At 32.0% G+C, this 72,089-nt stretch overlaps 1 protein-coding gene across 1 annotated transcript; it reads left to right on the top strand.

Annotated features, from left to right (window-relative positions):
- The first annotated feature begins 32,963 nt into the window (after window positions 1-32,963).
- On the top strand, window positions 32,964-33,734 carry LOC124934840. Its single transcript, XM_047475339.1, has 3 exons — window positions 32,964-33,219; window positions 33,403-33,497; window positions 33,555-33,734. The coding sequence occupies exons 1-3, from the start codon at window positions 32,964-32,966 to the stop codon at window positions 33,732-33,734; spliced, it is 531 nt and encodes a 176-aa protein (XP_047331295.1).
- Window positions 33,735-72,089: the final 38,355 nt, after the last annotated feature.

Here is a 72,089-nt window from a genome sequence, read left to right as displayed (position 1 = left end):
TCAAATCCAATTATAGTTATTTTCAAACGGGCTCAATCAAAATTGTTTTTTGAAAAAACAAATATAAAAATAAGGGGAGTTTGAATGTTAGTTACTATTTGGTTTAACAGAGATAAGTTATATTTAGTTATTAGTTTATACTAATAATTTTTATTTTTTTATAATTACAGATTTAATATTTTTAGTTTCAAATAAGACTTTATAAAGTTTATTTTCTTTCTTTAAGTTGTAATATTAGTTCAAGGACTTATTTATAATTTTTATCACATGAGGATCCGATATGTCCAATTCTCAAATTAATGATGTAACTAAGACATTGAGTTTTCATCAATCAATATACACAATTATTTTTCATCTTTCTCTCTTGGATTCTTGTTTGATTTCTTGATTAAAGTTAAACATGGTATCAGAGCAGGAGGCGATTCTACACCCTCAAGAACCTTCAGGAAGTGATGATCCATTTGATTTCGACAACGACGATCTTCTTGATGAGCTAGTGTGTTCTATGAACCCTAATTTCAAAGCTCATCAAGAACGTACAATTGATCTGGTTCAAGTTCCATTTCAAGTTCCTGTTCAAGTTTTTCCACCAATGGCACCATTGAAGCGAGATTGCACAGATCCTCTTTATGTTCATCCTGACGACATTTTATGAGCAATATTGACTCACACAGTTCTGAGCCGTCAGAACTACTTTAAATGGTCTACCAGCATGCAATTGGCACTTACTACGAAAATGAAGATGTGTTATATTGATGGATCATTCATAGTTCCGACTGCACCTCTAGATGCTATTCGCTAGAAAATGATTGATGCAATGGTCTGATCATGGATAATGAACACAATCGATAAAAAGAAGAGAATTTACTTTCAGAGCACAACTACCTCTTTAGAGCTATTGAATGAAGTGAAAGCGAAATATGAAGATAACAATGGTCCAACCTTGTATCGAGTTAAAAAGGATATATGTGTTAGATAAAGGGACATTTATATATTTAAATTGATATATATGGTCATTGATTATAATAAGTCAATATTATGTGATTTAAGGATGTCTGGGATTTGACTTAAGGACGTTATTGTTATGAATGTTAAAATGAGGGGCAAAATTAGAAATTAGCGTAATGAGGGTAATGAGGCAGTTATGACGGTTATGTTCCCCAAAAGGCAGAAGAAATTATAAAAGGGAGGTTGATTGATAAAAAATAAGAATGAACTTATTTTTATCACACGCTCTCTCTCTCTGAATCCCCATCAGAGAAATAAGACTAAAAGATTTATGTCATTTTGAAAGACTATCTCATCTAATTATGTCTAAGGACTTTTGTCTTTCATATCTCAGGAACAAAAATGAAGATATAGGTATTATAGTTTATGATTTAAGTTTATTATGGATTATTTTAATTAATTCCAACAATTGGTATCATAGCCCAACTTGTTCTTGAATTAGAAAGACTTATTTTTATACATGAATTTAGGGAGACTTGTTCATGAATTTAGGGGAAAATAAATCATGTTTCATAATTTTGGAAGTTTGTTATATAGAGAAACCCAAATTGGTAAACCCTAAATTGAAAAACGTAAGTTAAAATGTATAATGAATATTTTTTTAGAAAATAATATTATTTCAATTCTTATTTTAAGGAAATAATTTTATTTCATTATCTTTTATTAAAATAAAATTCGGTAAAATATTTTATTTTTGGGAAAATAATATTATTATTGAGGATCATCAGGAAATAATATTATATAATTATTTTATTGGAAAATAAATTTTTTTATTTAAGGATTTTTTAAGAAATAATATTATTTAATTATTTTATAAGAAAATAAAATTTTAAGAAAAATAAAATTTTAATTTTATTTTAACACAGTTAAGTTTATAAGTAATATTATTATTTATTTACTTAAATTAATATAAGAAAGAGTCGAACACTTTTAATTTTATTTAAGTTTTAATCTTATGAAATAATTCAGCAGATTGTTTTTTATTTAAATTAAATAAGTTAAGTTATGACATCACCAAAGTAACCTTTCTAATTTAGTTTGTTTAAGTTCGAATTTTGAATGTTTGTAATTGTGAATTTTAATGTGACTAAATAATCGGCTCAAAGGAAAGTTACTAGTTGACCGAAGTTCACAATTACATGTGATAATAAGCACGTAACAATTATAACGATTTTTACATGAGAATATCAAATCATTCCAAAGAAAAGTTTGTTATTTGTCATTCATTATTATTAGTGTTTGATTATTGCAACAAAATATCACTAGCAGTTAAATTTCATTGTCTAAAGACTTGAATTTAATGGTGCACTAGATATTTTGGATGGGATTTGCTGATTATTTTAAATTTGATTGAAAATTAAAGAATTGAGCATGTTAGTTATAGTTTAAATTATGTTTTCAGCTAATGTTACAAATATTAATGCCAACTTAAGTTCAGTCTCAGTCCTTAATGGCTCTAACTTTAAGAATTGGAAGGAGAACATTCAGATAGTTGTCGGTTGCATGGACATGGACCTTGCGATACGGACAGAGTAACTCACTACTCCTACGGTTATTAGCTCTCCTGAAGAGAAGGCTAAATTTGAGAAATGGGAACGCTCTAATCGCATGAGTCTTATGATCATAAAGCATGCAATTCTAGAGGTGTTCAGGGGTGCTGTGTCTGAAGACACCACCAATGTTATAGATTACTTGTAGAAATTGAAAAGCGCTTTGTTAAAAGCGATAAGGCTGAAACAAGCACTATTCTTAAGAGCTTGATTTCAATGAAGTATAAGGGCAATGGTAATATAAGGGAGTACATTATAGAGATGTCTAATCTTGCATAAACTTAAGGCACTAAAGCTTAATTTGCATGAGGATTTACTTGTGCATCTCATTCTGATTTCTCTTCTAGTTCAATTCAACCACTTTAAGGTCAGTTTTAACTGTCAGAAAGAAACGTGGAACTTGAATGAACAAATTTCTCATTGTGTTCAAGAGGAAGAGAGATTAAAGCAAGAAAGGACAGAATGTTCCCATCTGGAAAACACCTCTAGGGATAAGGGCAAGAAAAGGAAGAATGTTGATGCTGCTCAGGTTCCAAATGCAAAGAAAAAGGTTAACAATGATTGTTTCTTTTGCAATAAGGTTGGACATCTAAAGAAGGATTGTACTAAATATCGTGCATGGAGGGAAAAGAAAGGTACATTTCTTAATCTGGTTTGTTCTGAAATTAATTTAGCATCAGTACCTGGAAATACATGGTGGTACCTGGAAATACTTGGTGGTTAGACTCCGGTGCTACTACTAACATCAGTATTTCAATACAGGGTTGCCTGAGTTACCGAAAGCCAAATGATGTTGAAAGATATATCTTTGTGGGCGATGGATAATCGGTAGAAGTTGAAGCAATTGGACACTTTAGATTGTTGCTTAGTTCTGGTTTCTATTTGGACTTAAATGATACTTTTATTGTACCTTCGTTGAAACAAAATTTGGTTTCTATTCTTTATTTGGACAAACATGGTTATTCTAGTTTGTTTAGAAATGGTCAATTTAAGTTATCTATTGGTACTTCGGATGTTGGAACCGGTTCATTAATGCATTTTGACAATCTTTATTTACTTGATACAGTTGCTTTATATAATGAAACCCTGAATGTGGAATCAAAAGGTACTAAACAAAAGCTAAATAATAATAATTTGGGTACATTATGGCACAAACGCTTAGGTCACATCTCTAGAAATAGAGTTGAACGTCTTGTGTCAGATGAGATTCTAAACTCCATTGATTTCATGGACTTTAATGTCTGTATTGAATGTATTAAAGGAAAACAAACCAAAGATAGAAAATTGAATGCATATAGAGCTACAAAAATACTTGAGTTGATACATACGGATGTTTGTGGGCCGTTTCCGACTCCGTCTTGGAATGATTAGCGATATTTCGTATCATTCATAGACGATTTCTCTAGATATGTATACATTTTTTCTTATTCAAGAAAATGCTCAAACATTGGATGTGTTCAAGTAATTTAAGATTGAAGTTGAAAATCAACTCAACATAAAGATAAAAAAAGAAGTTAAATCCGATCGTGGTGGTGAATACTACGGTCAGTATGACGATTCAGGTAAACAACGTCCAGGGCCTTTCACTAAATACCTAGAGGAGTGTGGTATCGTTCTCATTACACCATGCCAGGCTCTCTAAGCATAAATGGTGTAGCAGAAAGACGAAACCGTACTTTACAGGATATGGTGAGGAGTATGGTTAGCCATTCATCCTTACCAAAGTCACTCTGGGGTGAAGCACTAAAGACTGCAACATACATTTTGAATAGAGTGCCAAGAAAAGTAATGACTAAAACTCCTTATGAGCTTTGGTTAGGGCGAAAACCCAGTCTAAAACATTTTCATGTTTGGGGATGTCCAGTAGAGGCAAAGCCTTATAATCCTCATATAGATAAATTGGACCCCAAAACAGTTAGTAGTTACTTTATTGGCTATTCTGAACGATCAAGGGACTATAAATTTTATGATCCCAACTTAAAGTCAATTTTCGAGACAGGAACAACTATACTCTTTGAGGATGTTGAGTTTGGGGTGAAGAATCAAATAAATGATTTTTTTCTTTGAGGAAGAGTCAACTTCTAATTTGGTTAACAAGGAGTTGACTCCTATTCCATTTGTATGGACAATGATCAAGATTCTCATCTGATCATTGATAATATTGGAATAATTCCAGAAAATCAAGACGATGTTGATCTCCCAGAGGTACAAACTCAACAACTTTAAGAAGAAAGTATTATTAAGGAACAAGTGTCATTACGTCGATCCACAATAGTAAGGAGAAGTACTATGTCAAATGAATATGTATTTCTTCAAGAACATGAGGATAATCTTGGCATTATGGAAGATGATCCAATAAACTTTCATCAAGCCATAAATAGTTCTAATTCAGCAAAGTGGATTTATGCAATGAATGAAGAGTATAAATCTATGCAAGATAATAAAGTTTGGGAACTTGTCCCGTTATTAGAAGGGGTGATGCCTGTTGGTTGTAAATGTATTTTTAAAACCAAACGGGATTCTAAAGGTAATGTGGAAAAGTATAAAGCACGTCTTGTGGCTAAAGGTTTTATTCAAAAAATACGGGATTGATTATAAAGAGACTTTTTCTCCGATTTCAACTAAAGACTCTTTTAGAACAATCATGGCACTCGTTGCACATTTTGATATGGAACTACATCAGATGGATGTAAAGACAATATTTCTCATTGGAGAAATTAATGAAACAATTTATATGGTGCAACCAGAAAACATTGTGTTTAGAGATTCAAGGAATATGCTTTGCAAATTAAAGAAATCTATCCATGGGTTCAAACAAGCGTCTCGTCAGTGGTACCATAAATTTCATGAGGTAATTCTCTCCTTTGGTTTTAGAGGGAATTTAATTGATGATTGTGTGTATCACAAATTCAGTGGGAGTAAACATATATATCTAATTTTATATGTTGATGACATTTTGCTTGCCTCAAATGATATAGTCTTATTGCACCAAACTAAGACTTTTTTGTCGAGAAATTTCGAGATGAAAGATCTTGGTGAGGCCTCATTTGTATTAGGGATCCAAATACATCGAGATCGTTCTCGAGGAATTCTTGGATTGTCACAGATGAGCTATATCGATAAAGTACTTAAAAGATATGGCATGTAAGATTGTAAATTAGGAAATACCCTGGTCGTTAAGGGAGACAAATTTAGTATTCAACAAATCCCTAAAGGAAATTTGGAAAATTAAGAAATGCAAAAGATTCCATATGCTTCGGCAATTGGAAGTCTAATGTATGCTCAAGTTTGTACGCGTCCAAATATTGCGTACATAGTTGGTGTATTAGGAAGATTTTTGAGCAACCCAGGTTTGGATCACTGATAGTCAGCTAAAAGGGTTACGAGATATCTAAAGAGAACTAGAAGTTACATGCTCACATATCGGAGGTCGGATGATCTTGAGACCATTGGGTATTCTGACTCTGATTTTGTGGGATGCCAATATAGTTTAAGATCCACTTTGGGCTATGTATTCTTGTTGGTTGGTGGAGCGATCTCTTGGAAGAGTTCCAAACAGGGACTTACAGCTTCCTCCACCATGGCAACAGAGTTTGTAGCATGTTATGAGGCATCAAATCAAGCAATATGGCTAAAGAATTTTGTCACTAAGCTGCGTATTTTGAGATGGATTGAAAGACCCCTTAGGTTATTTTGTGACAATAATTCAGATGTATTATATTCGATTAACAATAGGACTAAGTCAAAACATATCGATATAAAGTTCCTAGTTGTGAAGGAAAGGGTACAAAGTGGTCAAATTTCTATAGAACATTTGGGTACAAACTCCATGATAGTTGATCCCTTCACAAAGGGTCTGCCGTCTAATCTCTTTCATGAGCACACTACTAACATGGGTGTTTTAGAGATGGATGATCTCAAGGTTAGGTGGGAGTTTGTAAATTCAGTTGTCTTTCAGTTTGTTTTATGGATATTTATGTAATTCAGTTTCTGATCAAATAAAGTATTGTACGGTTTATTGCATTTTGTACAATAAAGTTAAAGTTTGATTTCACTAAAGTTAAGGTAGGACCAGTTGAAAATTGACATGAATATATCACCTTGCATGTAATTTTTTATGTCACAAATTCATGATTAATCTATGTCATTTAGTCATATTAATATTTGTGACCATTGAAGGTTTAGTTGTGATTGATACAACGAAGACTGCCTTGATCCTTGTTAATATGATTAATGGACGAGATTGTTAATGTTCTCGAAATCGATGAAATTACTGTGCACAATAAGGATATATTATTCATTTTTTAAATATATATGTATAGTGGGAGATTGTTAGAATTTAAAGGGACATTTATATATTTAAATGGATATATATGGTCATTGATTATAATAAGTCAATAATATGTTATCTAAGGATGTTTGGGATTTGACTTAAGGATGTTATTGTTATGAATGTTAAATTGTGGATACCTTGCGGTATTTCTAATTTGATGAGGGGCCAAATTAGAAATTAGCGTAATGAGGCAGTTATGACGGTTATGGTCCCCAAAAGGCAGAAGAAGTTATAAAAGGGAGGTTGATTGATAAAAAATAAGAACAGACTTATTTTTATCACACGCTCTCTCTCTCTGAATCCCCATCATCAGAGAAATAAAGCTAAAGGATTTATGTCCTTTTGGAAGACCATCTCATCTAATCATGTCTAAGGATCCAGGTATATATATTCCGGTTTTGTCTTTCATATCTCAGGAACAAGAATGAAGATCTAGGGTATTATAGTTTATGATTTAAGTTTATTATGAATTATTTTAATTAATTCCAACAATATGTACAACAAAGTAGGACAATCTTGATTTAGAAGAATATTATTCTAAGGTACATCTAAACTGGGATGAATTGTTACATCTTGAACTACATCATGTCTATTCTTGTGATAAATCTCAAACTAAAAATTGTGTGGGATGCAAACTAGAAAAACAAGTTTTGACTAGGTATGAAAACCATAATTTTCTAGTGTTCTTGATGGGTCTGGATGATTCTAACGAGAATATAAAGGATAGTATTCTACTTATGGATCCTTTACCGAGTGTATATAAGGCTTTCACGATGTTCTTTTATGTTGAATCAAAGAATATGATAAATCGACAATATCAACAATCCAGCTTACAATCTTCCATGACAATAAGAGATTTCAAAGAAGGTAGTTCAAAAAGATTTAAATGAAATGATGGCAGGGCCTACAACAATGACAAAAGAAGAATCTCTCATGTACTCACTGCAATATGAAGGGTCATTCTAAAGAAGGATGTTATAGACGAATTGGTTTTCCAAATTGGTGGGATAACAACAAAAGGAAGAATACTGTGGATTTAGTATCATTTGACAATAATGACAAAACAACCTCTTTACAAGATCAAATGAAGCAGGACATGATGAAAAGCTTAATTGAAGGGAACACTAGACCTAAAGTTAACCTTATGCTAAAAATAAAGAAATCAACTTCGAAGTAGGTAAGTTTTCTAGACTCAATCTTTATTTTATAATTGATATAGAATTTAAAATGAGCATGAATAGTTTAAATAGTTCAAAATAATTATGGTTAAGAGATTCAGGGGCTAGTACACATATTTGCAATAATAGAAAATTGCTTTTTGATATTAAGAAAACAGAACATAAAATTAATTTATTTTTAGTTGATGGATCTAAGAAGACAATAAATGAATCTGGTAATCTCAAATTAAATGATAGATTGATTCTTAAGGATGTGTTATTTGCTCCAGATTTCAAGTATAATCTAATATCAGCTACAAGATTAATTACAGATGAAAAAGTTAAATGCATATTTTCTAAAAATGGATGTTTGATGCAAGGCCTTGAATTAGATGATATCCTTGAGCTTGGCAAACGTGTAGGAAACTTGTATTTATATTCTATAGTTACTGATTTTCTTAAAGACTCTAATAGTGATGCTGGAACTTCATTTTCTACCTTAGATTGTAAAATTATGCAATATAGATGTGGACACCCTTCTAATGAAGTTCTTAGAATATTGTTTCCTTCTCTTATCAATAATATTGATCATTGTGAAACCTAACAAATTTGTAAATCACATCGTTTACCTTTTCATAATAGCACTTCATCTTCTAAAGACAAATTCGATCTTGTTCATATTGATATTTGGGAACCTTGTAGAGAAGAATCATACACTAAACGCCGTTTATGCTTACAATTGTAGATGACTACTCTAGATGCACATGGACTTTTCTAATTTCAGATAAAAATTTTGTTTTTGACAAAATTCAATATTCAAAGAACATTAAAATCATTAAAAGTGATAATGGAAATGAATTTGTGAATTCAAAATGCAATATGTTCTTTGAAGAAATGGGCATAATACATCAAAAGACTTGTGTATATTATCCACAACAAAATGGAGTTGTAGAAAGAAAACACAGACATCTAATTGAAGTAGAAAGATTTCTTTTAAGACATTCTAACCTATCGATCAAATTTTGGCCTTTTTCTATCATTACTGCAACCTATCTAATAAATAGAATGCCAACAAAAGTTTTGAATTGGAAGTCATCATTCTTCATGATTAATAAGTGTGAAGCTAAATATGATGATTTAAAAGTTTTTGGTTGTTTATGTTACATGACAAATACTTTTCCACAAAAATCAAAATTTGAAGATAGAGGCATAAGATGTGTCTTTATTGAATATCCTTCAAATTAGAAAGGGTGTACTCTTTATCAGATTGAATCAGGTGATATTGTAGTTTCAAGAGATGTTGTTTTCTTTGACCTTTCAAATAAGATATCAATGATTAATCAAAACTCAATAATATTATAGAAATTACAAGAACGGATATTAACCTTGACAAAAATGATCAAAATAATGATTCATCTAAAACAATTCAAAGAAAAAGTACAAGAACTAAATATTCTCCAAATTGGATACAAGACTTTATTGCAAATCATGTTAAATCAAAAGAAAATTTGATCTAGAATACACTCCACAAACTTATCCTTTTCATTCTTTGTACAAAGATCAAGAGTATATAAACTCTTTATCTATATAAACTCTTTATCTAACTTTGATCTAACCACAACTCCACTTGATTTCAAACAGGTATCTCAAGATCCAATGTGGATAAAAGCAATGAATGATGAACTAAATGCGTTTGAATTGAATCAAAATGGGAAATAACTAAATTACCCAAAGGAATGAAAGCTATTGGTTGTAAATGGGTCTATAAAAGCAAACTTAATTTTGATGGTACTTTAAACAAATGCAAAGCGCGTTTAGTTGCAAGGGGTTTTAATCAAAAGGATGATATCGATTTCCATCATTTTTTTGCAACAGTGGCTAAGAATGTAACTATAAGATATTTAATTGCCTTAGCAGCCTCAAATAGATGGATCTTGAATCACAAGGTCTAAACAATGTTGACAACACAAACATGATCTTCAAATTAAGAAAAAGTATTTATGGTTTAAAACAAGCATCATAGCAATGGTATAATGAAATATTTAATTTTTTGATGGATATTGGTTTCACAAAATCACAACATGATCATTGTTTATAATTTAAACAAAATGGTGTGAATATGATTGGTCTAGTAATATATGTTGATGACTTGTTAATAATAGGGAATGACTATGAAGATATCAAAAAGATCAAACATATGATTGATACTAAATTTCCTATCAGAGATCTTGGAAATACAAAAAGAATTGGGTCTTGAAATTGTACAAAATGATCTTGGTATTTATGTAAACCAAAGGAAATATATTATAGATTTATTACATGATACGGGTATAATGGGTTGTAAACCCACAAACACGCCAATGATTAAAGGCATCAAATTTGAAGATGAAACTCAAGATATATTATGTAATCCTTCTAAGTATAGAAGGATAATTGGGAGACTTCTATATTTAAACTACACTAGACCATATATTGCATATGTTGTTCAACATTTATCTCAATTCATACAAAAATCTCTCTTATGTCATTGGAATGCAGCTTTGTACTTAATTAAATACTTAAAAGGTACAACATCATTGTGTATTTTTTATCAATATGACAATGATTCTTCCATAATTGCATATTTTGATTCTAATTGGAGCTCTTGTGTTGAAACAAGAAATCTATAACAAGTTATTGTATATTTTTTGGTAAATCAATTATATCTTGGAAAGCCAAGAAACAAACAACTATTTCTAGATATTCTGTAGAATCTGAATATCGTAGTCTGAATTTTAATTTAAAGTTATCAATATCTTTATATTGTGATAATAAAGTTGTCATACACATATCTGAGAATCCGGCTTTTCAAGAAAAAACGAAGCATATTGACATAAATTGTCAAATAGTTAGAAATCAATATTTGGCTGGTTTTATTCAACCTTTTCATGTGCAAACAAAAAAACAAGTTGTAGATATTTTTACGAAAGCATTGGATTTTGCTCAATTTCAAGATCTTCGATCATGTTTATTTCTTCAAGATGAGGAGTATTGAGATAAGTTATATTTAGTTATTTAGTTATTAGTTTATACTAATAATCTTTATTTTCTTATAATTACAGATTTAATATTTCTAATTTCAAACAAGACTTTATAAAATTTATTTTTTCTTTCTTTTAGTTGTAATATTAGTTCAAGGACCTGTTTATAATTTTTACGATCGGATATGTCCCGATCCCCAATTCTTAAATTGATGATGTAGCAAAAACATTGAATTTTCATCAATCAATATACACACCTATTCTTCATCTTTCTCTCTTGAATTCTTGTTTAATTTCTTGATTAAAGTTCAACAAGTCAATCAGTCATATGTAATTTCATATAATAAATTGTCATTTACTAAATTGTATATAATCAATTCTCGTGTTCTCAAAATATAACATTATAAGATGTAAAACATATAATTAAATAAGCAAAATAATTAATACATCAAACTTACCAAAATCAAAATTATTTGGATGACCAAAGATCCGAAAGAGATGCTGTATAATTATTTAGCGTTTTAAAAAAAAAAAAATTGAATCATGCAATATAATATATCAACGGTGACCATATTTAATAGTTAAAAAAATTAATCAAATACAAAAAAACATATATTTTCACCTTATGTTTATATTTTAAAATATATTAATTCTCGTTAGGTTGATTATATATATATATATATATATATATATATATATATATATATATATATATATATATATATATATATATATATATTATGAATGTTAATTTTTTAATACTGTTTTAAATAAATTTTGATTTATATTTATATTTATTACTAAAATAAAAATATAAAAATAAATTAATAAAAAAAAAGTACAATTCCTTATATAATTATTTAAACTCTATTTTAACAAATATTTTGTATAAATATTCAACCTTTTATAATATTAATTGTTTAAATATATATATATATATATATATTATATATATATATATATATATATGATATTTGTATTTTTAAAATATATAATAAATACTTATTATTTTAATAAATATAAATTAAATTTTTATTTTTAAAATTTATTGATTCTTGAATTGTTTTGGTTATTATTATTATTATTATTATTTTTAATATTTTTTTTAAATAAATTTTAAACTATAAATTTTATTTATTTATAATTAATATAAAAAATTATTTATTTATTTATTAATTTATTAAATTTACTAACAACAAAATATAGTTAGAGAAAGAAAGCTAGAAAAGGGTGGGAAGGAATAAGAAAAATTAAGTTTTTTTAATTCAAACCCACTGATAATTTGACTCATTTTTTCTCCTGAAAAGATGTTAAAAAATTTAAATTTATCAGAAAATATAAATTAAAATAATAAATATTAACTATTTAAAATATGATTTTTAATATAATATATATATATATATATATTTATTATGTTTTATGGATTTTTATTTATTTATATATAAAAATAATTAATAATTTTAAAATATTAATACTAAACTAAAAATAATAAAATATGTTAAATATATTGATGAACCATCTCATTTTATATTGATCAAAAATGGATTACATAAGTGCTTTGGCCCTACCTGAAAAAAAACGGATGACATCATTTTTAAGGATTCACCTACTTAATTCAAATAACCATTCACTAAATAATTAATTTAAAATATCATTATACATAATAACTTTATATATATATAATTTATAAATATAATAAAATATCAAACCAACTCATATAATACATTTTTGAACCATCTCATAATCATTCTTAGCAGCAGACACATATATTTTGTATTTACAATTTTGACTCATTAATTATTATATTAATCAACAAATTATACATACTCATAAAAATATATATATAAATAAAAAGTAAGAAAAAATATAAGAATATCTATAATAACAAACAAACTTAAAGAAACTCCTTTTAATGTTTTAGGTTTTTTAGAATTCAATTATATGCAGTTTTATAGGTATGGTTAAACGCAATTTATGTAGGTTAGATGTCAAACTGAAAAATGATTAAAATGAGGAATTTATAATTAAACAAGTTAATAGAATGCATGTTCATGAATCAAGTCATTTGGAGCAATCTTCGAATTGTTATAGGTATTTTTAAAAAATATAACACCAAATATTTATTTCAGTTTCTATAATTTCAAACATACTATGTGAACTTCATAGGTCATATCTAGATAGAATTAATTGGATAAATATAAAGAAAGTGGTAGATATATGTATGTTGCATGTTGTGTAACAAATTCAAACAATGTGTTCAATATTGTATGATCGATAAATACAAAGATGTGATAGAAAGAGTCTAGAAATTGTAATTTTGAAACCTTATATTTTTCCTCCATATAACCTATCAAGGATAAAATTTATATAAATATTTGAATGAAAAAAAATCAAGGAATCTTAATTTTTTTAACCTTACTTTCTTTTCCTCCATATGACATATCTATATATATATATATAATGATGCTTAATTTTTAAAGTGTCCGGATTGTCGAGTCGAGAGCTGTGGTTAATTTGGATATATATGTGAGAGTAATTGGATACTTGGGTCGGATTATGGGTTGACCCGCCCATAAATTTAAAACGGTTAAAAATAAAATTAAAAATGCTATAGATATGGTTTGAACTTGCAACCTAACCAAACAAGTATAACCCTTTAACCAACTAAGCTAATAACAATTTATATTTTAAATTCAACACCAAATTTAATGAACACGGTATATTTTAACAATTATAAGTTTAAGTTTTTAACTCTAATATATATATATATATATATATATATATATATATATATATATATATATATATATATATATATATATATATAATGATGCTTAATTTTTAAAGTGTCCGGATTGCCGGGTCGAAAGCTGTGGTTAATTTGGATATATATGTGAGATTAATTGGATACTTGGGTTGGATTGTGGGTTGACCCACTCATAAATTTAAAACGGTTAAAAATAAAATTAAAAATGGTATAGATGTGATTCGAACTTGCAACTTAACAAAACAAGTATAACCCTTTAACCAACTAGGTTAATAACAGTTTATATTTTAAATTCAACATCAAATTTGATGAACACGGGACATTTTAACAATATAAGTTCAAATTTTTAACTATTATCTATCTATATATAATAATGCTTAATTTTTAAAGTGTCAGAATTTCTGAGTCGAGAGCTGTGGTTAATTTGGATATATATGTGAGTAAATAGATACTTGGGTCGGATTGTGGGTTGACCCGCATATAAACTTAAAACGGTTAAAAATAAAATTAAAAATGTTATAGATATGGTTCAAACTTGTAACCTAACAAAACAAGTACATTTTTTTAAACAACCAGGCTAATAACACTTTATTATTTAAATTCAACACCAAATTTGATGAACGCGGTGGTTCATCAATAATTTTTAATCAGTCATAATTCTCTTTTTTCTCTACGCTATAGATTTCACTATTATTAGTGTGCAATAATGGAAGAATTCCATCATATTTATATAGATAGGGGATATAATTCATATGGATATAGTAAATCTCGTCTGAGCTACTTTAATGGTAGTCTTTACATTTTTCCTTTCACTCGTAGTATGGGGAAGAAGTGGACTCTAAAGGTCAAATTAAATGAGTTGAGGAATTAAACTATATCAATTGTTTTAGATATCGTTTTGCAATATGAGAGTAAATGGATACTTGAGTCGGATTGTGGGTTGACCCGCTCATAAACTTAAAATTGTTAAAAATAAAATTTAAAATGTTTCACATTTTTATCGTAATATTTTTTTACGGTTTTTATATTATATTAGACACCCTTAGAGTTCAAATTTAGAAATATGATACAAATTTGTATAGAGAGGGTGATCTAACACATCTCAAAACAATTCAGATCAATTGGAATTAGAGTTAAATCAAAATCATCCATAAAGTTTATCAAATTTAATAAAAATTCAATGTTTTGAAAATGACCAAAACCAATTGGAAATAGATTGAGGCTTTAAACAATAACCATAAAATTGACTCATATAAGTGTCCATCCTTATTTATACCATTATAACCAACCAATTGAAGTCCAATTTTAAGCTTATTTAAAAATTAAAAATGATAAATTAATACATAAGATAGATTCATCCCTTATTATTTTTAATGATATATTATTCTTATAAACATCCAATTTAATACAAGAATATTTCAAGAATAATAAACTCGAAACCAAAACACTTTTTTGAAATTGTATTTGAGGTTTTTTTAATTTTCTTGATTTTAATGAGTTCTGGAAGGAGTGAATTGATTAATATCATCAATTGAATTGGGAAGAAGAACAATATATACACAAATTGGGTTTCTATTTAATTGAAGTGTTATACATAAATTGGAGCATATATATATGAACAATCTAAAAGAACCTCCTTACAAGCCTAGAGGATAAAAAACCGAAATCCCCAATTTAAAGTTTCTTGAAGATCAACAATGGCGAAATTATCTCCTCTTTATTTCGTCCCCCAAACTCTGTATTTATACTCCCATTGAACATAATGAATTCAACCCACCAAACCTCAACCATTTTGGCTGAGTATAGGGGGCTATTTTTTAATTTTTCCCTTTTGTGTTACTGAACTTCAAAATGCAAATTTATCTTATCCTCTTAACTAAATTTGACGATTTCTTCAGAAAATGATCATTGTCATTCAATCTTCAAGTGGCTTTCAGATCGAAATCTGCAATTTAAAAACAAAAAAACAAAAAAAAATCATTCCATACTAGAAATAATCGCAGGAAGTCCATAACACGCATTCATTCCTATCCCACTTCAGTTCTTGATATTTTGTCGCAACACATGATTTATTTTTTTAATACACCGATCTGGGTTTTATTCAAATTTGTCCAATGTTTAATAATTAATTTGGAATCCCACTAATACAACGTTGATTCAAAATTAATTATTATTAATTTGGTGAAATTAACCCTTGTAAAAATATTTTCTAAACAATTCTGAGGCTCAAAAAGTTTCAAATATTATAAATTAGACGTAAAAATGAGTGCTTAGAGATTCTCTTCGTGATATGACATTGATAATAAGTATCAAAATAAGAGATAATCCCAACAATTTATCAAATTTTTATTTTTCTCATAATATTTTATAACGTACATAAAAGGCATTTACCAAGACTTTATTAGTCATATTAGTCATATGCGTTAATATTATTTTATAATGGAGATAGAAACTCTTGCAATAATTTGACAACTCTACGAGAATTACTTCTTATTTATGAGAACTTGTTTCAACAAGTTGATTCTTCTCTAGCTAAAGAAGTTATTAGAATGGGGTAATTTAAAGTTACAACAGTTTATTATATATTCCAAGCTAGTGGTAAAATCTAGACAAGGCAACACATGAGATTTGTTTTTGGTAAGACAAACAACCACCACCAGATTGTAGTAAATGAATTTTAAAGGTAAAATGCTGTCTTAAAAAAAAATTCTCCCTTCCAAGTTAGGTGGTAAAATGAATTGAAAATCAACGAACATATATAGTTGATGTTGTGATTCTAACAATGTAGTGGTAGTTGGATTCATACAATAGACACATGAGTTTATGCCATGACATTAGAATGTTTAGCGACATGGCGCAAAACTTTTGAAATTTGATCATTAGGCTCAAATTTAAAATGGGCTATCAAAATTTTGAGTGGGTCGATCAATTTGAGATGTCCTATATCGAAATGATCATCCATACTAGATATGAACCAAAATTTCATTTCATAAATTGATTATTTTGGATGTAGGCTAATAAAATTTTAGGCATTTTTATTTGTTTCCTCCTTTATAAAAAAAATAAATGAAACCCTAAATATAAAAATCCCTATAAAGAGACTCCCAACAAATACCTAGCGGCGCAATCCAATAACTTTGCGAATAAGAGAAAGACATCAATGTTTGTGATTTGAGACAGGTAAGGTTCATGGGCATCAGATCTGGCAACAACAGAATGTTTGTTTACGATAAATCTTTTCCAAGTTGATTTTCTATAAAATTTAGCTCGCTAGTAAATTTTGATCTAATTTAAAAGTTCTTTTAAATTGTACAAGGAGAAAATTGATGTTTCTGATATGATTGATAGTTCTTATAAATTTTTTCATAATATGTTAATTCTTTTAAGAATTGTTTATGGTTTTATTCTCAAATGTTCTTATTATAGAAGGTTAAATCCATTCTATTATAATGAAATCAAATGCTGAAACTTCAATTGCATCTGTCCAAGTAAAGGAATCCAATAAAATTGTATTCAATGCAAAAGAGTTCAAGGAAAACATACTTCCATCCCTCTCTGCCACTCAAGGGGAAGCTCTCATTGAAATCAGTCTCATGGTTCAAAGTGGGGACAGATGAATCCTAGCTAACTGACGACTCTAGTATCTAGGAAAAGATTAAGTCAGAGAATTGAAGGAATTGTTTCCTTTAATTTAATATGCAATGACTAAACTTGGATGAGACAAATTAACAGATATAATTTAATCCGATTATTTTAGGAGTCGTAGTGCTTTGCTAGAAGTCAACTACGATTAATGGGGTTAAACCTATAACTATTATAATCGGGTCCTATGAGGTCACACACTTAGAGTTGACAGACTAGATAAACGAGAAAGATGGTTAATTATTAATACATATTAGATATTATTAATAATAAGAAATATTATTTATTTGTGAAATAAAATAATATATAATTAATGGTTAATTTTATTGCTAAGACTAATTAATAAGAGAATACAAAAGGGTAATAAGGCCATACGTTTTTGTTTTTTTGTTGCCTTTTGATTCGTTCTCCTTAATTAGGTAATGAATTTTATTTAAGAGATAAATATTCACTGGTTTTGCGAGAGACACGAGATACGTGATAATAGAGAGAATTGTTCCTCTTTTAAAAATGGTTTTTGCCATATTACGGTGGTAACTTGTAAGAAGAAAAGAAAGAAATCATCTTTTAAATCTAGCAATTGGATTGCTTCACCTTTGTCTCTTTCGTCCTAGCAATCGAAAGTAAAGAGATCTAGTCGGGCTCGTGTGGACCAAGTAGAGGAGCAACACGTGGGGCTCTCGATTATTCATTACTACCAGATCTGATCCAGTTCACGCATCAAAGGTATATTACTATAATCTATATATCATGATTCTATCAATTATGCATGGATCATATGATTAGATGTTTAGATTAGATCTATAAATTATTTAGCTACGCACATCTAATTTACAACAGTGGTATCAGAGCCAGGTTGCATATATTGATAGGATCAATAAATTAACTGTTAATTTTGATGCGGATCTATATTGGTGATATAATTTTACATAGATTAAGATGTAAAACTATCTTAAATCTTAAGTCCCTAAAGAAAATTGGGGCAATTCCTTTCCGTGTCATGACCCATGAAGTTTATGGTTTTGGTTGGATAGGTTTTGCAAAAGCGAGGGTGTCTTTCCTCAACCTTAGGCTCCTAAGGATGAATCTATACGGGAATTCATAAACCTTGATATGGTTGTACCCAACAAGAGACCAAAAGGCAAAGTTTTGGATCTTGAGGCATGGGGATGAATCCTACATTGGATGTGGATCATCAACCAAGAATTATAAGAAGTTATAATTAGTAATTGTTACTTACCTTGAACACACAAGACCTAAGGCAGTGCAAAAGTACGTTAGGGATTGTCTGTAATGGGATCTTATGATCATTTTATTCATAAGGGACTATAAAAACTTGAATAAAATGTGCATTCACTTATTTTAAATTATTTAATTATAAATATTTTGCAATTTTCAAACATAAACTGATTTGTATGTCATTTATATTTTGAAGAATATGTCGAACGATAATTTGAAATTCTCTCTGCGCTCAATTGTTAAGAAAAACAAGCTAAATGAAACGAACTTCCTTGATTGGGAAAGGAATCTGAGAATTATTCTCAGGTCTGAGGGATGTGAGGACGTCCTAACTACCCATATCCCTACTGTGACCGAAACCTCATCAAATGAGGAGAAGGCAACATGATCTCGGGTGAAAATTGAAGCATTACCTATTACTTGCCTCATGCTAGCTGCAATGGAGCCTAAATTGCAAAAGAGGTTTTTGCATTCTGATACTTATACTATTATAACTGAACTGAAAACGTTGTTTCAGGATCAGGCAAGGATAGGGCGATATGAGACTCACAAAGCTATACTTGATAGCAAGCTTGTGAAGGGAAAACCAGTGAGTCCTCATGTGATTAGCCTGACTGGGCTTTTCAAGAGGATGGAAAATCTGGGGACCCCATATGACCAAAAGTTGGCCACTGATATTGTTCTTAGATCCTTACATGATGGTTTTGCACCATTTAGAATGCAATACCATATGAATGGTCTAAAACATGATCTGAATGAGCTCCATAACATGCTTAAAAATGCTAAAGGAAATATTATTGATGACAAGAAGAAGGAAATTATAAATGTCAACAATGGGAAGGGGTTTAAGAAGGTGGCTAAGAAAAGGAACAATAACCAAGGGAAAGGCAAGCAAGTTGTCAAACCCAAGGGTGGTGAGAAGCCAAAGGTGGCTGCTGATCATGATTGTTTTTACTGCAAGGCCAAGGGACACTGGAAAAGAAATTGTCCCAAGTACCTAGAAGACAAGAAGAACGGGACTGTGAGTTCCACTTCAGGTATTTATGTTATTGAGATTATGACAACCAATGTTCTCACATTAGATAATGGTCCTACTTGGGTATTAGATACTGCATGTGGTGCTCAAATTATTTCATATGTGCAGGGACTTAGAAATAAAAGACAAGTGAAGAAAGGGGAGATAAACCTGCGCGTTGGAAATGGAGCAAGTGTTGCTGCACTTACCGTAGGAGATTTAAGTTTATCTTTACCTTCTTGTTTAGTATTGGAAATGAATAATTGTTATTTTGTTCCTTGCATTACTAAGAACCTTGTTTCGGTTGCTGTATTACATTCTGAAGGTTTTGAATTTAGCATTAAAAATGGAAGTATTTCTGTTTTTAAGAATGATATTTTCTATGCGACTGCTCCAATGAGTAATGGACTCTTTGTATTGGATCTCAAATCAGAATTGTATAAAATAAATAACAAAAGACAAAAATTAAATAGTTTGAGTGAGGCCTACCTATGGCATTGTCGATTGGGTCACATTAGTGCGAATCGCATGAAGAAGATCCACAAAGATGGGCTTCTAAAAGACATGGATTTTGAATCCATTAATACATGTGAATCATGTCTGATGGGCAAGATGACAAGGTCACCTTTCAAAGGAACGTTTGAAAGGGCTACTGAACTACTGGGCGTAATACATACTGATGTATGTGGTCCAATGAGCACTGAAGCTAGAGGTGACTATAGATACTTCATCACATTTACTGATGACATGAGTAGATATGGGTATATTTACCTTATGTCACATAAATCAGAGTCCTTTGAAAAGTTCAAGGAATTTCAAAACGAAGTAGAGACTCAAAGTGGCAAGAAAATAAAAGCACTTCGATCTGATCGTGGTAGTGAGTACTTGAGCCACGAATTTGATCATCATTTAAAAAACGGTGGAATAGTAACACAGTTGTCTACCCCAGGAACACCTCAGCTAAATGGTGTGTCTGAAAGGAGAAACGGGACTTTGTTAGACATGGTCCGATCAATGATGAGTTTTGTTAATCTTCCGGTATCATTCTGGGGATATGCCCTCACTACCGCTGTACTTACACTAAATAGGACTCCGTCAAGAACTGTAGACAAAACTCCATATGAGATATGGACTGGAAATGTTCCAAAGTTGTCTTTTCTGAAAATATGGGGATGTGAAGCTTATGTAAAACGTTTACAAACAGAGAAGCTTGCCCCAAAATCAGATAAATTCTTTTTTATAGGGTATCCAAAAGGAAGTTTTGAATATTACTTCTACAATCCAACTCAACAAAATGTGTTTGTTGCAAGGGATAGTGTCTTTTTGGAAAGAGAGTTCCTTTCCAACAAGTCAAGTGGGAGAAATATTCATCTTGAAACAGTTCAAGATGATGAAGAGCAACAAACTCAACAACAAAATGACATGGATGATGTCGATGCAGAGATGATTAATTTTGAAGGCTTAGGGCCTCAGATCATCCAAGAACTGGAACAAGAGGATCTACAAACAGTTGTAGATCATGTTCCGGATTTAGTTGTTGAACAAGTTGAACCCACTCGTAGATCGGAAAGTCCAAGGGTACAACCAAGACGTTATGATGATTTCATCTTAAATGTAAGCCTTGATGTTCTTATGCTAGAACATAGTGAGCCTTCGACCTATAAGAAAGCAGTGACAGATCCAGACTCCAATAAATGGCTTGACGCCATGAGGTCTGAAATGGATTCAATGTTTGAAAATCAAGTATGGGACTTGATAGATTTGCCAGATGGGGTAAAACCCATAGGAAGCAAATGGATTTTCAAACTCAAAAATGACAAGGATGAAAATGTATCTGTTTTCAAGGCAAGACTAGTTGCCAAAGGTTTTAGACAGATTCATGGTATAGACTATGACGAGACATTTTCACCAGTTGTCATGATTAGATCCATTAGGATAATCCTAGCTATTGCGGCATATTATGACTATGAGATATGGCAAATGGATGTCAAAACCGCTTTTCTAAATGGTTTTTTGGAAGAGGATGTGTACATGACACAACCTGAAGGTTTTGAAGATCCAAATCATGCTGGGAAGGTATGCAAGCTTAAGAAGTCCATTTATGGACTTAAGCAAGCATCTAGGAGTTGGAACTTTCGATTTGATGAAAGGATCAAAGAGTTTGAATTCATTAGATGCGAAGAGGATCCTTGTGTTTACAATAAGTTTAGTGGGAATAAGGCAGCCTTCTTAGTATTGTATGTGGATGACATACTACTTATTGGGAATGACATTCCGATGCTAGAGTCCGTAAAAGAATGGCTGAAGAAATGTTTCTCAATGAAAGACTTAAGAAAGGCCGAATACATACTTGGAATTAAGATCTATAGAGATAGATCTAAGAGGCTTCTTGGATTAAGTCAAAGAACTTATATTGATAAGATTCTTAATAGATTCAAGATGCAAGATTCCAAGAATGGAGTTTTACCCATTCAACAAGGTGTATATCTCAGCAAGACGCAGTGTCCTAAAACACCTGCTGAGCTTGAGAAGATGAACAAGATCCCATATGCTTCTACTATAGGATCTATCATGTATGTCATGGTATGTACACGTCTAGATGTTGCATATTCTTTGAGCATGTGTAGCAAATACCAATCAAGTCCTGGAGAAGCACATTGGAGTGCAGCTAAGAATATCCTGAAGTACTTAAGAAGAATAAAGGATGATTTCTTAGTATATGGGGGAGATGAAAAATTGATCGTACAAGGCTATACTGATGCAAGCTTTCAGACTGACCGAGATGGCTTTGAGTCTCAATCGGGTTATGTCTTTATCCTTAACGGAGGAGCTGTGAGCTGGAAGAGCTCCAAGCAAGGTACTATAGCAGATTCTACAACAGAGGCTGAGTACATTGCTACTAGTGAAGCAGCAAAGGAGGTCGTTTGGATGAGGAAGTTCCTAGATGAACTCAGTGTTGTTCCTAGAATTTCAATGCCTATCGACATTTATTGTGACAACAATAGTGCCATAACTCAGGCAAAGGAACCGAGTTCGAGCTCCAAATCCAGACACGTTATGAGAAAGTATCACCTTATTTGACACATCATCACTATGGGTGACATTAGGATGTGTAAGGTGCATACTGATGATAATATTGTAGATCTATTGACCAAACCTATGCCTAGGCCCAAGCATGAGAGTCACACTAGGGATAAGGGTCTCAAGCACATTGGAGAATGGCTTTGAGTTTACTTTTGTATTACATTATGTATTTATGAGTGTTAGACACCAGTTTTATGTTTGACTTGATGATTTTATGATATATGATATTTCATCCTTATTTATATTGTTTTATCGATATTGAATAATATGTCCAAATAATTCATTATTAACAAATGGGATCACCTTAAATGTTCTGGTGAATGAAACCCCATTAAGTGAAATGAAGTTTTGAATTATTAAAAGTCTATAGTTTGAAATCATCAAATGGACATAGATGATTTTATAAGTTACTATATTGTAAGCTGACTGATAGCGTCAGGTTTCATGGGCTATAAGGACATGGAGATGTCTAGTAAATTACATATATGTGTATGGATGATACATGTAAGACTGACCCACCTTATGACTCTCCAAAAGAGATTTTAGAGTTTTAAGTTAAACCATGTTTAGTAGATTCCTCATACATGAGTATGTTGTGGCCTCACTTGATGATTGGTATTTCTTTGACACTGTTAAACGCTTTCCGTAAAAAGGAGTTATAAAGGCAGTAGTTGGGATTGCTAAAAATTGAGTGGGAGCCATAGTCCTACAAGAATGGAGAAGTCCTCCTACTTCATGTATACTGTGATACATTGAACTAGAATGGTGTCTCGGCCACTTGAAGAGAGAGAACTGTAAATGCATGACCATGCTCGGATGGATTAATATGAATCATCCGTTTAATTGACAGTTCAAACTCAGAGTTCAAGAAACATATTTGATAAAAGATATGAATGTCACCATATCATCAAATAAGACATTAAGAGACAAAAGTATCTTATATTGCACACTTGTTTAAGGACAAGTGGGAGATTGAAGGAATTGTGTCTTTTAATTTAATGTGCAATGACTAAATTTGGATAGGACAAATTAACAGATATAATTTAATCCGATTATTTTAGGAGTCGTAGTGCTTTGCTAGAAGTCAACTACGATTAATGGGGTTAAACCTATAACTATTATAATCGGGTCCTATGAGGTCACACTCTTAGAGTTGACAGACTAGATAAACGAGAAAGATGGTTAATTATTAATACATATTAGATATTATTTATAATAAGAAATATTATTTATTTGTGAAATAAAATAATATATAATTAATGGTTAATTATGGAGCTAAGACTAATTAATAAGAGAATACAAAAGGGTAATAAGGCCATACGTTTTTGTTTTTTTGTTGTTTTTTGATTCGCTCTCCTTAATTAGGTAATGAATTTTATTTAAGAGATAAATATTCACTGGTTTTGCGAGAGACACGAGATACGTGATAATAGAGAGAATTATTCATCTTTCAAAAATGGTTTTTGCCATATTACGGTGGTAACTTGTAAGAAGAAAAGAAAGAAATCATCTTTTAAATCTAGCAATTGGATTGCTTCACCTTTGTCTCTTTCGTCCTAGCAGTCGAAAGTAAAGAGATCTAGTCGGGCTCGTGTGGACTAAGTAGAGGAGCAACACGTGGGGCTCTCGATTATTCATTACTACCAGATCTAATCCGGTTCACGCATCAAAGGTATATTACTATAATCTATATATCATGATTCTATCAATTATGCATGGATCATATGATTAGATGTTTAGATTAGATCTATAAATTATTCCGCTACGCACATCGAGCTTGGAAAAGAAAAAGTCAACAAATCTTTCGGGGGAGCAGTGATAAATGTATTTTAAATAGAGAATTACCTCTAATTGTTAGCTATGTAATTTTATGTGCTCTATTCAAATAGATGTATTATTATTTTATTTTCATATTATAAATATATTAAAAAATTATAATTTTGTTTATTGAATCATTTTATAAAAATAAATAAAGTAAAGAAATGACGATGATTTGAGACACCCATAAAAAAGAATGTCGTGCATATATGTGAAGAAAATTTTTTCAAAATAATCAATTAGGGAAAATAATTAATTGAAAATACACATAAAATTATTTAATGAATGTTACCATTATTTAATGACTCCACTCCTAATTTTTTAGATTTAAAAGAATATGTGTTTACAATAATGGTTGAGCAAATAGATTAATCCCATCTATTTTGCTTTATTAAGTTAGATTCATAACTATTATTTGTTAGTTAAAGGCTATTATTTTCTCAAAAAAACAAAAAACAACAAAAACAATCCATATTTAAAACCAATTAATTAAATTATTAAGTATTATATCAAACTAAATAAAATATTTATATTTTAAGTAAATACAAATTTTAAATTACCCTTTCCAATCCTTTTTCGTGTTTTTCTTTTGTCACTCAAATTCTTTCTTATTTTGAAGTTATACTTTTCATTATTTTTCAATCAAATATTCACCCTGACTTTGTACATTCAACTTAAAAATTACTTGATTTTGACTCGAGAGACTTATTTGATTTGAGTTATTTAAATTTTATCCTAATAAATTATTAACTCATTATAAACTAATTTCATCAAATTAGTTAAATTAAGGATATAAATAAAATACAACATTCAAATTGTTTTTGACATGGTTTATTCATTTGATTTGATTAATTAAAATATTGATTGGTGGGTTTGATTTAGATTAATATATCAAAATTTAATAAAATTAAATGCTCAAAATTAACTACAAATTAAAAGTATTACATTCAATTTGAGTAAAAAAATTTATTCAAAATCAGTTATAACAAAAAGAAATGTTATAAAAAATGCATCAAATAATTAAACGTGTAAACGGTTTAGTTAAGTTATTCACCAAAAATGTAAAAAAATAAAAATTGGTTAAATTTTAAACAATTAGCTTAGTGTTTTGATTTAATTAATTTGATAAAATATATGAAAATTATATATAAAAAACTAGTACCAAATTTTGTATAGCTGTTGCATTCTTGTGCAAAATTGTCCAAATTTATTTTATTTGGTGTTAAAAAAAATTATATGAATCACTTCATCAGACTAAACTAAAGATCATGAATTTGAATTTCACCATAAGTAATATATAATAATAACATTTAAGAATTTTTTTCTTACAAAACCAATATTTAATCATTTTATTTGGTGTTTATGGAATTCAAATGTTTTACCTTTTAAATAAATAAATTAAAATATGTAAAGTTAAATTATATAAATTGTCAAATATTATAAAAATAAATATATAACCAACAAATACTCTAAAAAGATACCGAGTAAATATATTTTGACTTTGTATAATTTTTTTTTATATCCAATTCAATGGAAAAACTAATTAATAGAATAAAAATAAAAACAACTAATGAGCTAGCTTTAGTTTTAGTTGTATTGAGAGTTCTAATTATGTCAAATAATGAAATATAAGTTGTCTGTCTACACTTATTTTTTACATCTTTCAATTTATAATTTTCAATTTTGGTATCTTAAATTTTAACATTAAAATTAATTTTTTAATCGTTTTATTACGTGATTATGTTTCATAATTAATTTGAGATCCATATCATATTGATTGGATACCTAACTAGTTATTAAAAAATAATTGAAGAAATTTAAATAAAACATCTTTCAAATAAATAAATAAATTGTCCAAATATTATTTTTAAATTAATTAATTGTATTTTATTTTTCAGTTGTTATAAAAAAAGTCCAAATAAAAAAAAATACATAAGCCAATTTGATCATCTTCAACATCATAAGCATAACAACACAATAGCACTTATAACACAATTTGACGTGTGTAAGCCTAAGGATAAGGACAAAGGTGGTGTTTGATTGAAGAATTGTGTCGAATAGAATAGTGTCGTTACTTATAATTATTTATGAGCCTTACAATCTAAGCATGATTCTTTATGGGTTAAATGGGTGCACTCCCGGTTTATGAAACGTGAATTGTGTATATGGACGTGCAAAATTACCGACGATATGGCTTGGTCTTTGAAGAAGATATTGAAGCTCAAAAACAGAATTGGTTCGATCTTTGACATCCGAATTGATGATGGATGTGGCACTCTTTTTTGGCATGATCCATGGTTCGAAAGCAAACCATTTATTAGTATAGATAAATTCTGAGGCCTAAGGATCAGGAGGGATTGTGCGGCTGCCACGGTTCACGACATTCATAGCGGGCTTTGGGTTTCGAATATTATTCTTGAATTGGAAGGCAAAAGAGGTATTGACCATTTGAGCGGTCTCAATCTTTGTAATATGGCTGATGTGCACTCGTGGAAAGCGGAAGAGAATGGAAAAATCAAGTCTAGTGTGATTTGGAGCGTTATTCGGGAGAGATGTCAATTAGTGGGTTGGGCTTCACTTGTATGGTCCTCTAGACTTATCCTGAGACACCGGTTTATACTTTAGCTTGTCTTCCGGAGAAGGCTTAACACTCGTGATCATATTCTTGTTTACATGGATATCTCGGATCCTAGCTGTGTGTTTTGTAGTGGGTCCTTGGAATCTATTGATAATCATTTTGGAAGCTGCCCATTTGTTAAATCCATTTGGAAATTATTCTCCTCGGCTATGGGTATTGGGAGTTTGTCGGAGTATTGGGATGAGATCATTGTTGTGATCTAATCATTTGAATGAAAACTAATAGAAAGTTCTTGAAAAATAAAAATTCATTAAACTTGTCAACTTTTGTAAATCGTTGTGATCTAATCATAACTATAATCGATCCTAAATTTTGATAAAAGTTCTATCATCTGCTCCTCTACAATTTCGGAAAATTTTGTAAATAATTGTGATTAATCATAACTTTAATTGATCCTAAATTTTGTAAATAATTGTGATTATATCACCAACTTCTCTACAAATTTACATTATTCATCATTTTGCTAAATTTGAACCCTAAACTTACCTATCTAAGGCCAAAAAAAAAGTTTGGAAAAAACTAGTTGTAGTCATTTTGATAGACATTTTTGGAGATTCAACTGTGAACTTATTTTAACTCCAATTCTTCTCAAAATATGACACACACTTCAAATAATGTTTTTTTTTTATGCATAATTCACTCATGAATGAAGATAAGATAAGTTCGACATAAATTCATTTAATCTTCTAAATTATAAACGGGATAAATTACAAATTTAAGACAATTGTAGAAGAATTTTATTAAATTTAAGGACTTTCGTAATTTTTGTAATTATTTAATAACTCTTCTTACAATATTTTATTATATTTAGAACTCATCGTTAACACCCTCACTAACCCTACTAATTTATTTGTTAAATATTTTATTTATCATTTATTATTTTATTTAATTACTATAACTATTTTTAACCCTCAAATTATTTTTTAAAATATATATTATATAAATATTATATATAAATTAATGATTAAATTTAATATATATAAATTATATATAAATTATATATATATATATATATATATTATAAATTATATATAAATTATATATATATATATTATAAATTATTTTAAATTTTATTTTATATAAATAAATATAGATATATATAGATAAAAATAAATAATATATATGTACATTTTATATATATATATATATATATATATATATATATATATATATATATATATATATATATATATATATATATATATATATATATATATATATATATATAAATATAATGTTTAATAACTATATAAATATAAAAATTAATAATAATATATACAAGCGATTTAATAATTATATAAATATAAAATTAATAATAATATATATATAATATTATATATTTATATATAAGTGATTTAATTATAATTAAAAATAACGTATAAAAAATAATATTTTAAACTTAAAAGTTTATCTAAAAAGTTCACATACGAGTTGTTCACATTTCTAAAAGTTGAACGACAATTTATTTTAAAAATTAATTTAAAGGCTAAAAGTAATCGATTAGAGTAATCAGAGAGAGTAAGTAATTTTCCCTTTAATATATCTTCCACAAATACATCTCTACCAATTTAACCATCTCTTTTCTATCTCCATTATATTATATCCCCGCAGGAATCCCCTTCGTCATCTTTTGGATCATTTTTAATTGTCTTGGATGAAATCAGAGAAGAATTATGCTACGTCTTGTTGGGTTTTTGTTTTCCTTGGTCAATGAGGAAAAGCCCAGCAAATAGGTCCATTTGGGCCCCCACTTGATTCACTTATTTGGGAGTAATATAAAAGGGGAGAAATCTTCTTTTGCAAGAAATAAGAGCAAAAGAAAGAGAGTGAAAATCAAGAAAGAAAAGAGGGGAAAAACTTCAATTTCAGCAGCCTTAGTATTTTGATGATTGCCGGAGTTTGCACCGTTGGATCGTTCTAATTTTTGGACAGCAGCTTCACAACTTCCGGGCGAACATTCTGAACGGTGGAGATCGGATTCGGAGGTCTTTAGGTCGGAGTTTTATTGCCGGAACAGTAGCAGTTGTTTTTGGTGATATTCTTCCTTTCTTGTTCTTTGATTGTTTCTATATCCTTGATGTGCATGTTTCCAAGGGTATTATGAATTTGTATGCCTCTAGTATTGTCTAGATAAGACTTTTGTATTGCTCTCTTACTGGTGATAGTGGATTTTAAGCGGCACTAGGTGTCCCGTGGTTTTTACCCATTGAGGGGTTTTCCACGCTAAAATTCTGTGTTGTTTGTGTGTGCTTGCTTGGTGTGTTACTCACTGTTTTAGGTCTGTGTTGATTGCATTTTGCATACCTATTTGTTATCTTCCTCACAGGTTTAAACGGTTTGGGAAAGTGTTGCCAAACGTAGGATAAATTCTGCATTTGTTGTTTACTGTTGTGGTGCATTTCCATCAAAGTGGTATCAGAGCCTTGGTTGCTTATTTGTGAATTGAACTGTTTGAACGATGGAAACTAATACAAGTAGGATGATTAATTTGAATGGTTCAAATTATCATGTTTGGAAGGCAAAAATGGAAGATCTCCTATATGTGAGATTATTACTTACCTGTTTTTGCTACTGATAAACCTGAGAATAAAACTGATGCAGAATGGACTATTTTGCATAGAGAGGTTTGTGGATATATTCGGCAATGGGTGGAAGATAATGTGCTGAATCATATTATTGGGAGACACATGCTCGTACTTTGTGGAACAAGCTTGAACAGTTGTATGCTCGGAAGACTGGGAACAATAAACTGTTCTTGATTAAGCAATTGATCAAGTTACAGTACAAAGATGGCACTCCTGTTACAGATCACTTAAATGCGTTTCAGGGCATTGTGAATCAGCTTTCAGGAATGGGTATCAAGTTTGATGATGAGATTCAAGGTCTATGGCTACTTGGTACATTACCGGATTCTTGGGAGACTTTTAGGGCATCCTTGTCCAACTCTGCACCGGATGGTATTATCACCATGGAATTGGCTAAGGGCAGTGTTATGAATGAAGAGATGAGAAGAAAGTCACAGGGTTCCTCTTCACAATCAGATGTCTTGGTCTTTGAAAAGCGGGGGAGAAGTCAGAGTAGAGGTCCGGGTAACAAAGGAAATCAGCGTGGTACTAGCAACTCCGGTAAAGGGAAGTATGCTAATATTGAGTGTTACTATTGTCGTAAAAAGTGGCACACAGTAAAGTTCTGCAGACAGGCAAAGAAAGAGAACAAGAAGAAAAACTACAACAACCAGAACAACAATCAAAGGAAAGATGACGATGGCAGTGACAATGTTGAAGTGAATACTATCACTAATGATTTCTTTGTTTGTTGTGATGATAATTTGGTGAACTTTGCACATGATGAGGCGAGTTGGGTGATTGACAGTGGAGCTTCGTGTCATGTTACATCACGAAGAGATTTTTATTCATCTTACACTCCAGGTGATTTTGGGGATGTCAAGATGGGTAATAGTGGGCTATCAAAGGTTGTTGGTATTGGAGAAGTCTGTTTGAAATTTGATACTGGGATGGAGCTGGTTTTACAAAATGTAAAACATGTCCCGAATATGAGATTAAATTTGATTTCTACAGGTTTACTTGATGATGATGGGTACAACAACTACTTTGGTAATGGTTTGTGGAAACTCACTCGTGGTTCTTTGATTGTGGCAAGAGGTAAAAGGTGCTCAAAGTTGTATGTGGTACAACCGAAGATCTCCAAGAGCATTGTTAATGCTGTGGAGAATGCTGACATGACTGAGATATGGCATAAGAGACTTGGCCATATGAGTGAAAAAGGCATGGCTTTGTTGTCAAAGAAGGAAGTGTTATCAGGTGTAAATGATGTTCAGTTGAAGAGGTGTTCTCATTGTCTTGCAGGTAAACAAAACAGAGTTTCCTTCAAGAGTCATCCTCCTTACAGAAGAGAGAACATACTTGATCTTGTTCATTCTGATGTTTGTGGTCCTATGAAGACAAAAACACTTGGTGGTTGCTCATATTTTGTCACATTCATTGATGATCACTCCCGGAAGGTATGGCTTTATACTTTGAAGTCTAAAGATCAAGTTTTAGATGTGTTTAAGAAGTTTCATGCCTCAGTTGAGAGAGAGACTGGAAAAAAGCTCAAGTGTATTCGGACAGACAATGGAGGTGAATACATTGGGCCATTTGATTCTTACTGTAGAGAGCATGGTATTCGGCATCAAAAGACTCCTCCAAAGACACCACAGTTGAATGGCTTAGCAGAGCGGATGAACAGAACATTGGTTGAGAGAGTCAGATGTCTGCTTTCACATTCATGGTTACCGCGTTCCTTTTGGGGTGAAGCGTTGAACACGACGGTACATGTTATTAATCTAACCCCTTGTGTTCCTTTGCAGATTGATGTTCCTAACAGGGTTTGGAGCGGCAAAGATGTTTCTTACAGTCACTTGCGAGTCTTTGGATGCAAGACATTTGTGCATATTCCCAAAGATGAAAGGTCAAATCTTGATGTGAAGTCTAAGCTTTGTGCGTTCCTCGGCTATGGCGATGATGAGTTTGGATACAGGCTTTATGATCCAGTTCAGAAGAAGCTTGTTCGAAGTCGGGATGTTGTGTTTATTGAAGATCAGATTTTGAAGGATGTTGAGAAGATAGAGACAGTTCCTCGACATAGTGATGATCTTATTGATTTGTGTTCAGTTCCTCTACAACATGTTGACACACAAGTTGGAGATGATGTTCCTATTGATGACCATGGTGCTGATAATGTTGATGCTCAAGAGCAAGATGTAGATGAAGTTGTTCACCTAGAGTTACCAGTTCCAGACATGCCACCATGTGTTCCACTCAGACGGTCTACGAGAGATCGTCATCCTTCTGTACGTTATTCTGCAAATGAGTATGTTCTTCTCACTGATGAGGGGGAGCCTGAATGTTATGCAGAAGCTATTGAAGATGAGCACAAGAAAGAATGGGCTGAAGCTATGCAAGATGAGATGGATTCCTTGTATAAGAACAATACTTATGAGTTGGTGAAGTTGCCTAAAGGCAAGAGAGCATTGAAGAACAAGTGGGTTTATAAGGTGAAGACTGATGAGTTCACCACACAACCCAGATACAAAGCTAGATTGGTGGTCAAAGGATTCAGCCAGAAAAAAGGTATTGATTTCGATGAGATTTTCTCTCCGGTTGTGAAGATGGGTTCTATTCGGGTGGTTCTCGGTTTAGCGGTCAGTCTTGATCTTGAGGTTGAGCAGATGGATGTCAAAACTGCTTTCCTTCACGGTGAATTGGATAAAGAAATCTATATGGAGCAACCTGAAGGGTTTCAGGTAGAAGGTAAAGAAGACTATGTGTGTAGACTTCAGAAAAGTCTATATGGGATGAAGCAGGCACCGAGACAGTGGTATAAGAAGTTTGAGTCTGTTATGGGGGAGCAAGGCTACCGAAAGACTACTTCAGATCATTGCGTTTTCTTTCAGAGGTTTGGTGATGATGATTTCATCATTTTATTGCTTTATGTTGATGACATGCTTATCGTTGGCAAGAATGCAGGAAGAATTGCTAAGTTGAAACAGCAGTTGAGCAAGTCTTTTGCAATGAAAGACTTGGGGCCTGTGAAACAAATTCTTGGGGTACGGATCACTCGAGATAGAGCTGCTAAGAAGTTGCATATGTCACAAGAGCGATAGATTGAGAAGGTGCTTTGTAGGTTTAACATGGACAAAGCTAAAGTGGTTAGTTCTCCTCTTACTACCAACTTTAAGCTAACAGATAAAGATTGTCCTACTTCAAAGGAGGACATTGAAGATATGGATAAGGTTCCATATGCCTCAGCGGTTGGTATCTTGATGTATGCTATGGTATGCACAAGGCCGGATATAGCTCATGCAGTTGGTGTTGTTAGTCGGTTTCTGTCAAATCCTGGCAGGAAGCATTGGGAAGCAGTTAAATGGATTCTCAGATATCTGTGCGGTACTTCCAAACTGGGTATCACATTTGGAAATGAAAAGCCGGTGCTTATGGGATACACAAATTCTGATATGGCTGGAAATAAGGATAACATGAAATCCACTTCTGGATATTTGATGACATTTGCAGGGGGAGCTGTTTCATGGCAATCAAGATTGCAAAAGTGTGTGGCCTTATCGACAACAGAGGCTGAGTATATGGCAGCAACGGAAGCTTGCAAAGAACTATTGTGGTTGAAAAGATTTCTGCAGGAGCTTGGCTTCAAGCAACAACGCTACGTGGTTCTTTGTGATAATCAAAGTGCAATACACCTTGCTAAGAATTCCATGTTTCATAAGAGAACGAAACATATTGATGTGCGGTATCATTGGATTAGAGAATCTCTTGAAGATGGGTTGTTTGAACTTGATAAAGTTCACACTGATGATAATGGTTCCGATATGTTGACAAAGGCATTGGCAAGGGAAAAGTTGAAGGTGTGTTGTTCGATCGCCGGGATGGCGAAATCTTCCTCATAGTCAGGAAAAGGGGGAGATTTGTTGGGTTTTTGTTTTCTTTGGTCAATGAGGAAAAGCCCAGCAAATAGGTCCATTTGGGCCCCCACTTGATTCACTTATTTGGGAGTAATATAAAAGGGGAGAAATCTTCTTTTGCAAGAAATAAGAGCAAAAGAAAGAGAGAGAAAATCAAGAAAGAAAAGAGGGGAAAAACTTCAATTTCAGCAGCCTTAGTATTTTGATGATTGCCGGAGTTTGCACCGTTGGATCGTTCTAATATTTGGACAGAAGATTCACAACTTCTGGGCCAACATTCTGAACGGTGGAGATCGGATTCTGAGGTCTGGAGGTCGGAGTTTTATTGCCGGAACAGTAGCAGTTGTTTTTGGTGATATTCTTCCTTTCTTGTTCTTTGATTGTTTCTATATCCTTGATGTGCATGTTTCCAAGGGTATTATGAATTTGTATGCCTCTAGTATTGTCTAGAGAAGACTTTTGTATTGCTCTCTTACTGGTGATAGTGGATTTTAAGCGGCACTAGGTGTCCCGTGGTTTTTACCCATTGAGGGGTTTTCCACGCTAAAATTCTGTATTGTTTGTGTGTGTTTGCTTGGTGTGTTACTCACTGTTTTAGGGCTGTGTTGATTGCATTTTGCATACCTATTTGTTAGCTTCCTCACAGGTTTAAACGATTTGGGAAAGTGTTGCCAAACGTAGGATAAATTCTGCATTTGTTGTTTACTGTTGTGGTGCATTTCCATCACGTCTTCCTTCCAAAAATCATTGTTTAGTATCTGGTTTTGAATAAGAAGAGCGACAGCAGAAAGAGAGAAAAAGAAGTGGGAAGGCTATGATGAAATGAAGAGTAAGGAAATAAGGTGTTTTGAATCATATGGAGCCTGAGCACACCACTTGAACCCCTCAACTCATCAAATAACATTGTTTTTTGCTTTTGGGAAAATGTTGTTGGTGGTGTGCCTTTTTCTGTAAAACTAAAACAACTTTTATCTTAATAGATTCCCATGTATGTTGGAATTAATTCATGTTAAACATAGACAATATTTAATTACACAACCATATCTTCATAAAAGAGAAATTCTCCAGCTTTAATATTACTACTAGGAGTTTGTGCTCTCCACTTTATCTTGTTCCTTGGACCACTTTTTGACATGTTGATTTGGTTGATGTTGAATTTGTTTTGACTGGGAAGACAAAGTTATTATTAGTATATTAATTTGGTTCTCATTATCAACTAGTATCATCAAACTCTCATTGATGTTGTTGTTTATCATCATCTTATTATTATCATTATCAACATGAGAATCATCTTATTATTATTATCAGCATGAAAATCATAATCATCATCTGATTCACCTCCTGGATAGTTTAGGGTACTAGGAATTGTGAATTGTGTTTGTATTACCCACCTTCAACAATATAATTCATAGCACTAACTACATATTGTGGTTTTATATATTAGAGTAACACACAGACTAAAAGATTGAAATGAATATATTTCTTTAAGTTCACATTGTCATCTTTATCTAGGTTCGACTTCTAGACATTTCTCTGCTACCAAAACCATTCAAAAGAGCCACTAAACATAGTGCGAATATAGGATATTTTGTCGATCAAAGCTGGGTACTCTCTAAATTTCAGAAGAGATCGTTCCTAAAATAGATACATATATAAGAAAGGCTTAAGGCAACGAATGACACAATGAGCAAAGACAGTGAATCCGACTTGACATGTCACATCCTATTGGAGATAAATTTTTTTTTGGCTGAAAAAAGGTTTCTCGCTCACTACAATTCATCCCGTCTTCCTCGTATTTCCCCCTCTCTCAACGTGTTAGAATCATTATAAATGATATTTTCAAAGATATTTTCCCAATATGATTATTATATTAGTTTCTATATAAATATAATATAATATATATATATATTATATTTATATGGAAACTAATATAATAATATAATATTGAATATATATATAATAGACTCAACCTATATGTAACTAAAATATATCATTCTAATACAATATTCTCCCTTATATTATAACATGGTGTCAGATCCAAAGTTTTGTTCTTGAGCTATAAAATTTAGTCTTCTGCTGCCTCTATAAAGTTTAGTCTTCTGCTGCCTCTATAAAGTTTAGTCTTCTGCTGCCTCTATAAAGTTTTGTTACTTTAATCATTAATGGAGGGCTCTAAAAAATTCTATTAATTTTTATTATATTTGTTTATTTAAAATAATTATGTTGATATTCTTATATTCTTTGACAATCATATTTTTTGAATTTTGTTTTCAGTTGTTGCTTTATCTCAGTAGTCAATGCACATATTTTTATTGGTCTTAATCCAATAATATGTGTTTCTTTACTGGTTATTTAGTCAACACACTGCCATTCTTTCGTTAGGGTGAATTTCTTTATAGGTTTTGTTTCATCCAACATTCTATGTCCATGAGATTCTACATTCTTTGTTAGTTTTCTTTTATGCAACACACTTCCTTCCCGTCATTAGATGGATGGCGAGACTCATGAGTAACTTCAGAGTTCATTCGGTTGTTGCTTCACCACAACCTTCAATGCCCATGGGATTCTAACTCTTCATAGTTTATTAGTCAACATACTACCATCCTGTAACTGGATGGAGCTCACGTATTTCTGAAGATTGAATAATATATATCATGAACATTTCAAGATTTCGTCTTCAACCTCAAGTTATTCAAGCGTTTTCCATCTTGAGTTTGAGAAATATTGTTAAATATAAGATAATATATCTATAAAATATTATCACAATATAATAAATTGTGGTAATATATATTATATTATTTTATTAGTTGACCTAACCTATGTAACCAAAATATATCATTATAATACAATCTTTTCTCTCTTTATCCAACACAAAACGCGAAAGAGTTTATCTCAATGTGACTCTTCTTCCTACCTTTTTCGGACCAAAATGCTACAAAATTACTCCCCTATTTGTATCTTCTAGCCCCGATTCAACATTCGTGAAGTGAAACAAAGCTCTCGTTGTCGTCGTATAATAGTATGTTCTTAAGAAACCCTAATTTTTTCTTAGTATTGTACTTTGTTTTCTTTCATAGTATTTAAATCATTATATGAACAAGGAAATCAATAATATGTATGAAATCAATGCTTTATTTTTAATATGAACATGTTTATAAAACTAGGAGGTAACGCATTTAAAACTGTATTTATGTAGTATCATTATAAATGATATTTTCAAAGGTATTTTCCCTTCACCATGTAACTGGAATGAGAAAGAATATAGGAGCCATGATTCTTTATGTAAACCGTCATTTCCATGAATCTATCTTAAAAATTCGATAACAAAACAACAACATCCTTTCTCTTTCCTTCATAACTTTATAAAATTAGTCCTCTCCTGAGAATCAGTTTTGTTAAGACTCACTGATATTGCAATCTTGTTTGTAATAAATATGACACTTGTATGATATATTATTATTATATGAATGAGTTTTTCATGTTTCTTCCTTGTCATATTTTATAGCACTGCCTGTATTTTTGATAACAGTTTCAAGGAAAATAAGAGAAAATATAATTGAGTAATGACTGATATGTTGTGATGTGGATGTCCCTTGTAATGCAATACTTGTTGTATTTTGTCCTCTTAGCTAGAGAGACCCAACTTAGTGCGGGCTTTATTTAGACACGCAGTATATAATATGATATTATTTTTCACCTAGATTTTTAGAATAACAAGTGAGAGATTAGAGCAAACACAAATTTTGGGATATGAAGTAGTAGCTAAAAAAAATTGTTTGTCGAAATTTGCACTGTTTGATAGACTTCAAACGTTGATAGTTTGTTGGTTATTTTGGGGACTATGTTTTGAACGATGAAGATCTGTTTTTCGAGACTTCTAAGTCAGTTAAAAAAACAGAATTGCAGAATTGATATGGTTATTTAATCTTGGTCTTTCTTAATCTTAGTTGTTATTGTCAAGATTGTTGTATGATTTTGATGCAATTGATTAAACTATAATTTTATTATATATAGAGTGAACCCTTACTTGTAACTTTGTTGATGATAATAGATTGTTAAGTGGCATGTTCAGGTGCCGTAGTTTTTTACTATTGATTTGAAGAAACTTTTTCAATGCTAAAACTTGTCTTAAATTGTTGTTTCAATTTCATTCTGTTTTGCTCATCTATTATACTCAATTAATTGAGAAAATGTTCTATTTTGAATAATATATTTCTCATCAAAGTGGTATCAGGGCCTGATTTTGTATTTGAGTATAAGAATGGAGACTAACGCATCTAGATAACACATCTAGAATGGTGAACTTTAATGACTCTTATTATAATATTTGGAAGGCTAATAGAATATTTGTTTTATATTAATTTTTTTCATTTACTAGTGTTCTCTTTAGTTAAACCTGCAGAAAAAGTGAGGATGATTGAATTTGTTTACATAAACAAGTATGTGATTATATTCGTCAATGGATTGATAACAATGATCGAAACATGCGATTTTTATTATTGATGCTCTTACACTTTGGACTAAACTTGAAAAATTATAAAGAGAAAATCTAGTTATAACATATTATTTTTGATAAAATAATTGATGTGCTTAGTGTATCAAGTTGGTTCTTCAATGACTGACCACTTGAATACTTTTGTGGAAATTATTCATCAATTGTAAACAATGAAACTTAGATTTGATGATGAGATACAAAACTTATTGTTGGGTAAAATAAATTTGACTAACGATATTTTGATGATGAATTTATGTAAAACTTAAATAAGAATGAAGCTAAGCCGTCTAAATTGTGTTTGTGCAGGAGCATCAAGATCGGGCTAATTAGACGCATTACGTAGTTAGACATGCAGTCTAATAGTCGTAGTTAGACGGGTAGTATAACAAACGTAGTTAAACGTGCAGTTTAACAGATACGTAGTTAGACATGCAGTCTAACAGGCGTAATTAGACGTATAGTCTAACAGATACGTAGTTAGACGTGCATTCTAATAGATACGTAATTAAACGTGCAGTCTAACAGATACGTAGTTAGACGTGCAGTCTAACAGATACGTAATTAAACGTGCAGTCTAACAGATACGTAGTTAGACGTACAGTCTAACAGATACGTAGTTAGACGTGCAGTCTAACAGATACGTATTTAGACGTGTAGTCTAACAAATACGTAGTTAGACGTGCCGTCTAACTCCATTAGATGTATAAGTCTAATGGGATGAAAAGTTAGACGTTGGCGTCTACCTCCTTCAGACAAGTTTGAAGTGAAACGTAGTTAGACGTTCTAGTCTAACTCCATTAGACTTGGTGGTCTAATGGATCTCGCTATTAGACGTTGACGTCTAACTTCCTTAGACTTGGTGGTCTAATGAAGAACGTCTAATGCCTCGCTTCAGCAGCTGTTTGAAGTTAGCATATGTCTACCCACAATCATCTAGTTGTACGCTACTCTTGCTCCACTCATCCGTGCAGTCCAGTACGCCAGCTATTTGATCAAATGAATGAATGCCACGAAAGTAAACATTCTTCCCACTATTTCCTCTATGCAGGACAATTACAGAAGAATGTTTGGCGCACTACCCGTTTGGTACGGCCACGATCCATGTGCACATAGCCTGTTGTACTCTGGTACGATGGAGGCTTTCCAATGGGCGCTTGCCAGGTGTCCAAAAGAATGATTCGACCATTGAAGTTTTACAAGAATAAATTGTTGCTTCAAGACAACGGATGTCTAGTAGAATAAATTACAAGACAAAAGCTGAAACGCTCTCTCTCTCATTGAATCACCATATTTCTACAAGCTTGATTTCTTGAATTAACTTACTATCTCTAAATAATTATTCTCAAGTGTATTTTGTAAATCTCTACGTGAAGTTGAGAGATAAGTTACTGGACTATTTGATAGTCATTAACAGTGTGTTGTAATTTGAACAAAGTTTGTTTTGTTCAACAGAGAGTTAGCTAGATCAGTGAATTGTATTTGATTCAAAGAAGTTTCTAGTGAGATCCTTCCGGTTGTTGGAAGAAGGGTGACGTATGAGGGTTTGCTCCGAACATCCATAAACAACTTGTTGTGTTCTTTACTTTCTATCATTCATCTTTCATTGGTTCAAAGCTTCAAATCCGATAAACATTTCCGCACTTGAATCTGTTTCAAGAGTTCGAAGGATTTGCAAAGAATAGAAAGAGATATTAATCCCTAACAGGATTTCTATCAATCCGTTTGTCCGAAGTTGTTTTAAATAGTCAGACCCCCCGTCTCTATTGATTAAACCGGTCCTATCAATTGGTATCAAAGAGGATCTCTACATTGAGCCGTTGGTGTGGCTAAGCGCGGGGAGGTTAAAGCGGGATTAGGGAGATTGCCCCGACCTTGCCCGCGTGGATGTCGGGCGGCTAAATGTGGAGGGATTCTAGGTGTGGTTTAACTCTTTATCTTTCCCACCTAATTAGCTAGCTTTTAAGATGTGGTTCTCCTAGGAGTTGTAACAATGGTATCAGAGCCTGAGGTTCACCTTATTAACACTTTTAGCCCACCTTATTTACTTGGTACTTACCTGACTAATGAGTGATTTTGAAAATAACTTTGTCCAATTTTACTTCAGATGGTGTTCTCTCAATGAATTTAATAAAAAAAATAGTGTGTTGAATTAAGAAATGAGACGAAAGACACAAGAGTATTATTTAAAATATGAGGTCTTGATTTTATAGAATAACAAGTGAGAGATTAGAGAAAAAATAGATCCAGGATTTGAGGTAGTAGCTCAAAAAATATTTGTTTGTCGAAGTTTACACTGTTTGATCAACTTCAAACGTTGACAGTTTGTTGGTTATTTTGGGGACTATATTCTGAACCGCGAAGATCTGTTTTTTGAGACTTCTAAGTCAGTTCAACAAAAAACCAGAATTGCAGAATTGGTATGGTTATTTAATCTTGGTCTTTCCTAATCTTAGTTGTTATTGTCAAGTTTGTTGTATGATTTTGATGCAATTGATTAAACTCTAGATTGATTATATCTAGAGTGAATATTTACTTGTAACCTTGCTGATGATAATGGATTGTTAAGTGGCATGTTCAGATCCCGTAGTTTTTTATTCTTGATTTGAAGAAAAGTTTTTCCATGCTAAAACTTATCTTGTATTGTTCTTTCAATTTCTACGATTGATGTCGATAGTTGTTGATGAAAGTACTTGAAAAATATTAGTTTAAGGTATTATTATAAAAATATTTTAAATAGACCCTTATCAAAATACTTTTTATGAAATTATTTTAAAAATATTCTGAAGTTTTTTTTCATGTTTTTTTTAAATTTTTATAAATTTTCTTGGGGCTCCAAATTATAAAAATAATTTTAAAAATTTTAAAATCTCAACTAAATAGGCCCTAGGACCGATCTAGAGTTGGGAATCGTACTTAAACGGTCGTATTTGACTTGGGCAAGTCGTGTTAGACTCTCAATCATGTCATGTTGTGTTGTGTCTTAATCTTATGCGTGTCGTATTATGTCTTGACCTACTCGAAATATTATAATCCACGGGCTCCTTTGTGTTGTATTAATTCGTATCCAAGAGTTTATTCGTGTCGTACTAATTCGTGTTTAAATTCGTGTGTTGTGTTATTCCGACTAGAGTTTCGACCCAATTATATTGTGTCAATGCCCGTTTTTATTTGTGTCATGTCGTGTCTTCAAACACTTTTTAATTATTTATATATATTTATATTAAATTATATTGTTAGTAAAAATTATAAAATATGATTATTTATTTAATTATTTTGATTTAAAAAATTAAATTAATTTAATAAGTTAAATGTGTTATTTAAAAAACTAATTAATATGTTAAATATGTAATATGTGTAGATATAAATTTTAACATATAGTTTCATAAATATTAATTTGAATGTCAATTATTTAAAATATCTTTTAAAATTTACAAATAATTATCCAAACAAAATTAGTTAATAATTTATTAATTGAATAAGAATGTAAATAGATTTAGTTTAAGAATGTTAATGTAAATGTGGATAGTTTTGGTAAGGAAATGAGAAAAGTGTGGGTAGTTTGAGAAGATAAATGGGAAAGGTGCATAGAAATTTAATGAATTTGTAGTTGATATATTTATTAATATATGATTATATTATAATTGAATGAAAAGGTGGGTAAAAATTATAAATTTATATTATTATCTTATAAAAAAATAAATTATTATAATATCTTTATTATTTAATGTATTAATAGTAATTAAAATTTTAAAATAATTTATAATTTAAAAAATAAATTAATAAATAAAATTAATATCGAAGAAAAATATTTGGAAACTTACATTTTCATTCATATAATTTATTTTTTATATTTATATTTTATTTTAATTTATATTATTTAAGTTAATATTTTATTTTAATATTTTATATTTAGTTTTAATTATATATATATATATATAATTAAATAATTTATTAATTGAATGAGAAGGTAAATATATTTAGAGAAAATGTTAATGTAAAGTTGAGTAGCTTGGGTCATATGACTAATTATGTTTATATCATTTTATATATATATTCATGCTCGTGTTTTGTCCGTGTTGACTCCTAACCATGTTACGATCATATAAACTCATAATTGTGTCATAATCGTGTCCTCTCGTGCTTGTATTGTGTCTAACTCATGACCCGAGTGAGATAATATCGTATTGTGTCATTCCATACTAATATCGTCTTGTATCGTGTTGATTTGTGTTAATCCAACCCATTGCCCAGCTATAGACCGATCCTTCCGGTTTAGTATTGTGTTAAAACCATCGGCCCTGAGTCAAGATCTCTTAGTCGAGGTGTGGGATCTCTCGGTCGGGGTGTGGGAGACTTGGTCCTAGGCTAAATACCATCGGTCATAAATCGAACCCAAAATAGACCCTCAATTGGTCGTCAAGAACACCAAACTGTAGGTTTGATGATTTTAATTAGGGTCTTGATCTATTGATCCAAACGCACGGGGAGTTGTGCCTAATCCTAGGGATAATTTATATCATCCTAATGTATTATTCGATCGGGATGGTGTTCCATTCAAATCTAATAGTTTTTAGAAAAAAAAATTGATTTTTGATTTTTAAGGTTTGATGAAGCATAAGGAACTTGTCAATAGATTACTTATGCTTCATTTAATTGAATGAAACCAAAACATAAACACTGACTATTCATTTTGACAAACTCAAAATCTGAAATTCTTATTTTTATAAAAAAAAAATTAGTTTTTAATCAAACATGATTGGGATTGCTTGAAATTGGCTTAAATATGTTTTAATATCATTATAAATATATTTGGAATGTTTCTTGGTTGTTGTTCTTGAGTAAATAGAAACCCTATTTTCAAAATTTTCAAAATTAAATTTTGTTATCTCTTATTTGGATTGATTGATTCAGTTTGTTTCGACAAAAGCTTATAAATGATATCAGAATAATTTCTCAATCAATAAATTGAACAATCAGACAATATATAAAATTGGTTGAACTGAAATGTAAAAATTTCAATTTAAACATGTAAATTGAGTTATAGTACGATTGGAAGCTTATTGTGAGTTGGAGAACACTCATGGACTATTTTAGAAGCTTTATAAATTCCCATAAATGAACTTTACATGTCAAAGCTATCATATATAAGTGATCGGGGTACTATAAGCAAATAGGTTTATTTTTATGTGAATGCGTAGAAACGATGATGTGTATCTATTGGCAAAATTGGGTTTTGGGTTGGGTCATGTATAAATGATCTCTTGTACCTATTGAGATATAGGGTTTTGGTTGGATCATGTATGAATGATCTTGAGTACTCATCATCATATAAGGTTTTGGGTGAATCATATGAAAATGATGTCATGTACCTATCGAAAGATAGGATTTTGGTTGAATTGTATAAAACCATGTCATGTACTTATCAAAAGATAGGATTTTAATTAAATTGTACAAAAAGATGTTATGGACCTAATGATAGATATTATTTTAGTTGAATCGTGTAAAAACGATGTCATGCACCTATTGAGAGATAGAGTTTTGGTTAGATCGTATAAAAATGATGTCGATTACTTATCAATAGATAATGTTTTTGTAGATAATGTTTTTGTTGAATCGTGTTAAAACAATGTCATGTACCCATTGAGAGATAGAGTTTTGGTCGGATCATGTACAAATGATCTTGGGTACTTATCGATAGAAAAGGTTTTGTTGAATCATGTAAAGACGATGTCATTTACCTATCAAGAGATGAGTTTTGGTTGAATCATATAAACACGACGTCGTGTACTTATCGCCATATAAGGTTTTTGTTGAATAGTATAAAACGATGTCATGTACCTATCGACAGATAGGGTTTTGGTAGGATCATGTACAAATGACCTTGGGTACTTATCGATAGATAAGGTTTTGTTGAATCGTATAAAATCGATGGCATGTACCTATCGAGAGTCAATGTTTTGGTTGAATCATATAAAAACGATGTTGGGTACTTATTGAAGATAATGTTTTTGTTGAATCGTGTACAAATGATGTCATGTACCTATCGAGAGATAGGATTTTAGTTTGATCATGTACGTATGATCTCAGATACATATTGATAAATACGATTTTTGGTTTAATCGTATAAAAATGATACCTATTGAGAGATAGGGTTTTGGCGGATCATGTACGAATGATCTTGTGTAATTATCTATAGTTAAGATTTTGTTCACGATATCGTGTACCTATTGTGAGATAGGGTTTTAGTCGAATCGTATAAAAACGATGTTGAGTACTTATCGATATATACAATTTTTATTGAATCGTGTAAAACGATCTCATGTACCTATCGTGAGATAGGGAGTTAAATTTGGTTAAAGTATTTCGCAATAAATATGAGAAGGATGAACTCTTTGAATTGGACATGCTCAATTGATCTTTCAACACTTGGTTTAGGTTTTGTCATTTCTTGACCAGATTATTAATGTGCTCATGATGGAAATCTTCTTCGAGATTTATGAAACCCTATTCGAGAAAATAATAGCAATCAAACTTAATTGTTAGAGATTGTCTTAAAAAAATACAAAAGTTGTATCAACAATACAATGTTGTTACAAACAAAGTGAACTATAAGTTAAGTTTAAATCTATTAATATTAATTGTTCTCTAAATTCGATACATACTTTAACTTCGGACGTTTTAAAAAAAATCACATTTGATATTTTACGTACAGTTTTTAGCTAAGCTCTTTCAATGATTTTTTCAAAATAGAATATTAAATGACAAAATTATGAAATTTGTTGTCTATTTTTTGAAATAAATAGTATTAAATTTTATTGAAAATATTATATAATAATTTTATGAAAGAGATTTTTTAAACAATCTTACAAATTATAGAAAAATTTATAAAAATTAAAATAATGAAAGAAAGAGTAGACAAGTAAGCAAGAACTTGCTGTAGATTAAGAATGTATTTTAGTGTGTTATTAAAATTACAATTACAAGAATAAGAATTTTTATAAAAATAAGGGAAACTAAAAGGTTAGAATATGTAAAGATTTTAAATACACTTAATACCTGAAATATGAAAACCAAGAGACTCAAGTGTGTTTCTCTTTAATTGTAGAGTCTTTAATACATTCTTTCCAACGAAATAGAGAGGCACAAACCGTGAGTTTGTTACGTAATAAAACAAATCGGTTTGACGCAAGTCCTTTGGTATGGATGTCGGCAATTTGATAATCAGTAGGTATGTATCGAATGAAAAGAGATTTTTGAGCAACACATTCGCGAACGAAGTGAAAATGAATCTCTATATGTTTCGTAGAGGCATGAGAAATTGGATTGGCCTACAGAAATGCATAACCAATGTTTTCACACCATAGAGTGGGAGGTTGAGGTGGGGAGATGCAAAGTTCACGTTGTAAGGATTGGAGCCAAACGAGTTCAGCAGTGGCATGAGCTAGAGTTTGATACTTAGACTCGGTACTAGACCGAGCAACGACTTGTTGTTTCTTTAAATTCCAAGAGATAAGATTGTCACCAAGAAATATGCAATAACCAGTTGTGGAGCGACAATCATCTGGATAACTAGCCCCATCGGAGTCAGAAAAGGCAGATAGATCGAGAGAAGATGATGGACGAATGAGAAGTCTATGATGAGGAGTATGACAAAGGTAGTCGAGTATTCTTTTTACTACAGACCAATGAGTGGCGATAGGAGACTGCATGAATTGACAAGCACAGTCAATATCAAATGCTAGTTCAGGTCGTGTATGTGTCAAATACTGGAGAGCACCAACAATGTTTCGATACATAAATGGTTCAAGAAGAGTGTTGCCATCATTGCGAGTTAAAGATGACCCATAATAAATTGGAGTATTAAGAGGTTTTGAGTCACTCATATTGGCTTAGATAAGAATGTCATTGATATATTTTGATTGAGAGAGAAAAATACCGGAGGTAGATTGATGAGCTTCAATCCTGAGAAAATAGTGTAGTGGACCTAAATCTTTAAGAGGGAAAATGTGGTTAAGTTGAGAGATGTGAAAGGAAAAATTGTTATTGAATATAATATCATCTACAGAGACAAGAAATAATGATGTAATTTGTGGAGAGTGGTACATGAATAAAGAATTTGGATTCTTGAAAACCAATGGAAATAAGAGAAGATTTCAAGGAAGTAAACCATTCACGGGGAGCTTGTTTGAGTTCATAGAGTACTTTGTGAAGTTTGCACACATGATTAGGATAATTAGGATGAATGAACCTAGGCAGTTGAGACATAAAAACTTCCTCATGTAGAGTCCCATGTAGAAAGGAATTGCTAACATCGAGTTGATGAATAGGCTATTGACGAGTGACGACAAGTGATAGGATGGTTCAAATGGTAGTATGTTTCACAACTGGGCTGAATGTTTAAATATAGTCAATGCCTTCTTGTTGATGAAATCCCTTTGCAACTAAATAAGCATTGTGACATTCAATGGAACCATCAGTTCTTTGTTTGATTTTGAAAACTCATTTGCAACCCATGATATTCTACGAGGATCGAGGAACAAGAGACCACGCATTGTTTTTGAATTAGAGCATTAAACTCATTTTCCATGGCTGAATGTTATTGAGTATATATATTGATAGTGGATAAAAATGTGGGTGGAGAGGTGAAGATGGTGGCAATGTTGTCATTGTGAAGGGCACGAGTTTGGCACGTGTGATCATATGATTAGAGGATTATTCATGAGCATGCATAATAGTGGAAAGTCCACGTTTGGGAGTAGGAGGATTGATTGAAGATGAGTTGGTTGTTGATGATGGTTGATATGAGTTTAATGTTAGCGAGTTGGTTGGTGAAGATGGATGGTTAGAGTTTAATAATGATGATGATGATGAGTGTTCAGATGTTGGAAAAGATGGTAGATTAGGAATTTGTGATGTTAAAATTGGAGAGATTGAAGGTGATGAACGTGTGTTGAATTGTGTTTAAATCATGAACTCACCTGGTTTTGATAATTTAGTTTAAATAATCAAAAAGGGAGAAATTGTTGAATTGTGATTAAGTTATGAACTCACTTGATTTTGATAATTTAGTTTAAATAATCAAAAATGAAGAAATTTTAGATTAAGGAAAATTTTATAATTGAACTCATCTGTTTTAATTGATTTAGGAAAATTTAACATACTTGATTTTGATAATTGATGAAATGAATTTTATAACAAATGGATAAAACTAAGTTCAATTATTGTTAGTCATATCAATTATATAAATATATACTTAAATATCAACATCGTAAGTGGTGTAGTAGTAAGTACTTTCGCCTGTCTTACGGGTGTTCTGGGTTCGAAGGTGCAAATTAATAATTGGAGTTTTATTATTTTAAGCACAACTCAAAGTCAAAGGGACGTGAGCAGACATCTCAAAGTCAAGGCGCGCGATCAGATGGCATCTAGATAGTTGGCAGTAGAGTTCAAATATTCCAGCTCACGTTCTAAACTGTCCAGTACACCACGATTTCAAGAAAGTGAGAAGACATCTCAAAGTCAAGGCGCACGATCAGATAGCGTTTAAGTAGAGTAGATGGCGTCTAGACAGTTGACAGTAGAGTTCAAATATTCCAGCTCACATTTTGTACTGTCCATTACACCACGATTTCAAGAATATATTCTTGTTGTACTACCTAGTACATCATGGACAGTACATCCAACTGAAAGAGGACATGTGTCCATAAAAAAAATTTGACCGTTGCTATAATTCAATATAAGAAGTAATTAGAGTACAACAACAAATCACAATCATAAGCTCTCTCTCTCTTGGAATCACCATATTTCTAGACTCTTGATTTCTTGAATTAACTTACTCTCTCTCTAGCTATTTTATTTTCAAGTTTATTATGTAATTCAATAAGTGAAATTGAGAGATAATTTACTGGACTATCTAATAGTCATTAACAGTGTGTTGTAAGTTGAACAGAGGGTGTTGTGTTCAACGGTGTGTATGCTAGAAGTTCAGAACAGGCGGTTGCTATAATTCAGTATAAGAAGCAATTAGAGTACAACGACAAATCACAAGCATAAACTTTCTCTCTCTCTCTCTCAATCACCATATTTCTAGACTTTTAATTTCTTGAATCAACTTACTCTCTTTCTAGCTATTTTATTCTCAAGTGTATTATATAATTCATTAAGTGAAGCTAAAAGATAATATACTGGACTACCTAATAGTCATTAATAGTGTGTTGTAAGTTGAATAGAGGGTTTTCTGTTTAACAGTGTGTCTAGCAATTCAGAACAGGCGGTCAATTAAGTCATGGATTTCTGACTGAGTTCGTGTTGGCGCTATACAAATCAAAGTCTTCTAGTGAATATCCTTCCTAATGAGGAAAAATGGGTGACGTAAGAGTTTTATCTCCGAACATCCATTAAACTCCTTGTATTCTTTACTTTATGTTGTTTGCATTCGCTTGTTTGACGCTTCAAATCTAGCTAGTTGTTTCCTCACTTGAACTTGTTCAAGAGATCGTGAAGATTTGTGAAGAATAAAAAAATATTTTAATCCCTCACTAGATTAACACCGAGTTAAAAGTCAAAAGTTACCAACTATAATCAAACCCCGTCTCTATAGTCGACACTAATCCTAACAATGTGGCAGAAAAAGAAGATGTAGTGTTGGAGAAACTGATGATGTAGAAAGATTGGTAGATTCTAATAAAATTTTAAATGGAAAGGTTTGTTCATCAAAAGTGATGGACGATATATATATATATATTCTACCGGAAGAAGGTGTAGACAAAGATAACCTTTGTGATTTGGACTATAGACAAGAAAAATACATTTTAGAGTTCGAAGATCATTTTTTTGAGAGTTATATGATCAAGTGAGAAGAAAAGCAAGAGCATCCAAAAGTTTTGAGGAATAGAGAGTTAGGAGGACGATTAAAAAGAATTTCAAAAGGAGATCGACGAGGCTTACCATTTGAAGGAAGACAATTAATGAGATACGTATTTGTCAAAAATGCATCATCCCAATAATATAGGGACGTGGAAGCATGAGCAAGAAGAGTGAGACTCATTTATGTAATGTGGTGAATCTCGCGTTCAGCAACACCATTTTGTTCACATGTATTAGGACAGAAAAGACGGTGTTGGATGCCATTAGTTTCAAGATAAGATTTTAGACTCCTATATTCGCCTCCCCAATTAGATTGTAGAATTTTGATATATGTGTTAAATTGATTTTCAACAAGTGTATTAAATTTTATAAAAGTTGTCAAGGCATCCGATTTTCTATAGATAGGATAAAGACAAGTAAAACGTCTGTAGTCATCGATAAAATTGACCAATTATCGAAAACCGTTAGTAGAGAAAAGAGGGGAAAGGCCCCATATGTCAAAAATGTATTAATTCTAATGGAGACTTACAACGAGATTGAGAAACATGAAAATGGATTTTGTGTGTTTTCCATACTGACAAGATTCATAAAAACTTAATTTCTTGTTATCCATAATAGGTAAATGAAAAAAAGACATAATAAAGATTGATGATGATGATGAAGGGTGACCAAGACGATGATTCCAAGAATTGGCAAATGAATGAGTTCCAATAAGATCTTGATGAGTGGGCAGAGGGTTAACGATTGAGTTTAGGCGATATTGCCCATTTTAAGTGTGTCGCAAAGGAGTTCCCTCTTCGTGACCTGATCCTTGACAATACAATTGCTAATCTGCGTAGTAAAAGAGAAAAACACTAACCACCTGTTTGGGGAGTGCGTGTTTGTATACAAGTTGTGGATCAATTTTGCTTAGAACATGAATATTACTAACTTTCCAAGTACATGGAATGAAATCATAGAGCTTGTAAAGAAAAAGGCTAAGGGTGATAGTTTCTATGTGAATGTTTTAAATGTTTCTTTGGAGCCCTGATCTACAATATCTGAAGAGAAATTAATGCAAGAATTCATAGCACAAGAGAACATAAGGAAAAATTTGGGATGATATTATTTCTAATGGAAACACTCTCACACATACATGGAGGAGAATTTCAATTAGTGAAGACGGTTGGAAAATTAGTCAAATGTGGAATATCCCATATAAAATCATTACAAGGAAAGAAATATTCAAATAGGTCTTGTTTGATGGCTTGTTTGTAATTCAATTATTTGTTGTTTTATTTGTTTTGTAATTCAGTTGTTTGAAACTCAGTTGGTGTTTTTAACAAAACTAGGATTTGTCTAGCTTTCTTTCTTGAAACTCATTTCCCACTTTTGGGTTTTTATAATGAAATGGAACTAAGTCATTTTCCCAAAAAAATTAATTTGGATGAAATTCAAAAAATATATTATTATCAGCAGAAAGTTTTAGAAACACTTAGAATATTTTTGGTTATTAATGGGTCCATATAATATATTACGTATATTAAGATTTTTATTGGAACATGGAAGGAATGATTGCCCGATATTAGAAATAGAAAGAGGGTTATCGACGTTCATTTTAATAGTTTATGTACCATAATAAGGAGTTGAGATGCTAAGGTTGTTAAGATTCTCCGTGAGATGGTCTATAACACTAGAGTCGGGATACTAGGCCGAGTCATAAACAGAAGAAGGTGTAGCCATCATAGCAGACTGTGACGTTGGATTTTGGTTCTAAGACGTCGACAAGTTTCAATCGAATGACTTGTAAAGTTACAAATCTTACAAAATAGACCCGATCGACAAATATTAGCTGCATGACGAAACTGATCACACAATTGACATTGTATTTTATTTCTATTGGGCTCACGAGGCCCATGACCCAAAATAGAAGGCCCAGTAGTAGAAGGACATCCTAACCCTATAGTAGAAGCCCGATCGGAGTGTGAAAATTTAGAAGAACTTGAAGGCCCATTTATTTGATATCCATTAGAATTATGAGAGCTCAATCTATTGATAGTTTCATTTTCTGCACTGTAATCACTCGAAGAGAAGACCGAACGTCGCGATCTTTATAAGTGGAATGGTTTCGAAATCCATCTCGATCCAAAAGCAGGATTACCGGTTGGAGAGTTATAATGGAGTGATTCAAGGTGAATTTCATGTGTAAGAAGCATTCCTTAGAGGTATTCATTGGCGATGGGGTTGGTGTGAGTGGTTACCGCTACAGTGAAAGATTCGTATTGAGAACTTACTAAAGCATATAGGATGAAAAATTGTTGAGATATGTTTTGCCCAGCACCAGCGAGACTATCGATGATTGATTTTATTTTCTGTAAATATTCGGCAATCGGAAGTGAACCCTTCTTTACCATCTAGAGATGAAGACGAAGCTAGATTAGACAAGCATGAGATTGAGAGACGAATGTGCGTTCTAAAGTAGACCAAAGGGATTTAGATGTGGTGCAAGATTCACCAACAACTTGGGATAGAATGGATTTTGAAAGGGTGGAGAGAAGCCATAAAAGGATACTCTGATCTTGTTCCTTTGAGATGGTAAAAGCAGGATTTTGAGTGCTGACACTAGATCCATCAGCATCATCGACTTAGAGAAAGGCTTCAGGGGAATAATTAGTTCCAATAATATATGGATAGAGGTAATAACCTTTTAGGGTAGCTAAGATTTGAGATTTCCAAAGAAGAAAGTTTTTGTGATCGAGTTTAATGGATGTGAGATTGTGGAAAAGATGAGTGATTGAAGCGGAAGAAGAGGCCATTGATACAAATGTTTGTTAGAATCAAATAATGGCTCTTATACCAAGAAAAAGAAGACAAGTAAGCAAGAACTTGTTGTAGATTAATAATGTATTCCAACGTGTTATTAGAATTACAAGACTATGAATTTATATAAAAAAGATAAGGGAAACTAAAATGTTATAATAGGTAAAGATTTTAAATATACTTTATAGCTCAAATATGAAAACAAGACACCGAAATGCGTTAGTTTTTTAATTATAGAGTTTTGATAGTCAATATTAAATAAATGATAGTATTAAATATAAATAAAAAAAATATTTAAAAATTACACCTGAATTGTTTTTTCAGATATTCATTTTGCCACTCAAATATAATCCAATTTGATTTTACCCTTAATTACTTGACTCTTGAGGGCCGGCCTATTTCATTACATGAGTGGTTAAGATTTAATTCAAACAAATCAATCCTCAATTAAATATTTCTTCAACTTTTTTTTGGGGGGAGGGAAACGACTTAGCGTCATTTCATTAAAAATTCCCAAAAACGGGAAAAAAATCACGAGTTTAAGAGATCATTATAGACAGGCCTAGAATGATTTTGAAGTCGTAAAATTCTGAATAAAAACTAAAAACGTAAATGAATTATCTGTTTACAATGCTTTCAATTCTAGTGAGTTTAAAAAACGGTAAATTCCAGTTCCTACAGATATTCCAGTTCTGCTCCGTGCTTGGAATTCCTCTCCACGTTCCCGCGAGGGCGCTGCAATCCGATACAATATCTTTTCATAACTCGTCAATGCTCCTGCGGGTTCTGTCATATACCCTTGCATTCCGTTCTTGCCAAATGTTATACACCACTACTCCAAAGCCGCACTTGAACACGCTTGTTTCAAATCTATTTCCCTTGCCTTTGAGTAGTGCCGCTTCTTTGATTTCATTCCATTCGCTCGGGAAACTGATCAGCTCCAGGCTTTTATAGAATCTGTCCCAAAGCTCCGAAGCAATACAACAGCTCCCGAATAGGTGATCTATGGTTTCTTCATTTCCTATGCATACAAGACAGCTCGCGTCCGGGATGCTTCTTCAACTTATTTAAATTATTAATAAAAAATACTCTTATGTTTAATTTATTCTTTTACAACATGTTCATATAAAAGGATAAAGATATTCATAATATATAAGTTGTTATACTCCATATCTCAATTTTGATACTTATCCCCCCTCTAAATTAGAATTAAATTTCTAATTCCTGACGTACACATACCTCAGAAGTAACAATTGTTCTTAAAAATTAGTCACTTGCTTATAAATTTGTTCAAACTAAGATAAATATCTTTAACACAAAAAAATATAGTTCAATGTGTAATTTGAATTTGTATAGTATATGTGACAGAATTTAAAAAGATAGTTTTAGGTAAAAAATAAATCTAACTAAAATTACCGGATCCAATATATAATTTTATTTGGATTTAGTGTAACAAATAGTTTTTCATATAATTAATTAAATTTAAATACATAATTGGTCTTTCTATCTAAATTTCTATATTATTTGTAAAACGTATCAAAATAAATAATGATAATTACTGTAACAATAAATTTGAACCCAACTCGATAAAGTTAATTCACTAAATAGGCAGCTCATTATTAAAACATAGGTTCAAATTTGTTATGTGAATGTGTTGGGTGTAACAAAAAAGTGGAATATATTTTCATTTTTATAAATACAAAATCAAAAATAACATTTGTTTTGAAATTTATTAGGTTGTTTTTTAAGATTTGCATGATAAGTTTCTTTCTATATTTGGTAATTTTTTAATACAAATATTGCATTCATATATTTTTTATTAAAGTCTATTAAAGAATATTACCTCAATATTGACAAGATTGTATTGATTTATATTTATTAGTTGAAGATAAATAATAAATGTATATAATAATAATAGTAATGCTTAATGTTAGATTATTGACTCATTGCACTACAACACATAACCTGTTTTATTAGACTAAATGAGTCAGGTTGTTGATTCGGGAGTGACCCTTCCATTAAACCCTCAATCCTAAACAAAAGTTAAATGAAGTCAAAAATATATAAAAAAAAAATAATTAATGTTGAAAATAATTAAATTTAAAAAATAAAATTAAAATGGTATATATATAAGTATTGAGCTTTCAAACTAAATACAACAATTTAATAAACTAAACTAATTGGACTTCATAATTAAAATTCTATATAAAATTTGATAAATGTGTGATATTGTGTTTATATAATTTAATAATTTTGTATTAATTTATGATAAAGAAATTTAAGAATGTTTTATGAATTAGATAAACCATTATTTTACATCCATGACAATATAGTTTTAAATTTTTTTATTATTATTTTATAAAAATATTTTAAGACAAAATTTATATTTTATTAATTAGATAACACGTTATTTTATATTCCAAAGGATTATAACATTATACTTTAAATATTTGTATAATGATTTTTATAAAACAATACAAGACCAAAATTATGTTTGATGAATTAGTTAACTAATTATTTCACCTTTATAACATTATAGTTTTAAATTTTTATATTATATTTATAAAACATTTTAACATTTAAAGTATATTTTATAAATTAGATAACACATTATTTTACTTTCCTAACATTTCTAACATTATTGTTTATAGAACCTTCAATTTTGATTTTATTAAAAATTATACTATCGTAGTCTACAATAAGTTTGATTATGATTGAACTTACTATGATTGAAGGTATATAAAAATATTTTAATATAATTTTTATTTTTGTTCAATTAGAGCTTGTTTGATGTTTGACTTATTTTGGATTTTTATTGGGGTTTTTTAAGTAGAAAATTTGACAAATAAATCCAAGGTTTAAAAAGAGTTGTTAATTATGATTCTCACAAAAAGAATATAAGCATAGGAGGACCACCATCAACATTGATAGGAGTACTTACTACTTGTCTTCATCTATTTGCGAAGACTTAATTGTTCTTATAATTTTTAAATAGTTTTATTTTATTAAATTTGTAACAGTTTTTTTTTTGTCATAATTTGGATGGTAATAGTCCGATAATTACAAATGATTAATAAATCTATTATAAAAATATTATTTTACAATAAGAGAGAGGTTTACAAAATATTTTTGAAAAAAATAAAGATCTGGATTGTAGATAATATGTCACACTTTAACAATAGTTTGAGTTCAAATTTATTTATATTTGTACAATAAAATTTACAACACTAAGTAAAATGTACAAAATTTGAAATTCAAATTATAACCCAAATCTCAAAGGTTTTGAAAATTGTTTTTATGAAATTAAATCGAATAATTACCAAATTGAAACCTACAAAATATAGGCATTAAATAACTCAAAGAACATTAACATTCAATATATTCATCATTTTCAACTCATGCAAATTATTTTCAAAATATTTCCAAGACATCTAACTTAAGTTTAAATCACTCATTTCAAATGAGAAGATGCCAAATAAATAGGACCTATTTTCACAACCTTATTTACTTTAGAAAGTTTAATTATCAATTGATCGTTACTATGAATAGGATCCTAAGCATTATTAATATAATAAGCTCACTTATATATAGTAGATTATCAAAATGTTTAGGCCTTATTGTACGCGTTTCTAATCAAACAACCTATTTTTAAAATTACATTTAAATCAACTTCGATAAATAATTTGAACTCAATAATCTAAATCTCATAACTTATTTTCTCTCAAATGTGAGTAAGATCAGGAAACAAAATAAGAAATTGTTTGACTTTGTCGATTTAAAGTAATTTAGACTTCTAGAGTCACCATTTAATTTTTCTCACAAAATTTTGAAAATATATTTTTTTAGCGTGTCATAAACACTGTTATCAAAGATTCTTTAAACAAAATGGGTGTGGTGTTTGGTTGCATTTGAGAAAGTGCCACAACGCTATTTTTACATGTAACGTCCATAATCTCTACTACATAATTTAGGCACATTTTAGAAATATTTCACCTCTTAAGGGTAAACTAATGAATGGATTTCAAAATTTGATTTCAAACCAATTCTTATTTTTTTTATGAATTATAATGAATCCTTAACAAGAGGATTGCTAAGAATAAAAACAAAGTGAATATGATTTATTTATTTGAGTAGACTTAATTTATTAAACTTTATTTCTCTTGGAATGAATTGGAATTTAGCTTAATTATTTTATTCTTCTAAAATAGCTATGAATTTAATGAAGAAAAATCATGTTGATTCAAATTGAAAAAGATGACTAATTGAATTGTTGATTCATTTTGAATGAGGTCAATTCTTGATTATTTTGAATGATTGCATGCTTTTATATCTTGGATGATCACATGCTTTCATATCTTGGTTGATAGTTGAACAAGATATCATGAAAACTTGTTTTCAAGGATATTCATGTTTTCCTCTATGCTTGACTTGAATGATGAAGATGAATAGAAACATGAGAAGGTTTTTGAATGCTTGAATGATCACAAGTTTTCATATCTTGGTTTATAGTTGAACATGATATCATGAAAACATGTTTTGAAGGGCTTCAATTTGTTGAATGTAAAGTGGATGTTTTGAATGATATGCATGTTCGCCTTTGGGCTTGACTTGAATGATGAAGCTGTATATAAACATGAGAAGTGTTTTAAATGCTTGAATGATATATGAAATACTTGTTTATGTCTTTCCTATTGATGATATTGGTTCAATATTCATGAAAATGTGCTTAACTTGATTCAATTTTTGTTAAGTTGATTAGTCAGTTTAGATGATTAGTTAAATTTGATGTTCTTAAATGATAAGATACTTTGTATTGATTATAGAAATTGTAAAATATTACAACATAGAAATGAATAACAAAAAATTAGTTTTAAAACATAGTAAATCTAATTTTACTTTTCTATAGGTATTTAATCTCTAATATAATGAATAAAACAAATAAATACAATTTTGTATATGAATTTGTTTTATCGTCAAAGTTTTAATTATCATAAAATAGAATTTTTTTTTTTGCATATAACTTGATTTAGTTTGTTCTTTTTTCTTTAGAATTTCAAAAAGAATATTTCTCTTAAATTAATAGTTTCTGTATAATTGTTTTCTTATTAATTATAATATTTTATCATATTTTAACACAAAATATTGTCTTCTTTTACATTTAATAAAGTATTTTTTTTAGATGTTATTCTCTCAATAATTGATAAGATTGAATAAAAAGTAATATGTTCGACATTTAAAAAAAATAATTTTGATTAATTGTAATTAATTATTATAAAAAACATAAATTCATATAATATTTTAAATAATAAAACTTCTTCAACAAGCTATTTTTTTCAATTTCGCATTTGCTTATTTCTTGTTCATCAAATTTTATAGTCATTTACAACATCATCAAATTCTACCCTTCAATCTTCAAAGTCGTATCTCCTACATAAGCGTAGGAAGAAAATAAAAAAAGTCTACTTCAGATTCAAGGCTTTTGACGATCTTATATTTTATTTTCTTAATTTATTTATAACTTTGTAATTATCTAAAAATTCGAAGTTATTACATAGCAACGTTGTATAAATTATAAAAATCATCTTTAATTTTTTCTCTTAAGTTTTAGAGTTATAGATCTTAAATTATTAATCCACAAATTTAGAAAAATTGAGAAAATATTATAAACGAGTTTTAAAATTTTAAAATTATTTATTTGTGCTAAAATATTTATTTTAAACCAATTTTTAATTTTTTTAACATTAAAAAAAATTATTTTAGACGTTTAAAATAAAAAATTAGTTTAAAGAAAGCAAATATACTCTTAGCATTAGACCAGACTAGAGGTCGGACTTAAGAGATATATATATATACTAGGGCCGATCGGGAGGTGTAGAGCAAGTTAGGTTCTAACTTAGGAACACGAAGCTAGGCTTGGGAGACAAAAGTAATGTGTTTGATATATAAACAAATTATTTTCAGGTGTCAATTAATTAAAAATAAAATTACGACACATTAATTAAAATAGACAGAGGAAAAGCAGAGCTAAAAGTTCAGCCCCAAATAGATATTGGGCCGAATATTTATTTAAAAAATGAAGTAAGCCCAAAGTAAATTTCACAATGATTTTACCCTAATTTTTTTTCTTGATCTCTCAGGCCGTCGTTTCTTCTATTACTTGTATTTCCAATCTTCTCTCCCATTATAAAAGGGACACAAACCCAAATGAAAACTTCACATTGATATATAGTTAGAACATGATATCATGAAAACATGTTTTAAAGGGTTTCAATTTGTTGAATGTGAAGTGGATGTTTTGAATGATATGCATGTTTTCCTTTGGGTTTGACTTGATGATGAAGATGTATATAAACATGAGAAGTGTTTTAAATGATATATAAAATACTTGTTTATGTCTTTCCTATTGAAGATCCTGGTTCAATATTCATGAAAATGTGCTTGACTTGATTCAATCTCAGTTAAGTTGATTATTTAATTTGCATGATTAGTTAAATTTGATGTTCTTAAATGATAAGATACTTTGTACTGATAATAGAAATTTTAAATTATTACAACATACAAATTAATAACAGAAAATTATTTTAAAAATATAGTAAATTTAATTTTACTATAGGTATTTAATCTCTAATATAATGAATAAAACAAATAAATACAATTGTATATATGAATTTGTTTTATCTTCAAGGTTTTTAATTATCATAAAATAGAAAATTTGTGTATATGAATTTGTTTTAATTTGTTCTTTTTTCTTTAAATAATTTCAAAAAGAACATTTCTCTTAAATTAACAGTTTGTGTATAATTATTTTTCTTATTAATTCTTATATTTTGTCATATTTTAACACAAAATATTGTCTTCTTTTTTTATTTAATTAAGTATTTTTTACATGTTATTCTCTCAATAATGATCAGATTTAAAAAATGGTAATATCTTGACATTTAAAAAAAACAAATTTAAATAAATTTGATTAAATGTAATTAATTATTATAAAAAACATAAATTCATATAATATTTTAAATAATAAAACTTTTTCATCTCGCATTTGTATATTCTTTGTTCATCAAATTTTATAATCATTTACAACATTATCAAATTCTATCATTCAATCTTCAAAGCCCTATCTATTATATACGTGTAGGAAGAAAATCAAGAAACGACTAGTCGGATTCAAGGATTTAGACGATCTTTAATTTTCTTTTTTTAATTTATTTCAAACTTTATAATTATCCAAAAATTCGAAGTTATTACATAACAACGTTGTATAAATTATAAAAATCATCTAGAATTTTTTCTCTTAATTTTTGGAGTTTTAAATCTTAAGTTATTAATTCACAAAGTTTAGAAAAATGGAGAAAATATTCTAAACGAAAAATTGTGAAATTATTTATTTGTGCTAAAATAATTATTTTTAATTATTTTTAAATTTTTTTAAATTAAAAAAAATCATTTTAGACATTTAAAATGAAAAATAATTTAAAAGAAAGGAAATAGGCCTTAACATTAGACCGGACTAGAGGTACATACTTCGTGGGCTTTGAAAACTTGAACACGGAGCTAGACTTGGGAGACAAAAGGAATATGTTTGATATATAAACAATTAAAAATAAAATTATGACACATTAATTAAAATAGACAGGGAAAAGCATAGCTCAAATTTTAGCCCAAATAGATATTGGGCCGAATATTTATTTATAAAATGATGCAAGGCCTATGTAAATTTCAAAATAATTTTACCCTAATTTTTTTTTCTTTTTCTCTCGTGCCGCCGTTTCTTCTATTCCTTGTATTTCCAATCTTCTCTCCTATTATAAAAGGGACACAAACCCAAATGAAAACTTCACATTGATTTTTCTTCTTCTTATTTGTGATTGTCTTTTCATATTCCTAACGTTGTTCTCTAGCCGTCTTATTCTCTTCCTCCAATGGTTTGGATCTCTGCCCGTCTTCTCATATTCTCGTTGTAGTCAAATCTCTTGCCGTCTTCTCCTATTCCTACCCACCACACTTTCGATCTCTAACTTTTTTTTCTTTCTGTTATGTCAATATTAAAATATCATGTAAGCCTATTTGCTAAAGAAATTTATGTCTAGGATGTCTATCATGGTTTATATAGTCTAAAAGGTTTTGAGCTAAAACAATCACCAATTGCGTTATTTTATCAATTAGGTGGTGTAGTGATGTAAGTTTGCATTGAATCATTTTTGAATCATGTATTTTCGATTTTATTTTGTTGATATCTTAATAATTGTTTCATTCTTCTGGTGATACAGGTTCATTACCAAGCTCGATTTCTGCATCAACTCTTGCAAACGATTCTTATAACGCAATATCCTTAGACATTAAGTTGCTTCTTTATTCATATTATTTGCCTAATAGATGAAGTTGCAACTTCAGATAGGATTCAGATTAGACAAAAAAATATGACAAAATGCTACATATATATAACATCTCAGGGATGTATCCTTTGAAGATCAACGTCCAAAGTGGTTATTGTCTACAACATTTAATTAGTGATAGGATTATGTATATTGTTGATTAGTTAATTAATTAGAAGCAATTTGTAATAATATATAAATAAAATTATTGTAATGGTAAAACATATATTTAATTGTTATTTATGAATTATTGTTATTTATAATAATATTATGTATAAAAATTGCATTCTTGACCTATATAACTGAGATTTTCAATATTTTTTTTTAAAACTGTTTTTACATGATCTTAGTATTTTTTTTCAAGTAAAAATTTGACAAAAGTAACACAATTTTGGCAAGAAAGAAAAAGTCATAATATAAATACTTGAAAGGGAGAGCTACAATTTAGTGTTCTTTATTTTTTCTAAATAATTTTATTTTGTTAATCTATTTGAAGTTGAGTTTCTATTAGTTAAAAATATTCAATTTATTTTTTAATTATGTATAATATTTTATAAATTAATTAGAGATATATAATACTTTAAAATTATATTAGAAAAATTAAGTAAGTTAATTTTAACCGGACAAATAACTTAACCACTCTCAAAATTCCTTTTGCAGGTACCGCACCGGATCAGTTGAGACACTCTGTCTTAAAGAAATTCAAACAATCAAGAAAATCGGTACTAGTTCCCTAAACCGGATCGGCTAAAATGAAAAGTCGGATGAAGCATCTTTTCCGGCCGACTCAAAAATCGAATATCTTAAGGCCAACAGGAAAGTACTCAAACTGATGAAATCTGTGAAAGATGATGTAATGAATCTCTTAGAAATGAACATCAGAAGGATCCGTGATCCGAGACAGAAACATGCAACAAAAGCAATGATGATTAATTATCCAAGATCACAAGTAATCTTCTGAAACAGGCGGTCGGCTAATGCATGTCTACCAGATGTCCAAAATAACAAAGTGTACATGCCACCTAAACCTGACCGGTTCGGCTGACCAATCAATAGAAGAGAGAGAAATATGACCGTTGCCATATTCTCTATATAAAGGAAGCCAAGAACAGTAGAGAAAAAAACACACAACGCGCGCGAGCAAGAATCAACTGAGCTTTTCATATAATCAAGCCCTAAGAACATCCTGAGTTGATATAGCTATTCTGTTGTCAAAGTGAAACTGTTGTAATATAAATCTGTGTATTTTACCTTGTGTAAAAGTATTACATCACTGTGTGAGTGGTGTAACCGACGAGCAGTAAATAAGACTCGATCGGAGTGAGTGTTTGTTTGTGGAATATTCCAGTTTGTGAATATCCTTCTCACTATTTGAGAAAAGGGGTGACGTAGGAGAGTTTGCTCCGAACATTCATAAAATCTGTTTAGTTTTTTTTTTAAATTTACTTTCCGGCTCACTTACGCTAACCGAACTAAATTATCATTCACTCAAACTAAACCAGTCCCTCTCTCCATTTTAACCAACTCCTTCTAAATACCTTCCAAACCGAATTGTGTGAGTTGCTTCAGATGGAAACAGACATTTCCGCACTTGAACTCGGTTCAAGAGTTTGTGACAATCTGTGTAGTGTTAAGAGCGGTTCTAGTCTTTAACCGGATTAGTGCCAATTTGTGTGTGTTGTTGTGTAAGCGATCTCCTTTATCCGGACCCCGATCCTCTATCGGCGATCCCGATCCTAACAAGTGGTATCCGAACAGGAATCTTAACACTCAAACAACCGAAAAAAGATGGGATGCATGACCCACAACGATAAGCCACCGATTCTAAGCAGTGAAGCGTTTAGCGGCTGGAAGGTTCAAATGTATCTACATCTGATAACTTTGGATAATGAGATGAAAATCATCCTAAAGGAAGGACCGATAAAGATTGAAAAAGAAAGCGGATCATGGACGACTGTAGATAGAAGAAGAAGAAGTAACCTAGACAACCATTGCATGAGACACATTTTCAAAGCTGTGGACAAAAATATGTTCAACAAAATCAGAGACTGTCAAAGTGCAAAGGAAGCCTGATAAACTATCATTCAGATCCATGAAGGAAATGAAAGGACTAAGGAAAACAAAATCTTGGTGGCAACTCAAAAGTATGAGAACATCAAGATGAGGCCGGGAGAAAACATGAGGGAATTTAGTGACCGGTTCACTAGCGTGGTCAAAGAGCTGTACACACTTGGGAAGAGATATGAAAACCGGGAGATCATTGTGAAAGCATTGAGATCACTACCAAGTGCATGGAACATAAAAACCATGGCGATGAGGGAATCAAGGAACCTCGGGCAGATGAAGCTGCACGATGTGTTTGAGGACCTGAAAGCTTATGAATTCGAGATGAAATCTCGGATCGAAGATGAAGCAGCAACATCAATCGCAACCAGAGCTCTGGTGACATCGGTGGAACCAGCGGTTCCTGTATCAGCCGCTCCGACTCCCGTCAAAAGTGCTGATCAAATTAGTGAAGACGTGATTGTCATGCTAGCACAAAAATTCGGGAGATTCATGAAGAAGAATCAACCATCTAACAACAACTACAACTATAATTATGCCGACAAATCCAATGTAAGATGTTTTAACTGTGACGGTATTGGTCATTACATGTCGAAATGCAGAAGGCCAAGACGAGATGACCGGAAACCAGTAAATAACTACCAGAGAAACGACTACCAAAGAAACGACAACCAAAGAAATGAATATCAAAGGAATGACCGGCAGCGAACCGAAACTTGTGAAGAAAATGAGATCCACAAGGCACTCATAGAATCTGACGGTGGAAGCGACTGTGCCTACTCTGACACCGAAAATGACGAAGAAAGAGTTACTTGCTTCATGGCACATGAAGAAGAGGTATTTGACTTTTTCTTTGAAGAATTTACTAAATAAGACTTAGTTACTGCACTCAACGACATGGTCGCTGAGTTCAGAAACCTGTCTGTCTTTATACCGACACAGACAATCCATGAAACTTGAGAGTCAAGTGCTACCGTTGGTGAACTAAGCGAAACCACGATATATGAACCGGTTGGACTATTCTTCGAGAATGAGAAGCTCAAGGAGACAGTTGAACCAGTAACCAAAGAAAATGAGAGAATCAAATATGTCACGGCTGCATGGAAAAGATCTAGTGAAGCGGTGAGTCAGATGTCAAAATATCAACGACATCCCAAATGCAAATTTGGTCTTGGATACAAGAACAACCAATCCGCCAACCAGAACTCTTCCAACGGGATGAAACTCACAAAAGACAGTTTTCCCTTTGTAAGATTTGTCAAGAACTCTTAAACCAGCAATGAGGCAGAACGTGACTTCATACCGGAAAATGAAATAAAATATGTAAATCCAACCGACTCGGAAAAATGGCTTCATCCTGAGAGAAGGAAAGTCAACCGACCAACAAGTAAGCAAACTAACACACGTTCACTAAGAACTAATCAATATTCTCCACCACCACAATATAAGGCACTCATAGTCAGACAAAAAGATGAGAAGCCGAAAAATGGTAAAACAATTAGAACTATTGCTGGGAAAGTTATCCGACTTATTAAAGTCTGGATCCCTAAGGGACTAATCAACCACGGACCCAACTGAATGTGGGTACCAGAAATGTGTAAATATTTATTTTTTTCAGGTCAGGAGGAGCAAGCAGTTAGAAAATTCAGAATGGTACTTGGACAGCGGGTGTTCAAGACACATGACCAGAAACAGTGGACTACTAGCTGATATCATTCATGAAGCCGGAGCAATGATAACTTTCGGCGACAACTCAAAAGGTAGAGCCGTGGGCAAGGGTAAGATTGTCCATGGTAATCTGTCTATAAAAAATGTGTGCTTTTAGTAGAAAACTTGCACTTCAATCTATTAAGCATTAGTCAAATGTGCGACACAGGATACACGGTTGAATTTCATAAACATGAATGTTTAGTTAAAAATCATCAAGGTGACACTCTATTAACTGGAAATAGAATAGGAAACATTTACAAAGTAGATTGGAAAACCAAGATTGAAAGCCTGGTTTGTATGATAGCTAGAAATGATCCGAACTGGCTCTAGAACAAACGACTAAACCATCTAAATTTCAAGACTTTAAACTTCATATGTTCTAAGGAATTGGTTCATGGCTTTCCAAACATCACATTTTCCAAAGATAAAGTATGTGCTGCATGTCAAATGGGAAAACAAATAAAGTCATTTTTTAAAAAGCAAAGGAATTTTTAATCCGAACGGTGCTTAGAATTACTGCATATGGACCTGTTTGGACCGGTTAGGGTCACAAGCCTAGGAGGCATGCATTATACCAAGGTAGTTGTTGATGATTACTTTAGATTTATTTGGGTAATATTTTTAGCCTCTAAAAATCAAGCTACACCGAACCTGATCAAGTTACTTTTAAGGATACAAAATGAGAAATCTATCCGAGTTAACCGGATCAAAAGTGATAGAGGAACCGAATTCACAAACATTACATTAACTACTTTTCTTGATGATTCTGGGATTAGGCACGAGTTGTCTAGTGCTAGAACACCTCAACAAAACGGCCTGGCTGAGAGAAGAAACCGAACTCTCAAGGAAGCCGCAAGGTCTTGGATAGCCGATTCGGGTATTGCTCAAAAATTTTGGGCCGAAGCTATCAATACTGCATGCTACACTCAAAACCGGTCTTTAATTATCAAACGTTTTACTAAAACACCATTTGAAATATACCATGACAAAGTTCCTAACATCCGGTATCTTAGGATCTTTGGCTGTAAGTGTTATGCTCACATCAACGACAGAAGATATTTGACCGCGTTTGATTCCAAATCCGATAAAAGAATAATGTTGGGCTACTCAGTCATAAGTAAAGCATATAGAGTTTATAATACTAGAACATTAACGGTTGAAGAAACCTCACATGTTGTTTTTGATGAATCGGTTGAACGTAACAGTGCATTACCCTTCGACCTTCACAACAGAATGGAAAATTTCAATATCTATTATGATGATGAAGATGAGGTTCCGGTTTATAGACGGTTTGTCAATGATCAAGCGGTTAATGCTGAGACTCAGCTTGATCAAGCTACTTTACCGCAGGAAGTTGACACTTTAGTGTCCACTAAGGAAATCGGTCGGTCTAACTCAGCTCAGCCTACCGATACGTCTAACCTTGATCAGTTAACCGAATGCTTGGTAGACACTACCAGAATTAACTTCAGAAGGAATAGAAATCATCCTCTTGAACTTGTAATAGGTAACCTCTCATCACCCGTCCGAACTAGGCAACAAAATTTGGAAGAGTATGAAAACTCAGCTTTCATATCACAAATTGAGCCGAAAAAGGTGAATGAAGCGTTGCTAGATCCCGATTGGATTTTAGAAATGCAAGAAGAATTGAACCAATTTGAAAGAAATAAAGTCTGGCACCTAGTTCCAAGACCAAAACATAAATCGGTCATAGGAACAAGATGGGTGTTCAGAAATAAACTTAATGAAGACGGTTTGGTTACGAGGAACAAAGCCAAACTAGTGGCTCAAGGATACAAAAGGAAGAAGGCATTGATTTTGAAGAATCATTTGCTCCTGTGGCTAGACTTTAAGCCATTAGAATATTTTTGGCATTTGCGGCTTTCAAAATTTTTTAAGTTTTTCAAATGGATGTCCAAAGTGCTTTTCTAAATGGTAAACTAAGTGAAGAAGTGTATGTTGAACAACCTCCCGGTTTTAAAAATCCTGAACTAATAAGCCATGTATACCGGCTTGATAAAACCCTTTATGGTTTAAAATAGCCTCCAAGAGTCTGGTATGACACTTTAACCGAATTCCTATTTGTTCACAAATTTACAATAGGTTCAGTTGACAAAACACTTTTTAAATTTGAGGAAAAGGAACACATTTTTACTTGTTCAAATATATGTGGATGATATCATTTTCGGATCAACCGATCCTAAATTTTCTAACAAAATCTCAAAGTTAATGGTTGACAGATTTAAAATGAGTATGATGGGAGAATTAAGTTTCTTCCTAGGTCTTCAGGTTCGGCAAATTGATACCGGAACATTCATTAGTCAGCCTAAATATACAGCCGAACTGCTTAAGAAATTCGGAATGGAAACTTGTGCCGAAGCGGCCACTCCAATGAGCTCATTAGTAAAACTGGACAAAGACGAGGACGGTCAGGGGGTAGATATAGCAGCCTACTGAGGGATCATCGGATCACTTCTCTATCTAACAACCAGCCGACCGGACATCCTGTTCGCGGTCGGAGTATGCGGAAGATTCCAAGCTAATCCAAAACAGTCACATTATATCGCGGCTAAGAGGATTCTGAAATATCTGAAAGGAACTCAAGACGTGGGACTATGGTACCCAAAAGACTCAAGTTTTAACATAATAAGTTACTCTGATGTAGACTATGCAGGCTGCAAAATTGACCGAAAGAGCACGAGCGGAACATACCAGTTTCTGGGAGACCGGCTCGTTTCTTGGTATAGCAAAAAGAAAACCTCAGTTGCCACTTCAACCGTAGAGGCAAAGTATCTAGCAGCCGGAAGCTATTGTGCTCAACTCCTCTAGATCCAACAACAACTAAGGAATTTTGGTATAACTGCTGAAGAATCTCCAATCTTTTGTGACAACACCAGTGCAATAACGATTATATACAATCCAGTGTTGCACTCAAGAACGAAGCATATTGATATCAGACACCACTTCATCCGGGAACATGTCCAGTAGAAACACATTCGGCTGGAGTATGTCTCAACCGAATAGCAAGTAGCTGACATCTTCACCAAGCCGCTACAGAAAGCTAAGTTCTCTTATTTCAGAAATATCTTGGGACTTACTGATAGTAAACAACTTATACCTTAAGTGTTATTCCATGTTTTCAAAAATCCAAATCCTATGAAAAACTGGGGCATGAGCTCAAGGAGAAGCTCACGCTTCTCAAGCCATACCTCAATAGGAAATTAAACACTTAGGGATGATAACCGGAAAGATGTCTCTAGTTAAGCTTGACAAATTCACACTACCAAATCACATGTAATATATTGGGTGGTTCAAATGACCTGAGTAAAACAGATAGTTTATTCCCTAAAGCTGAACAAATGTCGACTCAACTCGACATCTCCTCACACTGGAATAAGCTATCTCGATAAAACCAGTCATGGAAAACTAACCGATAAAATGCATCATGATTTCAGTAACTGAATTTTTCCGGCTAACTTGGGACAGATGACCGCTGTTTCTATGCATGCTTTGATGATTATGCCTATGAAAAATTAAAACAGTCTATACCTCCATCAAAGTGAAGACACATGTCTATCACTAAAAGAGGAAGACCAACATTTCTTTCATATTTTCTAAGTCATTATGAATATCTTTTGCCATCATTACTTTGTCATTGGAAATAACCATTATACACTTACACAAGTTAACCTCATCATAATTACATGATGACATCTCTAAGCATGCTTCCCATCGGCTGACTATTTAAGTAGTTAATCTAATCCAATCTCAAAATACTATTCATCACAAAAATCTCTCTAAGAAAATTTTTCTAGAAAAACGTCTTGCTCTCTCTTAGTTAATGAGTTCTTTGAAACAACAAGAGTGATACATCCAGAAATCACTTTTGCTCAAGTCCATGGATAATCGTGCTTGTTCAGTTCGACAGACTTCGCAAATTTTTTGCGAGCTGCCAACTGAAGGAGTCACCGACCTAACCTACTCTCCGGTGTTCATTGAAGAGATGAGACACCACTTCTCCGGCTCTTTGACCCCGGTTAACACCTGGGGACCCAAGAGTCTTCTTGCTAACGAATACCAAGTTTTTAGCGAGATCTTGAGTAAGTCCATCTTGGCCAGGGACAAGTTCCAAACTTACACCCAACGCATCTTCGAGATGATGACTGCCATCACCGAAGGAACCATGGTGAACTAAGCCTGGATCATCTTCGACAATCTGAAGAAACTGATCATCTCCAAGAAAACCGGCTACGCTCCACAGCTGAGCGGTTTGTTCAACCACTTTTACAACTATCACGACTCGGGTATCATCCTCCATCCGAAACCGTTGTTGACAAAGGAGAGAATTCAAAAGATGATCGACAAATGGGATAAGGCAAATGCCAAGAAGACTCCAATAGTTGGGTCTTCCCACTATTAATCTTCTTTTGTTCTTAACCGACTAATGATGATTCCCTCTCATTTTTTTCTATTACCGAACCGGTAATTTTTCTATACTACCGGTTCGGTACACTTCCAAAGATTATTCTCTTGAAAAGGCATTAAACATTTAATGCATTCATTGACAATACATAAACGGTCAGATTTTTCAAAAAATTCTCATTAAAGGACATCATCCTCATTCTAGCAAATCACACTTCGAAAGTATCTCTCTCTCTAAATCTTGAACTTCATCTTTTTTAAAACTCTCAAAGATGAATGCTCAACTCCAAAACTCACTCATCGTCGACTTTGAATCGGTTCTTAACTCCAGATTCGAAGGTGTTCTTATTCAACCTTTGCTCATATCTGGCTTACGAACCTTCCTTGAAGGATCGGACACCATCCTCGAAGCGGAGGTGCACGAGTTCTTCGACAATGCCCAGGTGAGAGATGATGGCAGCATCACCACCTACATCGACTGCGAGTTCTACCGGCTCACTGAAGAGTCATTCGCAGATTTCTTCAACCTACCATCCGAAAGATTTTCGAATTTTCCAAACTCCCACTTTCCAGAAAAATAAAATTATTCATTTATCTTCTCCGACACCACTGATCCGGTTGAAAACCACGGTCTGAAAGATGACCTGGCCCTCATATCCAACTTCTCAATGACTTAATCCAGCGGTCAATCTTGGGACACATGTCGAATCAGCGGTACACTCAACAAGTGTTTGATCTCATGATCTCAATCATCAAACTCTCACCCATAAACTGGGCTTCCTTTATCTTCAACAACGTGAAGGAGCTCATCACGGCTCCGAGAAGAAGAATCGGCTTCGCCCCCAAATCAGCCGGTACATTCATTCTGTCATTCCCAATCTTGTACCAGAAGTCCCGGTAGGTCTGGCCAACACACTAACCAGTCACATGATGGAAAGCTGGATCGGAAGAATCGAGAACCGGACCGGCAACACTGTGGAGGAATGGATCAAGAAAATAGAAGAAGGAGACTATTATCAGTCTTAATTTTTATTTTTTTTGTTTGTATCCGGTCATCTCGGTCATTTTGTTATACGACCGGGTGATCACTCCACATATTACTATCGCTTAAATTTAAGTCATTTACTCAGTCTAATAATTACGGTTTAAAATCAAAATTTTCACTAAGGCACAACTTCCGGTTCTACATCAAAACTTCGGCTTAAACAAAATTCGGCTAAACTAAAAAATCAACCGCCAATAATTACCGTCCCTAGTTTACCACTCAAATTTACCACCCTAATTTACCGCCAACAGTTACCGCAATAACTTTTGGAGGGAAATCTTGGAGCCTAAACCCAGAACGACGCGACGGTTCGGTTTCTTAACCGCCAAGTAACCGCTCCCTATATAAACAAAAGTTAAATCATTCTTCATCTCACACACTCTCTCTCTAAAAATTTTCAAAGCATTCCTGCATGTTATCTCTCAAGATCTTCTTTAATCCCTCTTTCAATCCAACATGGGACGTGATAACGCACTATTCACTTACATTTTGCAAATCGACTTCAAAGATATCGGGGAGAATGGAACCAGCGACTACAAAGCTTTGATCGGATCCCTAAAAGACTCTAGTTTGGAGACATTCCTGAATGGTCCATTTGTTCTTCAACAGGATGAAGTCCTGGAGTTCTTCAGCCAGACAAGTGTGAAGAAGAGGGACATAACTACCACCATATGCGGCACAACCTTCGATGAAAATGAGGAATTATTTGCTAAGGCTCTTGGACTGCCCAGTGAGGGAAGGGATTTCCAGACCGGTTTGTCTAAAGCCGAGTCTGCGGCGGTTCAGCTGTTGATTTCGAATGATACGGCTGACTTGGTAGATCACACCAACAAGAAGAGTAAACTGAAGCCGGAGTTCCGGTGGCTAATGGATATAATCTCCAAATCCCTACAAGGAAAAAGAGGAAACTTTGACAACATGACCCGACTGAAACTTGAAATGATGATCGGTATAGTCCGAGGTGACAAAATCGACTGGGTCGGTGTGCTCTTCCAACAACTATGTGAAGTGGTTGCAGGGACAAAAGATCGAGATCAAGCCTACGCCATGCCGATCGGGAAAATTCTTCAACATCTACAAATCTCTATCGTTGAAGGTACACCCCTATCAAACTCCAAAACTATGAATGCTGAGAATGTTAGGACCCGATCGAAAAACCGGCCAAGGAGAGAGCTTTGAGGGCCAAAGCTTCGAAGGAGGCCGAACCGGTTGTCCTGGAAGACAAAGGCCCTAAAGATGATGAGCCTAAAGAGAAGGAAACCGCAGTGAAAGGCAAGTCAAAACTCAAGAGAGTAGCTAAGAAAAGAAAGTTTGTTGAGAAGAAAGCGGCAAGCGGGTCGCATGAGTCCGAAAGAATATCCCCCGACCCATCCGGTACATTCATTAACGCAAACCAATTAATGTGGTGATTCCAATTCCGATTATATCCACCTCACCAAAAAAAAGAGAAGGACACAGCCGAAATCGTCCCCTCTCCAAGGCATGCCGAATCATCTGCGAGTTGGGCTGCTAAATCTCTTGAACGGGTTAATACTTACACTCATAAATCTGAAATTAGGAAATCCCCTCCTAAGAATATTGCGGATACAATAGAATCAGTACGGTTAAAGACTTCATATGTGGTACTAGACGTAGAAAAAGAAGTCACTCGGGCAAACAATGACGAGGCGACAAGTAAAATTATTGAGGAAGGTCAGGCTGTTAATACTGACCGGATATATGATCCGACCAACGAAAATGTCAACAATGAAGAAAAAATACCAACTTCTTGTCCTCCGGTTCAAGGGGACAATGATACAGAAAGAAGTGCAACAAATTCGGGTGCTGAAAACCCCATTCCAACCGAGCATACATCACAATCGGCTCTTAAGGGGCCGGTCATTCCTAACACTACACCGGAATCTTCAAAACCGGTTAATGAAGAAGAAGAAAATCCTCCAGTTTAGGGAGGTAACACCATTGAAAAGAGTTCAACAGGTCCGACTGGGGACGATGTTCTCCAAACCAATCAAAATTCGGATCATGGGAAATCTGCTGCTGTTCTTACTCCACCCGAATCTCCAATGCAATCCCATCACTCTGCATCAGATGAAGCCGAAACCATAGTAATAGAAATCCTCAAAAGGGTTGGGGATTGGGCGATCGAGATCTCTTACGCATTCTATGACTGGTGGAAAATCCGAAGTGAAGTTCCATTCGATAAATTTCCTTCCAGATCCGATCAGTGGTTGAAACTGGTAGACCTGGAGCAAACAGTATTTCGGCTGACAAAATCAAACTTCATCCCCTTGGTTATGTCCAGATGTGATCTAGCCAAAAAGAATGTCAAAGTGTGGGCCATGACTGAAATATTGGAGGCCTCCAAAGACATGGTCCTTACCATTGAAGAAACTAAGGGAATGGATTCGCTGCCCAAAATCATTGCCAAGATTGAAGCTGAGATATCTGAGATAGAGAAGAAAACAGAGCAAGAAACCAAGGAACGGTATGCGTTTCCGGGACCTGAAAATCATCATTTGCCGAATACTGAAATCGGTGAATCATCCAAACAACCTAAGTCACAG

This window comes from Impatiens glandulifera, chromosome 4 (genome assembly GCF_907164915.1).
Source record: "Impatiens glandulifera chromosome 4, dImpGla2.1, whole genome shotgun sequence".
Taxonomy (NCBI): Eukaryota; Viridiplantae; Streptophyta; class Magnoliopsida; order Ericales; family Balsaminaceae; genus Impatiens; species Impatiens glandulifera.
The sequence above is the reverse complement of the archived record's forward strand: the minus strand, read 5'-3'. Positions and strand labels throughout refer to the sequence as shown.

What these genes read in the sequence shown, in the direction of transcription:
- LOC124934840 (XM_047475339.1), top strand. Translation starts at nt 32,964, where the DNA reads ATGGACAAAGCTAAAGTGGTTAGTTCTCCTCTTACTACCAACTTTAAG. An exon ending in GATTCTCAGATATCTGTGCG is followed by an intron (nt 33,220 to 33,402) that starts GTACTTCCAAAC and finishes TATCGACAACAG; the next exon opens with AGGCTGAGTATATGGCAGCA. An exon ending in TCAAGCAACAACGCTACGTG is followed by an intron (nt 33,498 to 33,554) that starts GTTCTTTGTGAT and finishes ATGTTTCATAAG; the next exon opens with AGAACGAAACATATTGATGT.